The 72,089-nt window shown below is 38.7% G+C and overlaps 1 protein-coding gene across 6 annotated transcripts; it reads left to right on the top strand.

The window, feature by feature from the left end:
• Window positions 1-15,171: 15,171 nt before the first annotated feature.
• Window positions 15,172-68,335, top strand: CRACR2A (calcium release activated channel regulator 2A). Of its 6 annotated transcripts, none has more exons than XM_082756499.1 (18): window positions 15,172-15,309; window positions 21,956-22,193; window positions 23,743-23,854; window positions 25,989-26,154; window positions 27,572-27,718; window positions 31,372-31,462; window positions 35,101-35,196; window positions 37,993-38,180; window positions 40,137-40,208; window positions 43,074-43,119; window positions 45,514-45,605; window positions 47,033-47,357; window positions 52,088-52,220; window positions 54,608-54,689; window positions 55,786-55,900; window positions 57,565-57,666; window positions 62,594-62,670; window positions 66,738-68,335. In XM_082756499.1, exons 2-18 carry the CDS (start codon window positions 22,026-22,028, stop codon window positions 66,826-66,828), a joined length of 2,103 nt encoding a protein of 700 aa, XP_082612625.1. In that variant the 5' UTR covers window positions 15,172-15,309; window positions 21,956-22,025; the 3' UTR covers window positions 66,829-68,335. The 6 variants fall into 6 exon arrangements, with proteins under 6 accessions (XP_082612625.1, XP_082612628.1, XP_082612629.1 ...); XM_082756501.1 differs by lacking the exon at window positions 15,172-15,309 and adding an exon at window positions 15,800-15,835; XM_082756500.1 differs by lacking the exon at window positions 15,172-15,309 and adding an exon at window positions 17,031-17,165.
• The last annotated feature ends 3,754 nt before the right edge of the window (window positions 68,336-72,089 follow it).

The raw sequence follows: 72,089 nt of genomic DNA, 5'->3' as shown, positions 1-72,089 counted from the left end.
GTCTCACACTCTCATGTGCCAGTTAGTGCAACTGACCAGATTTGTTTTCATTGCTGCCTCCCTTTTGTCAGTCAGGTTTGTGTCCCTGTATATTTTTGTTTATGGCTTCCTCCCTTTCTTACTGTTCCTTGTTACATTGGAAAAGTCTTTGATCAGATATCCTTAAAGGTACAAACACTGCTTCCATGTATTCTTACAGATTATTTGTTTAAAGAACCCACTTGAATGTGCAGGTGTAGGAGAGCATTTGCTGTGCAGTGAAATAAGTAAGAATTTGCAGTGTAATGAAGAGAGTGTGTACAGTATAGGAAAAGGACTATCTGATGCAACATTAAAACAAAATATGTCTGCCAATGCAGACATTAATCAATTCCATAGAATACTATAAAATTAGTTTCTCTTCCTGGTGTGCTTTGAGTTGTTATGAGTTTGATATTGTTGTCATATTAAGGACAGTAAATCAGCTGGTCCTGGCATTTTGTAGATTTATCACATTTAGAGTTTTCTTTCACACCTACTACATTTAGAGTTTTTTTTGTAGAAGAGATTGTAACTGGTTTGACAAAGAACTCCACTCCTAGAAACAACTGCCTAAAGTTATGCCCTTTTCAGCTATTGACTTTGTTAACTGGAAATATCATTAAATTCTTGTGTTATACTTTAGTTGTATTGGGATGCTTTTGAGGTCTTTTTGTTTCAGCATTTTCTTTTTAGAAGAGTGTAATTTGTAGATAGAAAGGAATGAAAGAACAATCAGAGGAGGGCCGCAAAGTTGATCAGAGGGCTGGAGCACCTCTCCTATGAAGAAAGGCTGAGAGCTGGGGATGTTCAGCCTGGAGAAGAGAAGGCTCTGGGGAGACCTCACTGAGGCTTTTCAATACTTGAAGGGGTCTTTAAAAAAAAAAACGATAGAGAAAGACTCTTTACTTAGGTAGATAAATGTAGGACAAGGGGGAATGGTCTTAAACAAAAAGTGGATAGATTTAAATCTAGATAGATGTAGATCATTAGGAGGAAATTCTTCACTGTAAGGGTAGTAGCGTACTGGAACAGCTTGCCAAGAGAAGTTGTAGATGCCCCATCCCTGGAGGGGTTCAAGACCAGATTGGATGAGGCCTTGGTCAACCTGATCTAGTGGGCGACATTCCTGCCCATGGCAGGGGGGTTGGAGTTAGATGATCCTTAAGGTCCCTTCCAACCTGAGCCATTCTATGATCGATAAAAAAGCAGAAATCTGACAACATTTCAGCATTTAGGAAAACTGCTTAGACCATGAAAGGCTGAAAGGGTGCCAGTCAGAAGGCAGACAATGGAAATTACATTGTTTCTTATTAGAAACCAAGAACATTTGGACCAATTTCCTGTTTCAGTCTACTAGCCAATAAGTAACAAAATTTTACTTAAAGGGAATGAAATCATATTGACACTAAAAGGAACAACCCTAAATGTTTCTTTTATTTTCTCAGCTTGTCCTCAGATATGATTTTCTTAATTTTGACTAATAAAGAAATCTAATACGTAAACAAATTACAGGTGGTGATTACCTTACCCATGTCCTGGTTTCATGAACAGTATAAGGCAACAGAAGGCCTTAGCCTGCTCGCATCTCTCTGTTCCCCATGCTCTGTTTGCATTCATTTAGTCATAAAGTGAACTAGATGAAACACTTGGATATTTGTTTAAAACTAATTTGGTGTGGGAAAGATGGTTCAGCTTAGTTATAGTGCCATTCAGTTCTCTTTTCTGGTCTATCACAGTAATGCATAAATAATGTAATGCTCAAATATAGACATCTACTGTTGACAAAACACAGAGGAGAATGGGAGCAGAAGGTCAATAAAAAAAGTGGCAGGAATGAGAAATGTGTGGCTTTGGAAGTAGATCCAATATATGGTACATGAAACAATATCAGCTTTAATGAAAAACTGCTCCCTCAAACTTTGTCAGAAGGCCATCAGGCTAAAGCAGGAAGACTTGAAGGGCTACAGCTGTATTCATCTGATGACAATGACTGTTGTTGTAGTCACAGTAGTTTTTTCTTTTTTTTTTTTTTAAGGATTTAGTTCTTCGAAGAAGGATTACATAACAGTTTTAGGTAATTATATATGTTTTAATATATAGAATCCTTCCATCCAGAGGGACTGCAACAAGCTGGAGAACTGGGCTGACAGGAACCTGTTGAAGCTCAACAAGGAGAAGTGCAAATTCCTGTGCCTGGAGAAAAACAACTCCAGGCACCTGTACATGCTGGGGGCTGCCTGGCTGGAAAGCAGAATGGCTGAAAAGGACCTGTGCATCCTGCTGAATACGAAACCGAACATGAGCCAGCAGTGTACCCTTAGAGCAGCAAACAAAGCTAATGGTATCCTGGGCTGCACTAGGCAAAGTATCATCAGCAATTTGAGAGAGGTGATCCTTCCTCTCTGCTCAGTACTGGTGAGGCCATACCTGGTGCACTATGTCAAGTTCTAGGCTCCACAGTACAAGAGAGGCATGGACGTACTGGTGTGAGTCCAAAGAGGGGCCACAAAGATGATTATAGGACTGGAGCATCTCTCCTATGACTAAGACTAAGAGTTGGGAATGTTTAGTCTAGAGAAGAAAAGGTTCGGGGGGGATCTTATCAATGTCTGTAAATAGTTGGAAAGAGGCTGCAAAGAGAGCAGAGCCAGGCTCTGTTCAGTGGTGTCCAGTGCCAGGATAAGAGGCAATGAGCACAAACTGAAATATAGGAGGTTCTGTCTGGACATCAGGAAACACATTTTTAATTTGTGGAAGACTGAGCAATGGAAGAGGTTGCCCAGAGAGGTGGTGGAGTCACCCTCCTTGGAGATCTTCAGAAACCGTCTGGACTTGGTTCTGGGCAACCAACTCTCAATGGCCCTGCTTTAGAAGTGGGTTTGGACTAGATGACCTCTAGAGGTTCCTTCCAACCTCAAACATTCTGTGAAAAAGCCATCTTTGACCACATTAGTTGCAGTAGCCTTGTGTAGGGCTTAAGGTATAGGAGTTGGAGCAGTAGTTATAAAATGCATTTGTGCTTCAACCTAATTATTCATCTTTCTATGCCTCACTTCCCCATTTCATCCCTTCTTTTATGTTCATAGCACATACAGAGTGCAGCTTGCAGCTGAACTTGGCTAGCATCTCCAAATGCCCATTATAATAAACTAACGCAGTCTGTTGTATTAAGCAATGTATTAGGTTACACACGCAGTGGTGACCAAGCAGCTAGTACGTATAAGTGTTTTTTTCAGTCAATATCTAGCTTTTAGAAGGTGAGGGTTGTCCTAGAAAGTAATTCTGCCTGAGAAAGGTTGGTGAAAATTAGGCTTTTAAGGGACAATTGTGCTATAAACCAGTGGGATTACTTTTTAAAGATTTTTTTTTTTCATGAAGTGGCTGGCTGACGCAAATACTTGCATCATAGGTGTTGTGTTAACAAAATTGTTGAGAATACTGTATCTCTGTCAAAAAACATCAAGTAACTGTTGGATGTGTATGAGAGTGACTTAAATAGCAGCTCCAGACTGATTCTTTTTATGTTTGTGATTTTTTTTTAGTATAAGAAATATGACCCAAAGCTATGGGATAAGACAGAGACAAGAAAAGAAAAATATGCAAAAAAAATGTAAATGTAGGAAAAATGGTTATGTAAGTGAAATGGTGCGTTTGTCTGTATGTATACAGGAGCTGAGAGATGGAAGCAAGAATAGGAGAGAATGCAAAAATATTACTGCTTTACATCTGTCAGTTACAAATCTTAAACTCAGTTTTCATGCTGATCATCTTCTTGAATGTTCAGAAACCTTATGTATTCCCAGTGGGACAGAGCATGGGATGGAGAGTCCGTTAAATTTTCATCTCTCTTGTCACTTTGTGATAAGGATGGACTTGCAGAACTGGTATGTGAATGATACAGAGCCACCAGAAATGAAAGACATGCCATTTGCTATATTATCTCTTCTAAGGGCTGTTGTGAGAAGTGTAGGGATAGCAAAGTATTGCTGTCACTGGTCAACTATACCGGGCTGCTATAAGCATGATTAGCTTCTCACAGGGCCAGCATGCCTCCTTGAATATCCCCAAACCAGTGATATTGCATACATCTTGTCTTTGTATCTCTTGCTATGACAAGTGTGTGAAATCAATATTACTATACTTAATTGAACACTTCAGTGCAATGGAAGGAGAAAAAAAACGTTCTGTATTATATTAATATATGAGAAGAAAATATGCTTGTTATTCTAAATCTTTCTGTTCTATGAAGCATGGACAGCTGTTGTGTTCATATACTAGTTATTGCAATAGATCTCAATTTTTCCTGGTGTTTAGCTAGTATGGTGGAATGACTGATCTCACAATATGATCTTTCTCTGTCTCTTTGCATAAAACAGGTTTCTATCAAACATTCTACATAAGAAAGTTAGTTCCTACAAGCTTTCCTCTGATGCACAAAGTCCTTCACTGAAGAGTATTCAACACTGTTTATGAAATGTGCATTCTGGAAGACAATATTCATTTAAATTTAACCTTGTTAAAAGCCTTGGGTGGAAGAGATGTGACTAAAATAGAGCTTTTAGCTATTAGTACACTTAATCTATTCATGGGATGGAATCTATAGAACACTTCATCAAAGATTGCCAGCTTGTGGACAAAAATACACAGTTTACCTCCTCTGTATAACTGCAGGGGTATGTGGTTAGTATATAATTAATGGTGGATATCAGCCAGAATATTTTTTGTTTGGGAAAGTAGGTCAAGATCTTTAATGGCAGTATGTTTTTAAGTCTGTCTGTTTATGGTTCAGCAAACTGGAGTCTTGAGTAAAATTAAAACAGTATCATGGCACAGACTTGGAGAGAATTTCATCTTCTGTACAGGTGGCTCCAGCTATTGCCAGCTACTGAAGTAAGTAGGGGTCCTCCCATCAGTAGTTGGAGGGGCTGTAGCTGCCTGGATCTGAAAGGGATCCTACAAACTCTGAAACCAGGGCACCAGCTGCTGGGGAGACCACTGTGAACAAACTGCCAGCTACTGGAGTCAGACTTGGGATGTAGTCATCCCTGGCCTGTGGTGCCAGCTACTGGAGCAAGTGGGGTCTTCTACTCCCAGCTATGGGGTTGGACTGGTATATTTTCCCAAACCAACTACTGAGAGGGACCAGTGTGAGTGAGGCGGGTAAGGGCTCTGCACCATCAGCTGGAGCAGGGCCATGGCTTGCAGTCTGTGTGCCTGTTGCCAGCTGCTCAAGGGACTGAGTGTCTGTATCATCCCCAGACCTGTTGTGTATGTCTGCTCAATAGCAAACGTTAAGCTGGACTAGCTGGCAAGTAGCAGGAGCCTCAGATCCAGGCAGAGGTATCAGGCAGGCAGGGGCTCCATGCTGGTGCGCACAAGGGGCCTGTCAATGTGGTGTGCCTGAGGGATGAGTGTGTGAGTACATGTGAACTTCAAGCTGGACTAGCTAGTGGATAGGTGGGTAAGGGGCCCAGTATCCTGGCAGGGGTGTTAGGTGGACCTCTGTGGGCTGCACTGGTACTCAAGGATCTGAGTTGGGGGTGCTAGACAAACAGAGAGGCCATGCCTGGTACTCAGAGGACCTGTGATTATGCTGTGTGCATGTCTTCAACAGTGAACTTGTATCTCTAGCAGCTGGAGAGGAGAAAGGGAGAAAGGCTATGTCTATTTTATGTCAGTCCTGTGTAACTGCTGTTGAAGGCAGCCCTTCACTGGGGTAGCCTGTGTGACCAGTCATGTCAGTGTCCTCTGTCTGTCTGTCTGTCTCTCTGTGTGTTTTTGGGATACTTGCTCAGTTTTGCTACTGGCTAAACCTGCAAAAGGGAAAATGGCAGCTGCATCCCCCAGCCTGGGCTGGGGGATGACCCAGGCATTGGTCTGGGCCCCAGCAGCCCAACAGGAGCAGTCTTGGGCCAGAGCAGATGGTAGAGGCAGCCACATGCTCGTTGCTCTCTACCCCACTTAACAGAAAAAAATCCACATGAAGAGCTGATATGAAGGTCCCCCTGGGAATGTTGTGGTTTTTGATATTTCAGAAGTGGGCTTGCTCTTTCCTGAGGGAAAGGGACTGTTAGACAGACTTGAGAATGTACAAAGACTGTACTTCCAGTGTTAAAGCAGAAGAAATACATCACTGTAGATTAGATGGCTAATATGGTTTGCTTTGAAAGCCACATAAGGTAGAATATAATGAACTGCAATGGATGATGAATAATGAGAGGAGAATATTGGATACTGTCTCTTCAGGAACACGAAAATAACTAATATAGATCTTTTGTCTTTTTTTGGACTGCTGATTTTCATGCTTTTCAACCTGTTAATTCATGCCTTATTACTGAATTGATATTGCCTTACTGGAAGAAGTGCCAGTTTATGCAACAGCTTTGATTACAAACAATAAAATGTGCCAATGCTGAGCTACCTATGATTTAAGAAAAACATCTCTAAAGTTATATGGAAATAAATATTTATAAGTTCTTTTATTTTTATACATTATGCTCAAGAATGGTCCATCCCAGAGCCCAACAATTCAAGCAAAAGTGGCAACATGCCTGCAGGGATGAATGAAGACCTGACTAAACTCCAACATAAAAAGGAAACATACATGAGGTAGAAACGTGGTCAGGTGACCAGGGAGGAATAAAGAGACACTGCCTTGACTATGCACGTGTAGGTTTAGGAAAGCCAAAACCAACCAGGTATTGATTCTGGCAAGACGTGCAACAAAATGGGCATCTACAAGTAACAAAAACAATAACAAAGATTAGGGAAACTGTGAACCCTTTTCCCTAATCTTTTTTTTTTTTTTTTTCCTGATGGGGAATCCCATCAGGATTCCCAAGCCCCTGAGGCAAGTGGCAAAGTCTGGTGCAGTGAAGACTTGGTCTCAGTAGAGTAGGATAGGGTTAGGAAACATGTGAACAAACTGAATATACACAAGATTTTGGAACCTGATGGGATACATCTATGAGAGGGGAGGGAGCTAGCTAATGTCATAGCTAGGTGACTCACAATCAGGAGCAGTGTTGCCAGCAGGTTGAGGAAGGTCGTTCTTCCCCTCCACCTCAGTGCTGGTGAGATCACATTTGGAGTGCTGTGTTGAGTTCTAGGCTTCACAGTAAAAGAGAGACATATAGAGACAAATGATTAAGGCGCTGAAACATCTGACATATAGAAAGATTCTGAGAGAGCTAGGACTATTTAGCCTCAAGAACAGAAAGCTGGGGGGATTGTGGGGGTAGTGTTATCAATGTGCATAAATACATGGTTGCAAGGTAATAAATACAAAGCAAGACTCAGTGTTGCCCAGTGAAAGGACAAGAGGGAATAGATGCATATTGAAATACAGGAAATTCCATCTAAACATCAGGAAAAGGTTTTTTACCGTGAAAATGGTCAAACAATAAAACAGGTTGCTCAGAGAGGTTACAGAGTCTCCATCCTTGGAGATTTTCAAAACCCAATTGCATGAGGCCTTGAGCAATCTGCTCTAGCTCACCTTGCTTTGAGCAGTAGGTTGAAATGGATGACAGACAGATCCATTCTATGATTAAAGCTCAATTTTTGAAAAAGTTTTACTTTATTGATACTGGAGGTTTATTTATTTATTTATATAGCACAATTGAATTTATACTAGTGCAGATCACAATAGCATAAAGTCAAACGTATTTCCTTTATTTTGGCAAGTGAGATGACTCAAGAGCAGGTCAAGCTAGAAGACCTGTAGTTTCCTACTTGTCAGTTACTACGATTTGTTTTATAGTCGATCTGTAAATTTCTTGCACTGTGTTTATGATTCCAATTTTGGCAACCAATTTGAATATTACTATCAAGTTCCCCCAGGGTGGTGCAATTAAAGGCTGTATCAGCATGGAAAGATCAAATAGGCCTGTTAATGACAGCATAAATGTAGAAGAAAACTACTTCTTGCAGCTGAACAGTATGATGGCTCTCCAGACTGAAATAAAAACCCATCACCACAAATAAACTGTGAAGTGCAGTTTGTTTTATTTCAAGGGTGGGGGTTTTATTTTTATATTGCTCTTGACATTTCCTGACTTAAAGCTGCAAGCAGTCTTCTGCCTAGCACCTGCTGCTGTTTGTAGTTCTGGCGTTTGCATAACCCAGTGATTGAGACTGTCATCCAGTTTCTAACTCCGTTTACTTTAAGCATAGACTCAGAAGGATCCCGGATCTGGATAATGTGTTTTGCACCCTGGGACTTTTCAAAAGATCTTAGTATTGTTTTAGACCTTGATGAAAATCAAATGAGTGTGTACCTAGACTTCAGTAAGGACAATTTTGGATGTGTAAAAATGCTGGAATTCTTTAAAGCATTCTGCTTACTACTGTAATGTTAAGCCTATGCTAAGAAACCTATACCGGGATCCACCCAAGGGTGCTGAGGTTGTTGTCAGATGTGATTGCAGGACCACTATTTGCTGGGAAGACAACACATCCCAGAACAAACAGTCCAGGAGATTACTGCAGAACATTGCGGATAACTTTTTGATACAGGTGGTAGGTGAGCCAACAAGGAGAGGGGCGCTAGAGGGATGGTCTAGTTGGAAACATGAAGATTAATATAGTATTTTTTGTGATCTGTGATTTGTTATTAGCAATAGGAGTACTGTTGCTACTTGGCCACTGTGAAACAGTCATTCCTTCTGATAGTTTCCTTGTTGGGGTGCTGGAATAAAGTTTAATGGTTTTTAGTTAGACTTCCCAGTGCAAGGGGAATTTTGTCCAATATCCTGCCATACTTATTTTCTCAGAATACTATACCAAGAAATCAGAGACTTAGAGGTACTGAATTACTGAGAGAATATTATTGCTGCTTCTTCTACCCTGTCCTTCTTAATTCTCCACATGAGCAGAACTTCCAGGCACCCAGCATGATAACAAACACTTTTAAAATCAGTTAGGAATAAAGCATTCAAAACCATGATGTAAGAAGAAAAGGTGCATTTTCACTAAAAACCTAACTACTTACAGTAGGTTTATTTCTCAAGGAGCCTAACAGCACTGGGTAGTTTCATTTAACTTCACTCTGCTTTTTCAGTATGGATCCCTAAGAACTGTTAATATTTAGGGAACAAAAATCAGAGACGGTAGTGCTGCAAAGGAAATAGGAGGTTCTGTGATTATTATTGCATGCACATTAGTTGTTTTGCATTAGTATTTCTATACTGAAGGATCAGACTGGGAAGTAAATGAATCTATCTGCTTCCCTTGCTTACATCAGTTGGGCATCTCAATTTTAATCCACAAATGGTTTTGCTTACAGCTTCCACAGAGACCGGCAGGAAGCAAGGCAGGCAGCCTTCTTCTCCATCTACGTAGGAAGCTATCACTTGGGAGAGGAAAATTTTCTTACCAACCCTGTGAAAACTAATTGTTCTGTTGGAGATCTTAGAAATAAAAAAGGTTAATGCAGACACAATCAACAGTCAGAGATATGGGATTCTACATCACTGTGCACAGAAATGACATAGTATTTTTTGTTAACATTATAATTTGTATTTGTAGATTCATCTAAGAACAAATGCCAAGTGGTATCTCTCCAAAGTCCTCTCTGGCCTGTTCTGGAATTGTCAGTGCTGTCAGTTTCTGTTTTTCTCATGTTTCCCAGTTATATTGTGGACACTGTGCTTCTGATATATGACCCGTTAGTTTTTTTTTTTTTCCTTCTTCTTTAGTTTTATTTATGCTTTTACTCTAACCAGTCATTTTCTGAAAATGAGGAATTACGTGTATATGATTATAGCATCCATAGCCCACAACATCTTTTCCCAGATCTTTTCTCTCCTTGATTGCTGCTTGTCTCCCTTACCTTGAAGTAAATTGGAAGTAATTTTATGAAAATCTATAAACTTATTGTGATATAAATGAAGCCTTGGGTTTGTGTTATGCAGAATGGAAAAGTAAGTGATTGTACTGGTTCCCTTAGTCCTTAAAAGCTACAATTAGGACCGGATGGAGAGTTTTCATTAAGACTGTTTGGAAATAGATTTTGGTTCTCCCACACAAGTTTACTCACAAAAAATCAATTTCCACATAAAATAAAGTTTTTCATTTTTTACGTAAGTGAATACAAAAATCCTTTTCTGCCTGCCTTTGGTGCTCCCCTGAAATTATTTTCATGACATTTCTTTCTTACTGTCCTGTTGTGGTCTTCCATAGGAACTTCAACCTGCTTCATATATCTCCCTTCACAGTTAACTCCCCATACCCACCCCATGCTGCACTTTATCTTAAGATGAAGAAATATGAAAGATGAAAAATGATGAAAGATCATGAGAGAAATTATCCAGCTAGGGAATTCAGGCTCTGAGTAAGAGAAGAGGCTTTTATGACACATTTCAGTGTCTTTCTGAAGAAGCACACAGGTTGCATGCTTTTGCTTGAAAATTCAAAACTGAAGGAATAGAAGTCCAATTTTTCATCTAGTTTGATCCAGATGTTCATATATGTGGTTAGGTCAAGCTTAATAACACTTTCATAATATCATAAAGGATATTAGTGATAGCAAAGGGAAAAATGTTACCTTTTCAGATGCACAGCTTTGTATCTCTGTTAGTTGTTATATCTGTAAGCCCTGAATTTCCTTTAAATATGGCTACAAGTAACATTAAATTCCAATGGCCTGTTCTTTTTCAAGGAATGATCACCAATGCCATTATTTATTGATTTCTGTTTTTCGTGTCTAGTTTCAGTCTGCCATGTTGCAGCAGAAGATCGTTACTTCTTATGTTTTGCATTAGGTTGCACTGAGAGTATTTTTCTCCAGTCCTGTATCTAGCAAGCTTCTATATGCTTGAAGATGGTTATGCCTTCTTTGGCTTAAAGGTCCCACTCTTCTTTCATTCTCTGTAGGACCTGTTCTTTCACTTTTTGATTTTGCTTTGATGTATTTCCCCAATGGGCCACTTGGCCTTAGCAGAGCTAGATAAAATATGAGTTTGCAAAATAAACTCAAAAGATTCTACAACAGAGTTTGTTGCTTGGGCCGAGCCAGGAGCAACCCTCCACACGCCACCATCATACACAGGCATCCCCTGGGGAGCACAAACAACCAGGACCGTGGCAAACAAGGTAGGCAAACACGGTGTGGCACAGCAGTCAGGGTGTGGCATGGCAGTTTGTGCAACAATGCACACAGGCAGGGTGCAGCAGCAAGCTCATGGCAAACAAGTCATGGCAAACAGTTGGCGGAAGGCCACATCCACACTTAGCAAAAAGGAGGTGGGGACCCAAAGTGAGCTTCTGAGAAAGCATGTAGCCATCCAAAGGTAAGGCTGCAGGGAGTGCCAAAGCTTCACACCATCTTTGGGCAGCTGCAGATATAACGATTATGTGAGATGTGAGCAGGTGGAAGACCTGGTCAGCGTGGTAGCTGAGCTCAAAGAAGAGGTGGAAAAACTGAGGGGCATCTCGGATTCAGAGGGTGGTGCCAAGCTCTGACCTCTGTCAAGAGAAGAGGCACCAGGAATTCCCCAACAAGAAGGGAATGCAGTATGCATTCCCCAGCAGACACAAGGCAGAAGCTGCAAGGATATGAATAGATGGAAACAAATCCAGGCTTGAGGTGGCAGGAGAAATTTGCCTTCATGCTATCAGGTAGTCCTGAGCAATAGGTGTGAGGCCCTGGAGGCTGAAAAGCAATAGATGGATGGAGAAGGTGACAATTCCTCTCCATCAGAAATATAGCCAGGGTCAGAAAGGCCAACCCCCAGTATCGCAACCACCGGCAGGAGGAAAAAAAGTAATGTTTTAGTTGTGGGTAATTCCACAATAGGGGGAACAGAGGGCCACTTTGCCTTAGCAAAGCTAGATAAAATATGAGTTTGCAGATTAAACTGAAAAGACTCCCGTACGTAGAAGGGACCCTTCTCTAAGGGAAGTCTGCTGCCTTCCTTGGGCCTGGGTTAAAGACATCATCAGGAGACTTTCCACTTTGGTTCAACCCTCAGACTATTACCCTTTGCTGGTCCTACAACTGGGAGGAGAAGAAGTGGCAACACTTAGCCCGAAGATTGTTCGGGGGGAACCACCCCGATACTTGCTGGGAAGACCACAGAGCCCAGAACAAACAGTCCAGGAAGTTACTGCAAAACATTGCAGATAACTTTGTGACAGAGGAGGTAGGTGAACCAACAAGGAGAGGGACAATGCTGTACCTGGTACTAACAAGCAGGGATGGGCTAGTTGGAAATATGAAGGTTGAGGGCAGTCTCAGCTGCAGTGATCACGAGATGTTGGAGTTCAAGATCCTGCAAGAAGGAAACAGGGCAAAAAGTAGGACTGCAACCCTGTATTTCAAGAGAGCTAACCTTGACCTCTTCAGGAACATAATTGGAGGAATCCCCTGGGCCAGGGCCCTAGAGGGAAAGCGGGCTCTGGAGAGTTGGCTAATATTCAAGCACTACTTCCTCCAAGCTCAGGATCGGTGCATCCCTATGAGAAAGAAGTCAAGCAAGGGGGGCAGGAGACCTGTGTGGATGGGCAAGGAGCTCTTGGGAAAACTTAAAAAAAAAAAAAAAAAAGAAGAAGAAAACATACATATTGTGGAAGAAGGGACAGACCACTTGGGTGGAATATAGGAACATTTTCAGAGAATGCAAGGATGCAATGAGGAAGGCCAAGGTCCAGATAGAATTAAATTTAGCAAGAGAAATCAAGGATAACAAGAAAGGCTTCTTCAAATACATAGCAGCAAAAGGAAGACTAAGGAAAATGTGGGTGTGCTGCTAAATGAGGTGGCTGCCTTGGTGATGGCAGATACAGAGAAGGCGGAGTTACAGAACGCCTTCTTTGCTTCAGTCTTCACTGCTAAGGCTAGCCCCCATGCACTACTGAGCCAGGAAACAATACAGAAAACCTGGGCAGAGGAAGACTTTTTATTGGTTGAAGAGGATTATGTTAGAGGTTATTTAGGCAAGCTAGACACCCACAGATCCATAGGCCCCGATGGGATGCACCCGAGAGTGCTGAGGGAGTTAGCAGATGTGATTGCTGGCCTACTTTCCATCATCTATCAGTGGTCATGGTCATCTGGAGAGGTCCCATGTGACTGGAGCCTTGCTAGTGTGACACCCATCTACAAGAAGGGTTGTAAGGAGGACCCAGGAAACTACAGGCTTGTCAGCCTGCCCTTGGTGCCAGGAAAGGTGATGAAACAGGTTATGTTGAATGCAATCACACAGCATGTGCAAGACAACCAGGGGATCAGACCCAGCCAGCATGGGTTCATGAAAGGCAGCTCTTTCCTGACCAACTTCATCTCCTTCTATGACTGGGCGAGCTGCCTGATAGATGAGGGAAAGACTGCTAACATAGTCTACCTAGACTTCAGCAAGGCCTTTGACACAGTCTCCTACAGTATTCTCTTGGAGAAGCTGGAAGCCCATGGCTTGGACAGGTACACCCTTTGCTGGGTTGCAAACTGGCTGGACCACCGGGCCCAGTGGTGAATGGAGTGAAGTCCAGCTGGAGACTGGTCACCAGTGGTGTTCCCCAGGGTTTGGTGTTGGGGCCCATCCTCTTTCATATCTTTATTGATGATTTGGATGAGTGCACCCTTAGTAAATTTGCAAACAACACCAAGTTGGGGGGGAGCGTCAATTTGCCAGAGGGTAGGAAGGCCCTGCAAAAGGACCTGGACAGGATGGGTCGATGGGCAGTGGCCAATGGGATGAGGTTCAACATGCCTAAGTGCTGGGTCCTGACTAAACCTAGCATCGCTACAGGCTTGGGACAGAGTGGCTGGAAAGTTGTGCAGAGGAAAAGGATCTGGAGGTGTTGGTTGACACTTGCCTGAACATGAGCTGGCAATGTGCCTGGGTGGCCAAGAAAGCCGACAGCATCCTGGCTTGTATCAGAAATAGTGTAGCCAGCAGGACCAGGGAGGTGATTGTTCCCCTGTACTCTGCTCAGGTGAGGCTGCACCTTGAGTGCTGTGTTTAGTTTTGTGCCCCTCAATTCAAGAAAGACAATGAGACCCTGGAGCGTGTCCAGAGAAGGGCTACGAAGCTGGTGAAGCGTCTGGAACACAAGTCCTGTGAGGAGTGGCTGAGGGAGCTGGGGTTGTTTAGTCTGGTGAAGAGGAGGCTCAGGGGAGACTTTATTGCTCTCTACAACTACATGAAAGGAAGTTGCAGTGAGGAGGGTGTCGGTCTCTCTTCTCAGGTGACAAGTGATATCCCTCAGGTTGTACCAGTGGAGGTTTAGGTTGGCTATCAGAAAAGATTCTGACCTAATTGATTCTATGACCCTGTGGCCTTTATACCACCTCCTATTGTATTGCTATTTCAGCTGTCCCTTTGATATATATATATAAATAATTATTTCTCATCTCAAGAAGCTATCCATTCTGGGGTCAAATACAATGGGATGAATTGCACCATTATTATTTTTTGTTTGTTTGGGGGGGGGGGGGAGTGTTTTGTTTGTTTCTTTGTTTTTGCTTTAGCAAGTCTGCTGAATTGAAGTACATTATGAACACCATGCACAAAGTACTCTTCTACAGCTGTGACATGCTGCAGTGATGAGAACAAAGTATATTTCTTTTCTAGAGGGGTACTCAGAGAACCTGTTCCCAAAGGTAGACATTAACATACCCTAGCACGACATTTTTCAAAATGTACTTTGGGCTACTTGAAATTTCTGAATCGAATGTGAAATCAATTCTGTCTCCTGTTATCATCTTCTGTGCAAGTGAAACTGCACTTGGGACAATTTAAAATCACAAGCTTGGAAGATCCTAGTTGGTCCATTTACTTTAGTCATCACCTTAAGTTCTTGTTTTGGATGAGTTGTCCTGCACCCTTCCAAACCCTTCTGCCCTGTATCATTCAGGTTACAGAGATTTCAAGTCAATGGCCTTGCCCCAGGAAGCAAGCGATCACATCCTTAGTCCTGCCTGCAGTAGGGATCAAGAAGGGTACTGCAAATTTGAATTCCCTTGGCTCTCCAAGTTGACTTACTGCTGGTTCTGAGTTAGACCTGCCAGAGGCGAGGTGTGATCTGTACTCTGACTGCACAGCCCCCTTTGTGTGGGCAAGGACTGGCTGTGGGTGGAGGGAGGCCGGACTGGCTCTCTGTCCCGCCCCCGGGGCGCAGCCTACTCGTCACCGGGTTATGCTATCCATACCTGAACAAAGTTTAGAAAGTTGTTTCAATCTTCCTGCACTTTTACTTCCACCCTGAGGCGTGTGTGGAACATCCGTCAGTCAGCGCGCAGGGCTTGTGTTGCACCTTCGCCTGGGAGCCTGCAGGACGTTGCAGGAGGTGAGTTGGGGGAAGATATCTTGGGCCTGAAGTGTCAGGAGAGGAAAGACAAGAAGAGCATGCAGAGCCAGATCACCCCCCCTAGCAATGCTGCTGGAGGAAATGCACAAAGTGACAGCTGCTTCTCCTTTCTCTCCCTGATGTCTCAACAGTGCTCTGCTCTTCCTCTATGCTCCTCCTGTTGCAAGCTCTGCTTCCTGTGAGGGAGGTCTGCAAGAGAACGCTGCCTTTGCAATTTTGTCGGGCCTGGGCAGGGTTTTAGGAGGTTGCAAGCCTGCAAGTGATATCCGTTATTAGTACATTTCCTGTCCCCAAGTGCCAATCAACATTTCTGCCCATTCTCTCGGAGCTATGAGCTGCACACCTTGATGGCGTAGTCTCCTGCAACATGTGTGGGAGGCACCTACTGGAAAAAAACTTGGAAAAGCTCTTGTGGGAAGAGAAGCACCCCCGCCTGTTTGCTTGGTGTGTGGCTGACCTGCTGACAGTGGAACAGAGGTGGTACAGGGATGTTTCTGGAGCCACTGTGAGTGTTGTATACAGCACTCACAGCCCCTGACCCTTTTGTTAACACTCATGCTGTAAGGCAGCAGGATTAGAACCACAGTGGTTGTCAAAAATGCTTCATTTGCTACTGCACTGCCTACTGTTGTGAACTTCAGCAAGTTGCTTTAGCTCATTTTGCCTTGCTTTACATCTCTGTGTAATACTGGTACCAGTACTAGGGCAAAAAGGGGTGATACGCTTGCAATTGGAATGACAGCTGAGTGTACTGGAGTGCCAGGTATTGTAACTCCTACATAAAGAATATTTCATAAATGTAGTGCCCAAAAGTGCTGTAACTGATGCTTTTTGTAGTGTCTCTTCTACAGTCTTCATGTACTAGGGCAAGAAAAACAGTGTCACAGCAAAATCACTTTATGTCCTGCATACTTCTAGAGCTGCCTAATTGATTCTCATTGTATGCTTCCCTGCAAATACAAAAGATAATTGAAGTTGTGACTGGTGACTGCCTTCAGGGTCTTCATACTGAATGCCTATGATGACAGTAAATGATAGTTAAAAAGGATACTTACCGCTACCAAGATGCTTTTATATATACTGATACAACAGATTTTGACTAAATGTAATGTATACTAAGGTCTTTTCCAACCTTAATGATTCTAAGGCCAGGGCATGGTGATAGGAAAGAGAATGGCTTCTTTTAGTAGGCTTATGTCAGCTTAAAATAATCATGGTGTTACATTTTATCAGCTTTAGAGAAATTTCAACATAATGCTAAAAGATAACTCTGACACTAGGTCAGTTCTGAAGATCTCCCTGTTCATATGTCAGTCAGGTTACAGAAGCTGACAAAATAACAAAGGTTATTTTGAAAATGATAGTTTGGTTGTAGGGAAAGTTGTTCTTGTCTTCCAGTATCTGTAAAACATAAATGTTGCCTCTCATAAGAATATTTTTTGTATAAATCTATGGTAACTATGGTCTTAAGTAAACTTACTACATGTTTTTTTCTGACGATTTGTGTTTTGAAGTGTGCTGCTAAAGGCAAAAGAGAGAACTTTCGTTTCTCTTGTGTTTAGCACAGACCTGAATACAAGGGGTATAGGATAAAGAAAAAAATGAGAAGTTTCTCGAATGTTGCGGTTAATTTTTTTCTTGCCATACACTAGCAGCCGTTTGTGTCAATGTTTGCAGAACTGACAGGGTGCGGCTGTGACTTATAAAGCAGATCTTAACAGGGAAATTCCTTCAAAAATAAGAGTCTGAAAAATTAGGCACAGTGATTGTAAAAGGCACTGCTAACTTTTTTCAAAAGAGGCTAAAGCAGGGCTAGTCAATCTATATGCCAGCATGTGAGTAAATTACCTAATTTCAGAGAATCTGTAGAATTTAACTGTTTTCATTAGTTTCAAGATGTGCAGGGCTGGGTGTTACATCTATCAGCTGAAGGATGCTTTCCTCAGTCAAGCTCTGTGCAGCAAAATACATATATATATAAATGTCCTAAGTATATATGTGTGTGTGGGTGTGTGCAAGTGTGTGTGTATATATATATATATAAAAATATATATATATATACTGGAGTTATAATTGCAATAAACTATCAGCTTGTAAATTGTATCCCTGGATGATATTGGTGTTTTCATTTTCTTTTTTATATTGTGAGCCATACAATTTTTCATAATCATTTCATTATTTTCTTTGTATGAGTGTTGGAAAAAGTCTTCTAAACTTAAAAGATAAGGCAAAAAGTTTTTACCTGTAGATAAATGCTAAAAAATATTTTACTGAAACCTAGAAACTCAGAGACATAAATGCAGGTAAAACAGCTTGGTAAGTTTTTAACTGTCACAGTTACAGAGAATGGGATTGTCACACCTCATGACTTGTGAAATCTGTGCATCAGCACTGCTGTGCAATTCAAAAGTCTGGTGATTTACCGTAAACCAGATTGAAAAATCATGATCAAAGTACCAGCAATGACCTACCTTTTGAAGACCAGTCCCAAAATACCTCATGGTTAATAAACTGTAAAAATCTCGTAAAGCCCACATCTTTGGTTAGTATCATTTGGAGCTATGCTCATTTTCATCAGATTGTGATATGACGTGTTTTTACATGCTGATTATTTTTTTTTTAGCTAAAGGAATGGATATGGGGTTTCTTAACGGAATTTTGAATTTTTAAACCATTGAGTTTCTGAAGGGGGTGGATGAGTGAAAAGAACTGCCTATTTTATTTAAAACTGGCCTTGAACAATTGCATTGCTAACCCAGTAACATAGGGTAAATTGCAGTTTTAATTTTTCATGTTACTACCAGCACTTGTAAAGTATCAGGACACTGCAGGAATTAAGAAAAACTACTTGCTGTGTAAGCTGCCTTGATGGTTAAGAATTTTAATTCATTCTCTATTATTTTTTTTCTGTACTCAAGATGCTTGCTATGTGATTTTTTTATGATATGTATGAACGGTGGGGCAACTTGCAAGAAGGTGAGGTTCCCATAGTGCATGATTTCATTTTGTAGTATTTAGAAAGCATGATGATATTTTCTGAATCATATCTGAGCTGTTTACTAAGTGTAAATAACTTTATCAAGCACTGCATAGTGCCTTTTTATTCCTTTTTTTTTTTTTTTTAATCTGGTTTCAGATTTCTATTCTTTCATATGCAATTGGCTATCTATTATTTGGATAGATCTTCTTTTTCTTAAGGAAATCTAATAATGGACAGTACTAGCAGCATATACTGTCATGATTAGTTTGGTCTGTTCCTGCAATTGTGTCTTTTGTGAAATTGCTGAAATTTGAAAAAGAAAAATTTGATTTTATCTAGTACCCTTGAAATTTGAGACAGATCTTGTCAAGATCATTTTTGGCTTCACTTGTTCCAGTGAATTTTGATATAATTAAACTTGATTTTATATTACTGTCACTGAGAAATTGAAACTGATGGCTTGATTTTGGTTACCTCATACCCTAGTTTCAGCCAAGAATGAGCTTTATTGAATTAAATGAAGTTTAGGTGTGTAAAAGTAGTGTCAAAGGAGAATCTCATCTAGACTATATACCACCGTAGTCTAAGTCTGGCTTGCTGGGGCATTTCCATCTAATTTCCATCTAATTCATTTGTGAGAGTGGCTATGTAGACTCAGAGCAAAGATTCAGCTAGCTTATATTGTATTTTTGAGACTGGCTAATACTAGAAATTTCAAGAAAGGGATAAAGAGACAGAACAATTAGGGAGTGATCTTTCCCTTAGTGTATATTCACATAGTGGTTGGTCACACTTCCTAAGCTAGAAATTTTCCTAATAAGAGAAAGAGTATAGCTGACCAGGCAGGTGTAATAGTCAAATGCCCGTGACAACGTTTACTAACCTTGTTCATTTTCCAGGGCCTGCTGGAACGTCGCAGGCGCTATGACAAGCTTTGCTGACTTTTGGGGTGTAGAGTGCTGTGAGCCCACCAGAGGGCTCACACGCTACGGAAATGAGTAGGTCAGTCTGCTGTGCGCATGCTTTGTTCAAACATCTGATTTGTGTGCTTGATAAAGCACTTCTGTATGTCGTGTGTTATAACTGAAGTAAGGCCCATTACAAGAAGTTTCCTAAAGCAGGCTGGTAGTGTATATAGCCAACTGTTGCCTGCTCTCAGAAAGGTTTTTTTTTTTTTTTTTTTTTTTTTTTTTCCCTGCTGCTCCGTCATTTGAGAACTGTCTTGGGAAATGTCTAAGTTTATAACTGCTTAGGAAGGATTTTGACAGCTAAGTTTTTTGGTCATTAAAACGTTTTCAGCTTTGGAGAGTATTTGAACTGCAATACTGGGATGCTCAGAGTTGCAAGAGAGAATGAGGAAAAATGTTCTGAGAACTGCGTGCTCAGCTCCATTGGGAAGAGCCCTGAAGCTAAATCAGAATGCTAGATTTACCATGGTGATTCCGTAAAAGTTGGTCAAAGAAACTCTCTAATACTCAGTTGGAGTTTTAGAAAGCAGGTGTTCCTTAATTATGGTACCAGATGCCCAGGGAATCTCTCCACCTAGTGTGAGTGCCAAACCATCCAAACAACAGGGTTATACACAATCAAAACATACATATTCATTATATTTCATAGAAATAATCAACATATTCATAGTATTTCCTGTAATTTGTTAAAATATGTAAATGTTCTTGACACATGCACATTTGTTTGACCACATTTGATTGTGGTCTTCCAGGAAGCCTCTGGTGGTTGTCAGTAGTCTTCCTCACTATGTTCACTGCTTGAACCCAGTTCTTGCATATGCTCAGACCATCTTGTTCTTTCTTGTTTTGTTGTTCCAACTTAGATATGCATAGTAAACTAAGTGATTTACATGTCAAAAGACATGTGTACACCATGAATTCCTCACCTATTTTTTACAGGCACATCTTTCAAGCCTAGGTTGTCTTTCCCCCACTTGGGATACAATTCTGTGTGGTCTTACAGATAAGGCTGACTAATTAGTCAACTATGTGTTCTTTTGACTCGGTATCAAAGGTTTGTAGATTTTATCCAAATGGAATTAGAGCGTGAGAGTGATTTGCTCATCAAAATCCGAAAATGGATGGAAGTCCAAGGCTGGTTTACAGTGCTTTTTGTACTTACCTGCAGCATGCAAAGTCCAGTAGCCTGGTCCATAGCCAATATAGATAAATCACTTTGAAAAGGGACAGAACTTAATGGAAAGCCATTGCAAGCCACAGGTGTGAGGAACTGTACATCTAAGAATGTCTTGAAAGATGGTATGTTTTAAGATGTATAAAGCACTGCCTGTTAGAACTCAAGCACAGAATTGAGTAGACTCTGGCTGACCTATTCTATGTGATCAGAGCCTTTTCTACCTAATAAACAGAGTAGAAAAGCAAAAGTTCTATTTTTCTTAGATTCTACCTTCACATCCATGCAATGCCCAGACCTGTAGTCTGGAGACTACAGACGTACATTTCAGGTTCAAATAATTCTCATTGGCCTCTGTTGGAGTTATTCCAGATTGTGCCAGTCGGGCTTTTTTCCTTCATATGAAAAGCTTCTCAAAATTTATTTCTCTCTTAAAATCATCAGACAAATTTGTGGCTACTTTAGACAGACCTATTCAGAAAAATAGAAAGACAAATCCAAGATACAAAGTCAAGTTGCTGCATGTCATCTGAGCATGGGTAACTATATACATTCTTAGTCTGTCACAATTACACAGTACTCCAGTGAAGGAGACTTTTTATAAACTTGATTTACCCACTTGATAATGAGTGAGGGTCATACAGAGAGTCTCACCAAACATAAGGTGAGCCATGGAAAAAGATGGGTATTCAATAGTGCCTTTGAACGTATTTGAAGTTTGGAAAAGCCTGCTCCTTTTGTATTGATACTGCATGTTGTACAATTTAGAATAAGTTTGGAGAGGGAAAAATATTTCCATCAGAACTCAAAGAATTAATTTAAGATAAAATTATACCCAAACATGAATTGCACACAAGTATTTTCATGAAGGGGGAATGTGTTTAATTTATGAAGTCTTTCCACCAAGCTCACTAGCAATTAGCTGTTTCACAGGTGAAAGTCAAACACCTAAGTTATGTTTCAGAATTGCATAATACATTATCTCTCTTAATTTTAGTGATTTAAAATATAAATTCAAAGAAACAATCCATCAGATTCCATCAGTCATCAGTCAGTTTTCATTCATTAGCTATCATATGCACATACTGTACTCCAAAGCACTGGATACAAATTGTGATAATGTGGTGTTAAGATGATCAGTCACAAGCGTGCCAATTGAATAACTGTAGTAACTTCAAATATTTTTAATACGTTTTTCTCGTGTTTTCTTTTTGTTCCAGTTAATTGATTATCTGTATTTCTTATTAAACTGTCTGATTTTGCTTTGAGATTCCTTTTCAGAACTAGGATATTTTTTATCTTGTCCTTCACTCAGACTGTCCCCTCCTCATTCACTATCCCATTTGCAGTATCCTTAGTGCAACCTTAGTGCAGGCATGCATTTTCAAAAAGCTTTTTCTTCTTCTAAGATTTTGTGCCTAATTAAACAGATGGTTGCTAAGAGATTGTTGAAAGTATAATTAAGAGAGTCTAATTTACTCCTTTCTTATCTACCATGCACAGAGTTCAGACCAGAATTTGTAAGTAAATGGGATAGCAGCATCCCAAAATATTCAGTGACCAGATTCTGACAATGGACAGAATGCAAGGAGAGTGTGCCAGTCCTGTGCCTTCAGGAGATGCAGAGAGGAGCAGGACTGGAGAAGAGGACCCAGGACCAACTGTGTTGGGAAAAGCACATGAGTTCTTTCAGATTTGTGATGTGGAAGGCAAAGGCTTCATCACTTGCCAAGATATGCAGGTAAAACAAAATTGGCTATGTGGAATGTACAATAAGAGAAATTCCCAATGCCCTTAGTGAGTTGAGACCAATTAATGTAGAGTTAGAAAATGTAATACCCTCCTGATAAGTTAAAGAGATGCATAGGATTTAAAGTAATGTCTTTGAAGTCTTATGTGCTGTTCTGTAATTCTATGGTTCTATGATAATCCTTGCAATTTTTTCCACAGAAAAAGCAACAAATAAATGCAAAGCTGAAGTAAGTGCAGTTTAAAAAATCGTCCCAGGAATTCTATTTTTGGGGAAGGTGAAAGTCCAGCAAATTCATTGCTTTGCAGTTTGCCCCCATACCAACAATATATTCTGTCCACTTGTTTTACCTTTCTGTTTGTTGTTGTTGTTTGTTTTCAGCCAAACTCTGTAATCAGGGTCTTTCACTTTGGTTTCACATTTCAGACAAGTGAAATTCTCAGCTGAATCACATATACATGCAGGAAATGTAGAGAAATGGCATTTTAGCATTATTCAGTGTTCAAAATAAACTAATCAAGTTGTTCTTAAAATAATCATACAATTTGAGGGGCTAAATGCATATTTTCTAAAGTTGTTGAAAAGAAGCAACCACACAACAAAATCTTTCTAAAACACACTGCAAAAATGATAAGATGACTTGAAAAAAAAATTGAAAGCAGGGAAGGTAGAAACAATGAAAAAAAATGTTACAAAGCAGGAATGTACTCATGCATGATTTCAAAGCATAATGTCATTGTGCTAATCCATTTTTTTTAGTACTAATAGATGAAATAGAAATGGGAAGCAGTGGCAAAATAAATTCACTGCAAGCTACAACGAACTTAAGTATCTGAAATGAGGTAGAGAAGCTTTCCATATCCTCAGAAACAAAAACGTGTCTGAGTATATGCAAGTGAGAGACTTTTAACTGCTTATGTTGAAAAAGCAAAAACCTCACGGTATAATGCTCAATAGTACCTGTCAATAACTTTCTGTCTAGTTGTGTTGCTGAATTTTGTGATGACTTGTGCTAATTCTGTGAAGCCGAGCAAGATAAGAGTGCAGATGGTTGCTGTGCTATAGGATTTTCCAGTATGTATTATCTCACTGAAGTTACTGAATGCAAAGTAACAACTATGTTTTTAGTGGTAATTTTGGCAAATCTCAATCCACAGAGAATTTCCTTTATTTTATTCTCATTTTATTGTCTTTCCAAAACTGAATAGCATATATTTTCACCTAGTAAAAGACCCATATATATTCATAAAGTTTTAATGTCTGTTTTTGCAAGGACTGTGAAGACATTTCTTTCTTTGATTCTGGGTTTTATGCTTGGATTATAGATAAATTTGTCATGAAGTCATAAGAGCATACCTTCCTCAGTTAATGTTGTTTCAGCCTTTGAGATATATTTCAATTTTCCTTCTGGGTTAAAACAAACAAACAAACAAACAAACAAACAAACAAAAACTAAATTACAGGGATTTTTGTCTTGTTTATAGCTTCCATTCTTATCCTGTGGTAGCGAGTGAACTTACAGCATGTTTTGTGATTTCAGAGACTGTATCCTGAGTTACCTCTTAGCCTGGAAGAGCTTGAAAAAGTTTTTGTTATGTTGGATGCAGATGGCAATGGGTCACTTACCCCAAAGGAGTTCACCACAGGATTCAGTGAGTTTGGAAAGCATGTCTCCTATATAGACTCTTATTTGGGTTCTTTACTCTCCACTTGAATCTTTTATCCTAACAGTATACTTACGATGCACACAGGGAAACTGTTTCCCAGATACAGCAGTTATATGAAGAAGTGGTCAAACGATGTCTATAAGATGTCTACAGGAGTTCATTCTCACCAAAGGGCTCTAGGGTGTTTCTCTCCTGTGTAAGATGGGAAGTCATGGCACAGTGACACAGTGAAAACTCAATAACCTAAGTTATTAAGCAGGTATTCTTTGTTATGGCGCTGGATGTGTGGGGGATCTCTCCACCTAACTAACATGCACTAAGCGTTACTGGCAGTGCGCTTATATTAGTGGGATATATGCATATTCATTTCATTTCTTGCATATTCATCAGGCATGCGAATAATCATTAATATAGGTTCATCAGGTCTCCAAAGAATCATTAACATAGGTTCCCACACCTATTTGCATGCATACTGGAGTCCTTGGGTGGATGAGCATCATATGACAAATATAACACAAAATACTTGATGAACAGCTATTATTCTTCTTGTCTTCCTAGTTTCCTTTTTATGAATGTAGCAGAACATACAAAACAAAAAGCTACAAAAGAAAAAAAACCTTTTCCTTTTCTTTTTTTTTTTTTTTCTTTTTAGTAGTCTTTGCAGTTCTTAAAATTTTTCACTCTCTTGTCTTTATATCTACCCTCTTTATCTCCAGGATGTGGCTAGCATTTTTGTTTGATGTATTCATTGCGGGGTCTCAGTTTCCCTACTTTTTGAGATCGATACTCTGGATCCAGAGTACTTTTCTACATATCCCCTCCACGCCCTCACACTTTGAGAAAATAATTTAGAATGTTTCACAGTTTGTTAATTTACTTGAGCCTTTCAACCCAGCTAACTCCAGTAATATGTATTCTTGCTTAAACTCATGTTAATTTAAACTGAATCAACTCATTTGTCAAACCATGGTTAGTTCTTGCAATCAGTTCTTCTATAGTGTTCTTCTATAGTATTTGCCCTTACTAGAGCAAATCCAAGATAACATTGATGCAGTGAAAACTCAATCACCAAAGTCATTAAGCAGGTATTCTTTATTACGGTGCTGGGTGTGTGTGGGATTGCTCCGCTCAACCTCCCCACACACCAAGGGTTACTGGCAGTGTGTTTATATTAGTGGGATATATGCATATTGATTTCATTTATTGTAAGTCTCTTGCATACTCATCAGGTATGCAAATAATCATTAACATAGGTTCCCACACCTGTTCACATACGTACTGGAGTCCTTGGGTGGTGGTCTGGCATACTCCAGTGGTCTTTTAATGAAGGCCAGAAGTCTTCCTTGCTGCTAAACTTCTGACCTTTGCTTTCATTAAAAAACTTCAGCAGTCAAGCCAGTTCTTGCTGGTTCCATTATCTTATGCATACGGTCTTTTACTCCCTTATCGTTGGGGTTATTAGCATACAATTGTGTTAGCTAAAACCTATATATTCAACATACTTTATCTTGTTCCCTGTCTCAACATGATGTGTTGCTGGATGGTGAATAATTGATGAGAAAGTCTCATGACTTCCATGCAAGTCCCTCATAATTATGATGTGGTGCCAATAGACAGGAATGCCTGAATCTTGCTATTATTAATAGAAATATCCTGAATAGGTGGAAGAAAAGAATGTAGCGGTGAAGTCTAGAAGAATTAAAATACATGTGAGTCAAATGGAGGAAAAATGAACGTGAAAAAAAATCTAGCTTTGATATGCAGTTACAAGCAGGAATTTGAAGTATATTAAGAAATTTTAAGCATATCTAGGAGCACAACATCTATAAAGTGCTTGTTGCCACAGTTTATGTCCTTTGTTTATGGAAGTCTGAACTTTTTCAGTATGTTTGTGAATTTTGAGGACAAAACCAGGCACAGACCTCAGGTATCCTCTTGTCAGGTCTCATGATTTAGTTGCTTAATGATGTTCCCTTTGCCCATAAACAAATGGGTTTTCCTTCCTAAAAATTATATTTACTGTTTAATTTGATCTTTGGTGTGTTCTTCAATGACATTACTTCTTATAGTGATTTCTGAAAATGCTAAACTTATAACCTATGTAATTTTTAAATCTTAGGCCAGTTTCTTTTGGGGCAGATTGCTTTAAATAAAGAAATGCAACAATCGGAAGCTGAAACAGCCTGCCTACCTAAAAGTGAAGAGACTGTGAAAGATGATGATGATGAGGAATTCCAGTTCTCAAATCTGATGGATCGGCTTGGAGCAAAAAAGGTCTTGGAGGAGTGAGTTTTACCAGCAATAGTAATAGATTACACAATCTTTTATGATTCAACTCTGTGGTTTGATTTTAATGGAACTCAAGATGAATGATGAGAAATAAGGCCTTTCATTAATATGGTGACTCTTTAAAAATTAATTTTCTTAGCCGTTAGAAAGGATAAAATGACATTCAGCCCAAAATTTCCAAGAGCAAAGCTATTGCACTGCAGTCATGTGAAACATGTCTGTTCCATATGAAAACTATACCACTGACATACCATGGATTTTGAAAATAGATAATTTCTAGTATGTTGTTTGAGAATTCACGGATGCTACTGATTTCAAAAACACAAACAGTGCATGGTGACTGTTTTTTGTTGTTGTTGTTGTTTGATAAGGAATGTGTTTAAAGTGCACCTGTTAACCATAAGCAAGAATGTTTGCTCTGCTCTGCATTTATTTGCATATTGTGATTGCTATGATGACACTTACCTCTTCTAGGAACAGGATGATGTCCTCTGAAACAAAGAATCATTAAAAACATCCACTGCTGAGTTTCTTGTGCATTGGTTGCATTGGTCTGATGTTCATTGGTTAATCACAGTCAATGTACTGTATCAAAGAAAGCACAGGGACAAAAATTGGAGAGAATCTGGACAGATAATAAGAATGTCTAAGAAAAGTATCAGTGATCCTTATCATGAAATATAAATGCTTATCAGTGCTTTTCTAACCTGACCGCCTGTTATAGAAAAGAGCTAATTGGCAGTCATCCTGAAAGGCTTTCAATATGAAGAGATTGTTACGTACTTTTTATATCCTCATCCTCATTTTGTCCTTTAAATATAGAACTCATGGCTGTCTAGGTTCAGCCTAACAGTGCATGTGGAAGAGAACGAGTCAGGAAGGAAAAACAAAAGAAGTTATTCAGGGAAATTTCAGCAAAGTGTTTTAAAAAATGTATCATTCACAGTAGAGCCTGAGTTTCATTCATTTGTCATGAGAAAATGTTTTTGATTAGCTTTTCCACCGTCCCTTGCCTACTGGATTGGTGGAAAATTCTCTGCTTCTAATAAAAGTGACGGGATGGTACTAATCACAGGAGACAGATGAGATATCTATCCCCTTTCTTCTCCATTTCTGGTTTGATGAAGTGTCTAACAAGGCATCCAACAAACAAGAAATTTCTGTGATTCCCTGCAGTCATGCATGACCTGATGTTATGATCAATATTTTGGAATAAAAGTGATTGTTATAATTTCCCACCTACCTCATCCTTTTCCAATCTGAGTCTGCGTAAACAGCCCTTGTTTTTAATTAGACTTGTGTTCTGACTAGTAATGCCTTGAAGCCTCCATTCTGTTACTAGGATGCGGCAAACATTTACTGTAGACTGAGGAATATTCTCTTATAACAATCTTTTATAATCTTTTATTTCAGTGAAAGTGATGTGAAGCAGCTTTGGTTGCAGCTGAGAAAAGGTGAATCTCACTTACTTTCCAGTTTTGAAGAGTTACTGGCCAGAATTTTTTCCCAGCTCCAGGATGCAGATAATGAAAAGAATGAGTTGGAATGGGCTCTAAAAAAGTTAGTGCTTTTCTTTCTTGGTCAGTTTGTATAGTATTACATCTATCTTACCTACATTTAAGCCTTTGAAATAAGTGAAGCATTTCAGAGGAGAACTGAGGGCTATAATCACAAGAGTTCCTGTAACATGAAGTTTTATTAGTCGTGAATAGTAAAATTATACATACTGCAGAACTGTCTGAAATTAGGTTTTCTTTTCCTGTTAACAGATTGTATTGACTGAAATTCTTTTGCAGATGTCTTTTATTTCATTGCAATTCTAAGAAAATACTAAGCAATTCTCATCTAGTTAATAAGTTTGACTCCAAAGGGCAGTCAGGTTTATAGTTATGCAGATTATAGTTGAAGTTCACCTATAATTTTTATTTATATCAATTTTATAATTTTATATGCATATAATTTACATATATATTAATAACTCCTGATTTTCAGATCAGATCTGGAAGCTCTTACGCTTTCTGAATTGTTTTAGTATCTTTGTGGGATATGGTATGAACCAGAGCAGTACAGGCTGTGCTTCCAATAGCTTTTTTGTCTGCTCTGTTAAATTTCAGTGCAATAACATTTTAGATTCATAGAAACAGCATTCAGACCAGCAGATACGTACACAGTATCTTTCATTCACAGTATCATTGTTTGAAAAATATGTTGAGATAAAGTTGTCCAACACTTATATATTAGTGGTGTTAGAACATAATATATTTTTAAGCATTGAGCAGTAAAGGCAAATATACTTGTTGAAAATTTCATCACTCTTTTTGTTATATTGAGAATGTGACAAGGCTTCTGAAGGAAGAAAAAGGAAAAACACATGGCCATTGAAGACAAACTAGTTGATACTGATTGCAGAATTTTCAAGTGTGATTTTTAAGCCTTGAGGCACCTTTTTAAGCCTTGAGGCACCTTGTCTGTTGTCAGCACAGTGAAAGTTATGTTGTCTGTTTTAGCCTACAGATTATTAATGATCATGTATCAATAACCATCACAGAGGTGGAGTGCATGGAGCATTAGCATTACCTGACTTTTCTGACTTATATTAAATTGCTACCTTAAAAATGCATTGTATCTTTATGTCTTTGTAGTAAAAACAGTTTTGTGTTAATTTCTTCTTCCTATTGCTCCTGCTAACTCCTCTGATGTCAGCACATAAATCCTTGCTTTGTTTGTAATGAATAGCTGGACGGAGTCAGATCTGTCACAGTAGTAGTGCTGTCTTAGATAACAGTGGGTATGAAAAACCTTTCTTGGGGAAAAAAAAAAAAAGCACAAATAAGAGCAAAGCTGAAGATAAGACCATACAAAAGGGGATATTTATTTATTTATTTATTTATTTTTTATACCTACATACTTTTAAACACAAAGAATGATCAGGATTTACTGTGGGGACACAGAAGATAAGAGATGCTGGTTATTGAGGTCTCATCATCTCTCTTGTGTTGTGCTTGGTGACAATAAGCACTCTTTGGAAGTTGAGAATGAATATGGACTTTCATTTTTCCTGCCTCAGCTCTGTGAGTCATTAAGCAATACTGCAGTTTACTCTCATCCTTTTGTCATATTGCTTACTCTTGACTTAGCCATTTATCCACCCTTCTTTCCTTTTGCACATCCACCTTGGTCCCTTTCTCTATCCTTGCATTCTCATAAATAAAAACAACTTGTTCCTAAATACTTTTGTGACTTCAGTTTTCATGGTGCTGCCAAAAACTATGCTTCAAAACACGAGAGGACTAACTAAAATTATTCTCCCTGTCAGAAGCAAATAAAGTATTTAATGCTCTCATGGAAATACAGACTTCTAAGCGGTATGTTCTGCCTGTGCAAAGTTACAGGGTACATGTATTTCATTACACAGTCAATTTAGTTCTGATCAAAGTGATTGCATGAATACGATCTTTTAAAACATGATCTTAGCATGTCTACCATATCTTTCTAAATAATTTTTATGAATATGTGTAATTTTATGTCATTGAAAAATGCTATTATGATGCATTTTCTTATTTTAAAGAAAATAAAATTTGAGATCAGAACATGATCAGAACAGGGGAGTAAAATGAATTGCCTAGATTTTCCAGCACTCCCTGTTTGAAGCATTGCAGTCATATGAAGATGCCATCGTCTGGGCTGCTTTTCTAATCTAGTCTGAGTTTACACAAATGTAGATGACAGCAAATTTTCTCTTTTTCTTTTTTCAAATTGGTATGGGTTAATATATGTTTATTGCTGCTGTAAATCCTGAGTAAATACCTTCCACCCTCATTTTTATCTGTTACTAAAAATTGCAAGCTGGCAATGTCAAGTGTTGAGATATTTGAAAGGGGGAAAGAAAGACTTTTTTATAAAGTTACTCACTTATGTTAGTGTAGGTAAGCTTTTTCCAGTTTGCTTTCATTTTTTTCAGCTTTATGTGAGAAGTGAGTCAAGCTTTTTATAATTGAAAAATACAGACTTTGTAAAGCATTAGGTACAAAAATTATAGTAGGTTCCCCAAAGTACAAAATTAATGTTTTTTTTTGATTATTTTTTTTTTGCTACTGTATATTCATTGTGTTGCTCTTGTTAATGTTAATGCCCTAGAAGGTTCTTTTCTTTATTTGTAATGGATGCATTCTCCAGATTGCTCAAGGAACACCTCTAACAAAAGAGATAAGGGGGACTATGTAGTAATGTCATATAAAGATCCTATTAGTCTCTATTAAAAATCACTCTTGAGTGTGCCCTGAATTTGATGCAAAGTGATTTATGGTTTTCAATTTCTGGATTAATGAAAACAACATAGCATAGCATAGCAACAGAACAAAGGAACAGCCTTAGCAGTAGTTTATTTATTTATTTATGGTCCAAACTGAAGCATCTACTTGATGTAATTCTTTATGTATCAAACTGCAGTGAGATTGTAATATTATAATGGTGAAAAGTGAGCTCTGTCCTTTCTTCCTTTTTCCTACTGTCAGATACGTATTTGCATAGCACATTTATGTCTGATCTTTAGCTGAGCTTTAAAAATTGTTTCTGCAAAGCTCTTAGAAAGTAAGTAAGGTGTCTTTCAAGAAGGACTTTCAGGAAGTCCATTCTAGCCAAAACTGCTTAGTCATGATAAAAGTACCTCATTTAATACTTTTGAATGGTGAACAATGCAGTCCTACAGTGAAAAGTGATGTTGCATTGGAAACACTTTTAACTGGCAAACTTAGACTCTGGTATTGTTATTAGTGTCACTAGAGAGTTCTATTCCTTAAATTTCCTTAAATCTAAGATTTAGTAGTCATTAAAACTGCATAATGAACAGCTGCTTTATATGGAAACATCAGATGTATATCTTTACAATTTTTTTTGTGTAGCTTTTTTATTTTATGTAACATTTGAGCTGTTGAAGCTTTTTTTCCCCAAGATTTTGGTGTTTGCTGCTGTTGTTTCTTTGATTCGTTGATTTTTTTTCTTTTTTTTTTTTTTTTTTTTCTTTTTTAAAATCTGTGATCTTTCCTGCACACTTTCTTACCCTCAGTACAGTCTCTGGTGACTTATGTTATGGCACAAAATGTGTAGGGCTTAGTTGGTAGTTATGAGACGTAACCTGAAGTAATGCTACAAAAGTAAAAAAAAAAAGTAAAAGTAATGCTACATACATTCAGTATACTTTTATCTCTTTTTAGAAAAACTGCAGCTTTTGATGAAGAAATTCAAAATCTCTATGAAGAAATGGAACAGCAAATCAAAAAGGAGAAAGAGCAGTTTCTCTTGAAAGTGAGTGTCTGTTGTTATTGCTAGCATGGATTCTGCTCCTATTACCAGTGGTTTTATACTCATCCTGGGTGTGGAATAAGAGCCTACAAAATGTGTTTCACAACAGAGTTATAAAAAACAGCATTTCCCTTACTGATGCTTTTGATCTGATCCAGGCTCTGCAGCTTCCAACTGAATGACTTTGATGAAAAGAACATCACTGTACTGTGCTCAGTGGTTGGCATAGAGTAGCAGCTGATTTTCTTTTGAAAGTCAATGGAACTACTGCTTCATTGTATTATCGATGCTCCTACAGATCCAACTGCTGGATACAGTTAGCAAAAATGTTTTCTGAGGTTGTTCACAGCAGCACTAATCTTATTGAGTTCTGCAAGCTCTGCTTTTGTGGAGTGGATAAGTTCTCACTGAACTGCAACAACAGCTATTCAAGTAATGGTAATTTCTGAAACCAGCACACCTGTTTGCATGATAATGTTACGTCAGATTCTTTTGTCACTGCCATACTTCCTCAAGAACACTTAACATCAAATTCCCTTTTCTTCTGAAAAGTCTACTTTAAATCTCACCTATTGCTTTTAATAATATATTCTTTTGATTTTTCTCTCCCTTCCCCCTCCCCCCCCCCCAACAAGGAAACTAACAAGAAATCCTAACAGGCTGCAGGAAACAGTCACCTAAGAATCATTTGGGTGGGCACCTCTGCTGTTCTTAACTTTCACACTAGATCGGGTTGCTCAGGGCCTTGTCCAGTTGAGTTTTGAGTATGCCAATGATGAAGATTCCACAACAGTTCTGGGACAACCAATTGTAAGCCTTTTTGTTTTTTTGAAAGCTCTTGTATCAATGAAAACAATATATGTTTTCATACAACCCATGGTACTCAAAATGTTGCCCAAACTAGTGGATATTCATCAAAGATCACCTCAGTTCTCAATCAAATATGATATCTAAAGAAATCCTTTTGTGGTCCAAATGTATAAAGTTTGTTGTTGTTTTTTTTTTTTTTTTTTTCCCTGACATAAACTATGTTAGAGCTAAAAGTGTCTTAATCAGTTGTCTAAAGAATCTTCTAAGTCTTTATTTGTCTCAAAGACAACAACATGATTCATAAACTTCAGTTTTTACATTCCAAGTTGAGAACAGTTTTCAGTGGTGAATGAGGTGAAACCTTTATATAAATTCTGCATATCAATTGAAGAATAACAAGTATTTGCAAATTTGCCTGCTGGTGGAAGAATTGGTTTATACAATATTAACACCCCATAACTGAAGTTGTATTGAAAATTCTAAAACATAAAAACAAACAACCCCCCAACCCCACCAAAACAAAACAAAACAAAAAACAAACCAAAAAAAAGTGACTCTATAAGCAGTGATCGTTGGATCCCTAATTAGTTGTATTTTTGAGGCAAAGCCATTTATTTCAAGCTGTTGCATTAAAGCTTCCCACTGAAGCTATTTACAGTTTAGTCAACGTTCACGCTAGTGGCTTAGTCATCTTTCACACTAGTGGTTGTCCTGATACTGTAAAAGTCGGTCAGAGAAACTCTCTAAGACTCAATTTGGAGTTTTAGAAAGCAGGCATTCTTTGTGGCACTGGATGCACAGGAGATTGCTCATTTTGTGTGCATGCCGAATTGTCCAAGCTTCAGGGGTTATAAACAGTTAGAACATGCATATTAATTAGATGTCAGAGAAATAATCAACATATTCATACTATTTACCATAATTTGTTAAAATAAGTAAATGTTCCTGACACATGCACATTTGTTTGTACTGGTGATCTTTGGTGGTTGTTGGTAGTCTTCCTGACTATGTTTGCTGCTTGAACCTAGTTGTTGCATATGCTCAGACCATCTTGTTCTTTCTTATCTTGTTGTTCCAATTTAGACATGCATACTAAACTAAGTGATTTACACATCAAAAAACATGTGCACACCATGAGTTCCTCACCTATTTTTTACAGGCACATCTTTCAGGCCTAGGTTATCTTGCACCCCTTTCCCCTGTCTTGGGATACAGTTCCATATGGTCTTACAGATAAGGCTGATTCTTTAGAGAGTAAGGTAGCATTAGATATACAAAGTTTCTAGTTTTCCTTACATCTAACTAAACATAGTAAAATATTTCAAATTTGGTTCTATTATTCTATAAGGGAGAGAACTATATGTTCTTCTGACTTGGTATCAGTATGACACTCAAGAAGTATTGTTTTTTAACATGACTAACGTGGGGAGATCTGATTGTTAATTTTTTTCTCTAATGCAAAGTCTCACAAAGACTCTACTGCCAGGAGAGATGCATTGATGCCATATAAAAAGGGAATTATTATGGCTTGAATATAGAATAGCTCTTGAAGACTACGTTTAAAGAAATTGTTAGGATAACAAATGAGTACAAATTATGGCTATTTAAGATACTTAGTACCCTGCTGACTGAAATCTGTATAAAGACCTGTTAGTCTGCCTTTTTCACTTGGATATATATTCTTCCACATAAGAAGCCAGTTACATGCATTTGATTGCCCTTTTATATGTACTGCTAAAGGGCAATATAAAGCAGCATGTTGGAACCACTCTTGTGCTTACTGTCTTCTTGTGGGAATTTTTATTTGGAGGCATCTTCCTGAGGAATTTAGGGAGTAGAAGCATGCTGCAGAGGAATAGGATAGATTCTGAGCTAATATGAACTGCCTGGAACCCCATTTTACTCAGGGGTGGCCTGATGATTTGTCTCAGCTGAGGAGTGTCTGAAGGAGTAATGCTGATTGGCACTTGGAGTTGACAGTGATTGCAAGATGATTAGATAGCAAAACAGTTGACAGATTGACATAATTGCTAGATGTGTTGCAGAGTTTGAGTCCCAGATCACTTGCTCTATCAGTGGAATATTGGTAAAATAAATTGTTGTTAGGGATAGATTTTGAAGGTAGCAGTTAATGTTCCTTTTACTTCAACCTGTGTTGCAATAGTCTTTATCTCCTGTTTCAGTCCTGATACCTTGTATTTGACCTACAGTATGGCTCCATAACAATTTAAATAGGTCCATCTTGGTTCTGTATCTGTTGGTTCTATTCTCATCACTTCATCACTCTACTGTATCAGCAGTTGTCTGGTTCAGGACAAAAATACAGAAAGCTTCTCACTTTTCTTTTTTTTTTTTTTTTCTTTTTGTTTTTAAATCTCCTGTTTGGTTTAGCTCTCTGAAACAGCTCACTGTTGTAAGGAATGAGCATGAATGTTACTGTGGGAGAGGAAGAAGTGTTGCTGGAGATGGGAAGCTATATTGTAACTTTATTGGTTTAGGTTGGCTAAGCTCCTAAATCTCATGGATATATGCTCTGAGTGTCCAAGACAGAAGATTTCTGCTTCCACTTTATAGTGGCTTGAGAACAATTCATGTGCAGTCACCACTTGCTCTAGTAACTGCAATCATTAAAGTTATTGAACACCACCAGGTTGCAGAAGCTCAGAGTCTAGTTTTATGTATGATACCATCCTTAAATTGAGTTATATCACTAGCTAGTCATGTTCACTGCTAAAAGCTTTTCTATTATTTTCACAGCTGATTCCTTATGTTTCTTCCTGCTGATGAAATTGTGCTGTTCTATTGATTCGTTTCCCCTTTGAATTTTGCAGGACGCAGAGAGGTTTCAGTCCTATAGCCAAGAGCTGGAGTGCAAGCTCCTGTCGAAAGAACAAGAACTGGAACAATTGGTTCAAAACCAGAAAAGGGTATTAAGAGAGATCCTCAATTTTAATTTTTTTTTTTTTAGATTATTATTTTTTTTAGTTTATTAATGTGATTTTTCTTTAGGTGCCATTTTAGGTACCAAAAATATAAGTTGGTGTGATGTGGTTCTGTCAAACTGTGATCCTCTGTTACTTTTGTATCATGGGTGTAGCTACCTGAGCGCATTTAAAAAACAGAGTTATGGCTGCTAGATTTCTATGTGTATGCTTAGGAAAATGTTACCTTATATATGTAGAGCAGTTTTTATTTTATATAATAAAATGGGGGAAAAAATGATATTCTCCTCAGGTACTAGGTTAGTTTTATGAAAAGTAACATAATTCTTCTGCCTGCCATGTGCTAATGCCCAGACAACTCAGGAATAGGCTCTTGGAGCTTGTATCTTTACTCAAAGCTTGTACCAGCTGTTTCTTTGCTTGTTTGGGAGGATTCAGCACTACAAACTTGAAATGCTCTCTTCTAAACAAATGGGCCTGATACACCTTTCTCTAATAATTGTGCATCTTCTTGAATGCTACTGGCATGCCTGCTTGTTGATGTGTTTAAGAAAATAGAATCAAGCCCACTGCTCTTGTCATTAGTTCTCTTGTATGGCAACAGCTTGTCAAGTTCCCCTATTAAAGCCTACTGTGTTTTATTTCTTAAAGTGCATGGCCTACTTGGGAAAGCAGACTAATTCTTTATGTGTAAACTTGCTGTAAAGTCCCTTCAGCCCCTTCAAGGTCAGTAAATTAGAGAAGGGAAAAGGAGGTAACACTGGAATTTAAATGAGCAAACATTTAAACGTTTGCCACACTGCAGCACCAGAGCAGAATAACCTGGCCTTTGAAGATGTATGTGGAGACACAGATCAGGCATTTTCAGTCTGAAGCTAACTGAAAAACTATAAGAAAATATTTATTGTAATTTTGTAATGATTTTAATATTCTCTTTATTTATTTATTTATTTATTTTTAAAAGTTTAAAGCTCAATTATCAAGCAGCAGTTCTGTGAAAGCCTTTTCCTGTGGTTGTCTAATATATTTGTGTTCTTAATTGGTATAAAACCACAGAAACTCTTCAAATGTTTACACTCAGTTTTAAGCATGGTCTAATCACATAACACTGGAAGAAACATCAAAAAGTTTTGTCTTATATTTACCTTATATATCTTGGAAAACAAAACAATTCTGTGTTATTTTCTTTATTATTATTAATCTAATTTTATGGTTACTTTTTTCTATATATTGCATTATCAGTTTGTAAATTTTATTTGTAATTTCTAGTATAAGGGTGCAGAGGACATTATAAATGAATTTGCATAAGTCTCAGCAAAAGTGCTTTGGAAGGACAGGATTTTCCTATTACTATAAAAATTACACTTTTTTATGGAAAGGGAGCCTATGATGTACAAATGGAATTCTCTACTTCTTATTGTATGATCAGTATTTTATTATTTTCTGGTATAGTTGCCTACTCTGAAAGCTTAATTCAGTGTTATAGACAATGTTTTTTACATGTATTTTTTTTTAATTCCTAATAATCACCTCTGAAATGGACTCTCATCCTTCCTCAGATCTGCTTTTGTTATACTATAACCCCACCATTTTCTGATATTACTCTTCATTCATCTAGATATCAATGTGTGCTAGGTTATCTTTTACCTGTCTAATGTTTGCCTAATACAGAGAGCACTGTGTCACTTTCACCTTCTCCTCTTGCATGGAAATATACTTTGACAATTAAATCTATTCTTGGTAATGGTAGCATGGTTTAATTAAAATTGCCATGCTTGATTATATGAAAGAACCTCTTGGGAATATACTTTTTTTTTTTTTTTTATCTTTCTCCCTCTCTCTCTCTCTTTTTTTTTTTTTTCCTTCCCAATATAATTAAATTATTCCTGTGGTGGAAATGATTATCAAAAATGTGAAAGGAAACTTACAGATGAATTCAGTATTGTTTCTGCTGATTTAGCCAGAGGGAGGCTCCCTTTTGAGGGTCATCTGCCTGACATGACTGAAATACTGATCTGATTCCATACTGACTGGTCTTCTGGAGGCCAGGGTTCCTTTCCCTAGGCCTTTTTGCTGGCTACCATGATCTTGAATTGTTGGCTTGCTCCCATGCTGGGTAGCTTAGACAGAGGACAAGGTATTCTCGTTAGTGTTCCCAAAGAGATGAGTGACACAGAAGGAAGCACTGGAGACAAAGCACGTCCAGCATAGCATTGAGGGTAATGAGACTCGTACTAGGTAAAGAAGGCAGGTGGGAGCCAAGGAAAGTGCAGGAGAGTTACTTTGCTTCTCACTTAAAACGATGAATTCTGTGCTGATGGGAGTTTGATCTTGGAAATCTGAGTGAGAGGTCCATAAGAACACATCAGCATTCAGTAGCATTCAAAAATGCAAATCAAATGATGGGATTGTTAAGAAAGGCATAAAGAACAAAACAACCCCCAACCGTATAATACTGTATAAATGCTTCATTGTTCATTTGCACCTAAAATAAATGGGGGGTGGGGAGGGATTTGCAGCTCTGATAAGCAGCTAATTACACCTTTTTGCAGTTTGATCTGGTGCATTTTTGAAATGGATGGAATTCAAGGATAGAGTAGAATGGTTTTGTTTTAGTGTGGCATCACTATGTCTCTATGGAGGGCACCATATGTACTACATTCGTATGTTGGTTTTGACAGAAATAGCTTCCCTATTCAGCTGACTTCTACGACTTGAATTGAAAAGTCAAAGTGCCTCAGTTAGTTATAATACTTTCTCTTCTCTTTTCTTCCACCCCAGTTGGAGCAACAATGTACAGAACTTCTCAGTGGCAAACAAGAAACCAAAGTAGAGAATGCCAAGCTGAAGCTGACTAACCAGGAGCTGCTGGATGACCTAGTGAGAACTTCTCATGATCTGCATTTGGCTCAACAACAGTTACAGGTTCTTCAGGAGGAAGCATCAAGGCTAAATGAGGAAAAGGAAATGTAAGTCATCACCTGATGTGATTCTAATGCTTTTGCCTGGCATGCTGGTGAGTTTCCTTCTCAAGGTACTCAGTGTTGTGATTTGAACCTGTGTTATAAGCAGAAACCATCAACAAAGCCAGTTCTAGTCATATTTCCCCAAGTAACTCAACATGTTTTTGTTGTAGCATGCTGGCTTCTGCAGAATCCTTTGCTGCTTCTTCAAAATGTGAATGTTCTCCTCATTCCCCCATTTTTTGAGGTTGTTTAGAATAATAAAAAAAAATAGTCTAAACTAGTTTTAAAAGTATGTTTTAGTTTTGAAATACCAGTGAAATTAAAATTAGTTCTGGCACATTAATCCATACTCTTCAAAGCTCTATTCATGTGAAGTTCACTTCTCCAAATGTATTGTGACTATGAGACAACTAGGATGTACTTCTGTCCATCAAAAGCAAGTCTAATTCATCATTTTTGACCAAGGAGCTTGGCCAGCAAGATAAAAGGCAGCTTATGCTGCTAAATTAAAGCTCACACGAGGCTTTGTGGTGATCCAGACCATCATTCTGTTGAAATGTTTTGGATCTCAGATGCTGAATGTAAAAATATTTTTCAAGAAGAAATATTTACGATTCATATTTTGAAGGGTAAAAATGGCCTTTAAGTGACAGATCAATATGTCTTGTTCTCTTCCAGCCTTCTGCATAAGGGGAAATATACATTACATTGAAGTTATAATTTGCAGAAGAGTTCATTGGAGGCCTTCTAATAGAAAATGTTTTTTCAAAAATGGTCATGGATCTGTAAAACTCTCTTGTTGCCTATGGAGAGCAGATGGATGACGTACAGTGGTGTGCATATCTTGCTAGAAGAAATAAATTTCATCAGTCAACTATGTAACTCAAGAATTGTGGCTATTTGGCATATTTCAAATGTCATAGTCTTTTTCTATTAAGCATCGTGCCAAACTCTAGTTAGTTACTGCTAATTTATTTTTTCTTGAAGGTATAAACAATGAACGTTGTTGATAAATGATTGTTTAAAAACTGGCACTGTGTTTAGAAGCCTATTTTTAGGTTTGCATATTTGATGTGTGATTTGGAAGTAGGCAGTAGAAATATTCCTCCTCAAGGCAGTTTGTTTCCTCTTTAAGGCCTCTATTTTCAGATCCAGATCAAAGACTATGGAATGATCTGGTTTTAAAACTACAGAGGAAATCAGCCCAGTGGTCAGACTGCTACAACATTTGCAAAGCACTTTGGACTCAATAGTAGTTTATGGAACCAGATCTCAGCCCTACTCAACTGTACCTACAGTGTTGTTTTAAACATCTGTATCAGTCTGGTAAGACCTGAGTTGTTGAAGCAGGTGTAATATTCAGACTGCACACAGGAAGAACTTGAGACTTCACAGAACAGCATAACACATTTAAGGCCCGACATCATTGCATGAAGTTAAAGCAAATGGTGTAAATACAGTACAAATATCTGATACTCTGCATTCAGCGTTTAAGGTTGTACAACTATTTAAGTAATGAACTGAAAATAACTTTTAGGGATTGCAGACATGGGAGAATGACCTGTGGTCGCAGCAGGAAGATAAACTCAAATTTTGGTTAAAATGTAAAATGTTGCATGGTCTTCAGTGGCCATGAATGAGAAGGATTTCAGCTGTATGTCTTCTCTGAATGATGTGTCAGTATCAACATATACTAAGGTCCTTGGATGAAGAAATTATAAACCCTCTATCTTTTTTAAAAAGAACCCCTACTTCTACCTTTGCTAACTAAAGCTGCTGTGATTCTTGTGGGCCTTGGGCTAAATAAACTTCTTTTCTTAAACTAGTAACCAATCATACAGAAAAATGTCTACAGGTTTGGAGAAGCTGAAGTCTCAAATGTGGATACTCCTAGAGGGAAACATTTAAGCATTTTGCTACCATGGTTAGAAAAATTTTCTGTATTTCTTTACATTACAGAGAAGTATACCGTGTGACAGAAACCTTACAGAGGGAGAAGTCAGGACTTCTGAAACAGCTGGATTTCTTAAGGTAATGCAAACCTTACTTTCAAGAACTTCTTACATCATTCTAAAGATGTACATTAAGGGATGAAATGATAGTAGGTTATACATTCAGTTTATGTGTCTCAATGAGATCTACAGAGTGGCGTCTGTAAGAAGAGGCCAGGGGCTTCTCTTTGATGAACACAGCTGTTTTTAGCCAGTTCCAGTGGACCTACTGCAGGACACAGCTGAGCCCAGTAGCCAAGCTCATGGTAACCCTTGGAAAGCATATTTAATAAAGGGCACAAAACACTGTGCAGCAGTAGAGAGAGGAGTGAGAAAAAATATGTGTGAGAAATGATCCTGCAGACAAAATGTCAGTGAAGAAAGAGGGGCAGGAGGTGCTTCAGGCCTCAGAACAGAGATTCCCCTACAGTCCATGTAGAGCCTATACAGGAACAGGCTGCTTGCAGAATCAGTGACTAGTGGAGAGGAGCCCCATAGAGGAGCAGATTTTCCAGCAGGAACTGCAGCTGGTGGAGAACTCCTGCTGGAGCAATCTTTTCTTGAAGGACCATAGCCCATGGACAGGACCCACACTGGAGGAGTTTGTGAAGGATTAGCCTGTGAGAGGGACCCCACCTTTCAAGGGAAAAGTGTGAGGAGAAAGGAGCAGCAGAGAGGAACTGGTGTGGATTGACCACATTATCCTGTTATAATTCCCTGTGCACTGCTTGGGAAGAAGTAGAAGAGTCTTGAATGGAGGCATGAGTTTCAGTCTGAGAAGAAAGGGGAATGTGGGACTATGTTTTTAATTTTTCTTCATTTCTTACCATCCTACTCTATTTTTAAGTGACAATAAATTTTATTAGTTTTCCCAAAGTTAAGTCTCTTTTGCCTGTGACAGTAATTGGTAAGTGGTCTGCCTGCCTTTATCTCTACCCATGAGCTTTTCCATCATATTCTCTCCTCCTCCTGTCCTGTTGAGGAAGGAGCATGAGGGACTGCGTAGATGGGCAGCCAGCAACCAGCCAAGGTCATCTCACCATAAGATAAAGAAACAAAAGGTAGTAAGATGGGTACAAAAAGCAATCCAGCTTTTAAGCCCTATTCTTAGGGCAGTAGAAGACAGTAAATGTGAGAGATGTTCTTTGTTTTGGCAATTTGGTAACTGGGACAAGCTCCTTCCAAAATGTAAAACAAAACAAGACTATGAACTGTTCTAAGCTGCCTTTGTGGCAGGAGCCTGGCCACTGGAGACTTGAAGCTTGATAAAAGTCTCTGTTATTTCTAAAGTGATGGAAATACTGCCAAAATGAAGAAGACTCTTACCCAAATGTGTTTATTTGTAAAATTACATAAAAATATACCCAGCTAATTTTCTCTGTAACATTTGTGTATTGAAAGACTTCAAAGTTTGGAGTTGTGTTCAGACAATTGTAACCCTTTTTTAATAAGCAGCAATTTTAGTTTTGTTTGTTCACTGGCTACAGGTTGTACTTGCCTGTAGGCCTTCACTCACTACGTTTAGTTCAGGAACTCTGATTTAAAATTTACCTAAAACACTCCCATGCTAAAGTTTGAGGAATTTGCAGCCTTTTTCCTGTAGGCTGCTCCATGTGGGATGGTGTTGCCTGCTACTAGTAAGGGGGCAATAGATAGAAACATTCTATCAGTTCACCAAGGCTGCAGTGGCACCTCAGTCTCTTTTCTGGCCAGGCCAGCAATAAACGGAGACAATGAGTGATGTACTGAGCAGGTGTATTGTCAGATTTCATCAGAGCTGGCTGAATGCCTAGAGTCTACATTTCTTGATGTTTTCATCTTTTCTGCATAATGAATGAAGCTGGATGTTCTTCTAGAGCGACTTTTCCATGGCTGTGTGATGATTAAAAAGCTTATGGCCAGCTACGCTCCACCAAACTGCTTTCTCACTCCCCCTCATAGAAGAACATGGAGAGAAAATATGATGAACAAAAGAAAAGCCCATGGATTGAGATAAGGAGTAGTTTAATGACAGGAAAAGAGAAAGTGAAGGCCATGCAAAAGCAAAAGAAGAAAATTTTTCTCTACTTCCCATCAGCAAGTAATATTCACCCATGTTTTGAGAAGCAGGGCCTCAATATGCATAGCAGTTGCTTGGGAAGAAAAGAACCTTCATGACTAGAACCCCAGATTCTGCTTCTCCTTCTCCAGCTTTTATTACTAAACATGATGTCATACAAAATATACCTTTTGTCACTTTAGGCCAGCTGTCTTGGCTATGTCCCCTCTCCACCTCTTGCCCATCCTGACCCTACTGGCTTTTGTGAGTTGGGAGGAGTTGGAGAGACAGCCTTCATGCTGTGCCAGCATAGTTCAGCAACAGACAAAATACAGGTGCACTACCAGTGCTGTTCTGGCTACAATTGTAAAGCTCAGCACTATATGGCCTGCTGTGTAGAAAGATTCATCCCAGGCAGACACAACTATAGCTCTCAGGGGGATGTAACTGACCTTCACAGATCTCACCAGATGAACAGAGGTAGTGTTCATTATACCCTCTCCTTGTTAAGAAGTCATGTATACTGTGAAAAGCTTTAAATATTCTAATTCAGAGTAAGTAAAAGCATATTGACTAGAACTGATTTTGATGTATTAAAGCATTTGTTTTGATAAAGTACAGAATGAGGGCCAGATGCCAGCTGGCTTTGATTGGCATAGCCCCACCGAAGACTCAGTAGTCCAGACAGGGAGCTGACTGTGCTAAGAATATAAATAGAGCATGATTAAGGGTGGAGATGTGCCAAATTAAAGTGCATTTTTTCTTGCTTTTTACACAGTCAGCTGTTCAGTCTGTTGGTGTTGAGTAGAAAATCCAGAAGTTTTATATACTTGGCCTCAGTGTTTCTTTTGTGTTCCCTCTTTGCAGGGAGAGGAACAAACATCTCAAAGATGAACGTGACATATTTTTACAGGTAAAGACTATCATTTTCAATCCCAGTGTTGAACAAATACATATAAAAACAGCTTTGAAATATGGGTATCAGAAGGCTGTGAAGGAGATAGACTTTTATGCTACTTCTTTTTTGCTCCATTCTTAATTTATATCATGTTCTCTCTTATGTGAGCATATGATTTTTAAATGTACTGAATAATTTTTAAGAGCTACATTTTTGGTATTATAAAGTTGGAGCTATCTTAAGGAAGATGAACCTATTTTATAAGAAGCTAGGGTTGCAATCATGAGAGGATGAAATAAACTAAAAATGGAACAATTAAATTGAGATAATTATTCAGTCAAGAGTAGCTGATCTGAAGCATTCACAGAACAGTACAACATGTGAGTACTTGAATCAGTACCTGAATATCTGTCAGTATTGGAAAAGAGCAGATCATATTAACTTTTCATCCAGCAGCAGAGAATGATCCCCTAAAAAGTTCCAGAAGTACCCTGGCTTCAGGAGACTAAGACCACTTAGTTTACAGTTATTTGTGTTCTTATCCCTACAAGAAGGTGCTAGGGTAAATTGCCATAGATCTACTGATTTTTCATGTCATTTTGCGGCTTTTTTGTGGTTCACTTTGTTTGCAAAGATGATTTATTCTTGCAGGGTCTGGAATTTCCATGTTCTGATCGTCTATCGGTCAGAATTTTAAAGCATTTATGCCTCTATCCATGAAGAACTGGTTGGTGACCTGCTACGGCACTTAGATGTGCACAAGTCGATGGGGCCAGATGGGATCCACCCAAGGGTACTGAGGGAACTGGCAGAGGAGCTGGCCAAGCCACTGTCCATCATTTATCAACAGTCCTGGCTATCGGGGGAGGTCCCAATCGACTGGCGGCTAGCAAACGTGACGCCCATCTACAAGAAGGGCCGGAGGGCTGACCCAGGAAACTACAGGCCTGTCAGTTTGACCTCAGTGCCAGGAAAGCTCATGGAGCAGATCCTCCTGAGAGTCATCATGCAGCACTTGAAGGGGAAGCAGGCGATCAGGCCCAGTCAGCATGGCTTTATGAAAGGCAGGTCATGCCTGACGAACCTGATCTCCTTCTATGACAGAGTGACGCGCTGGGTGGATGAGGGAAAGGCTGTGGATGTGGTCTACCTTGACTTCAGCAAGGCTTTTGACACCGTCTCCCACAGCATTCTCCTCAAGAAACTGGCTGCTCTTGGCTTGGACTGGCGCACGCTTCGTTGGGTTAGAAACTGGCTGGATAGCCGGGCCCAAAGAGTCGTGGTGAATGGAGCCAAGTCCAGTTGGAGGCCAGTCACTAGTGGCGTCCCCCAGGGCTCGGTGCTGGGGCCGGTCCTCTTTAATATCTTCATCGATGATCTGGACGAGGGCATCGAGTGCACCCTCAGTAAGTTCGCAGATGACACCAAGTTAGGTGCGTGTGTCGATCTGCTTGAGGGTAGGAAAGCTCTGCAGGAGGATCTGGATAGGCTGGACCGATGGGCTGAGGTCAACTGCATGAAGTTTAACAAGGCCAAGTGCCGGGTCCTGCACCTGGGGCGCAATAACCCCAAGCAGAGCTACAGGCTGGGAGAGGAATGGTTGGAGAGCTGCCAGGCAGAGAAGGACCTGGGAGTGATGGTGGACAGTCGGCTGAATATGAGCCAGCAGTGTGCTCAGGTGGCCAAGAAGGCCAACGGCATCCTGGCTTGTATTAGGAACAGCGTGACCAGCAGGGCTAGGGAGGTGATCGTCCCCCTGTACTCAGCTCTGGTGAGGCCGCACCTCGAGTACTGTGTTCAGTTTTGGGCCCCTCGCTACAAGAAGGACATCGAGGTGCTTGAGCGGGTGCAGAGAAGGGCGACGAAGCTGGTGAGGGGCCTGGAGAACAAGTCCTACGAGGAGCGGCTGAGGGAGCTGGGCTTGTTCAGCCTGGAGAAGAGGAGGCTCAGGGGCGACCTTATCGCTCTTTTTAGGTACCTCAAGGGAGGCTGTAGCGAGGTGGGGGTTGGCCTGTTCTCCCACGTGCCTGGTGACAGGACGAGGGGGAATGGGTTTAAGTTGAGCCAGGGGAGTTTTAGGCTAGATGTTAGGAAGAACTTCTTCACTGAAAGGGTTGTGAGGCATTGGAACAGGCTGCCCAGGGAAGTGGTGGAGTCACCATCCTTGGAAGTCTTCAAAAGACGTTTAGATGTAGAGCTTAGGGATATGGTTTAGTGGAGGGCTGTTAGCGTTAGGTTGGAGGTTGGACTCGATGACCTTGAGGTCTCTTCCAACCTAGAAAATTCTGTGATTCTGTGATTCTGTGATTTTTTCTATCATATTCATTGAGTTATTTCAGCATAAGTAATGAAGACAGCTAACCATAATGAGCAGGAGTAAATTAGTAAAAGTATTCTATATTTGTGCAGCAATGCAAAACAAGTGCTCGAAAAGCCAGCTGGAAGCAAAGAACAGGGTCTGTCATTGGGAAATACATAGAAGGCAATGTGCTGCCTAGTAGGTAAGAACTTTTTTATTTATTCCCTAATTCTTATTTAAGTATATTAGGCTTATATAATGGTGTGGGAAATTTTTTCCCAGGATTATTTCCTTCCAATATTACTAAGCATTTGGACTTTCCAAAGCATGTATTTTTAAAGCGTCTTATTTTAAGATTGATGTGCTCTCTAAGAAATTTGGAAATAAAGAGACAATTTTTCATTTAAAACAAGTGTCCAGTCTCCAAAGGCAAGAGACTTCTGCAGTTGTGGGTGATGGGAAACACAGAAACATACCCATTGCCCAGTGCTGATGTGGTACAATGTCCTTAGTAAGTCCTTGGAAGTGTATGCTTCCTCCCTTCTCATTGTAAGGGACCAGTAAGTAGCCCAGTTGTAAAGTATGGGAAGTTGAACTAGGGAAAAATGGGGAATCAACTCTCATCTGCATGATTGTGAACTTGAAATCAAGAGGAACAAGATGGTGATCTCAGTGAAATACTATCATATTTCTTTTGAGGCAAAAGGAGCTAGAAAGAAGACTGCTGTGTCACTTGGAAATAGCAGCTAAGACAACGTCCCCACCAGCCCAAGATCATGAAATGTAGGAAGAAACAGGATGCAGAGATAAATTTTTGTAAGTTCAGTACCAAGAAGTGGAGTGTGTTTGGCAAAAGCAATCATGACCCAAAATTCATATAAAAATTTAGATGGGAAGGGACCTTTGGATGGTTGTAGTCCAGCCTCCCTCTCTAAGCAGGAATAACTCCAAAACTAGATGAGGTTGCCTAGGGCTGTATCCAGTTGAGTTTTGAACATCTGGATGGAGTTCCAGAAGTCTTTTGGGGAACTTGTTCCCTTGCTGCATCAGTCTCATGAGGAAATGTCATTCCCCTTATCTGATCAGCATTTTGCGTACTGCAGCTTGCATCTGTAGTCATTGCACTTACCTGAGAAGAGTCTTTTTCACTACCCTTTTGCTTTTGTAAAATCCCCACTTGGCTTTTTTTTTTTTTTTTTTCTCCTCCCTTTTAAACAAACCCAGCTCCCTCCTACCTGCAAAGAGAGAATTAAATCACACATAGAAAGTGTCTAGATGAAGTGGTTGTTTTGTTTTTCCAGAACAGGCAGATGTTTGTGTGTGTACATGAGGAAATCACAATAGAGAAATTTACTGTAGCTATTCCATGAGGTTAGAAATGAGGCTAAACTTATGTTTTTTCTCTTCTGGTTCAGGCTTCCCCTGGAAGTTATTAGCTTATTAAGCACACTATATACATACACCTTGTGTGATGAACTGACTTTTCAGTAGACAGTAGACCGAAATAAGTATGCCTGCTGCAAGTAGTAACAACATGAGAGATTAAATTCAGTTATACTAGGAAAAAAACAATAGGAAGCTAGGCCCAGTATATTTTTTGTAATCTATTTACTTTATCTCTCTGTCTAGCTGTTCATTTGAAGATGATGTTTTCAATAACTCATCAAAAAGAATGAATTCTGCTGGATTGAATGGATTTCCCTCTGTTGATCCTGATGCTGGAGCCACTGGAGGAATGTCTAAAGCATCCCATCTCCAAAGAATAATATCAATTGAGGAAGATCATTTACCCCAGCTTCTTGATAGGTCGGTTGATAAGCAGCTGAGCAAACAGACAGAAGATGAGAGTACTTCTTTTGAGATGGAATTAGATAAGAAAAACACAGAACCATCAGTGGAACACTCACCACCATCTTCTAGAGGGCAACCAGCAGGGAAGGAAGCGCTTTCAAATGTAAGGGGACAAAGGACCTTGGAAAACATAAAATGATATGGTGTTGAAGGGGTTACCATAACATATTACTCCTAGAATCTAAAATTGTTTAGTTTTCTCTTTGTAAGTAAAGTCCAAAAGATTAGGCCATTGCATGAACAGGGAGATGGAAATGTACTGAGGATTAATTTCGAATGTGCAAAGAAGGGAAACTTGGCCTAAAGAAATGGTAACTGCAGGCAATGTCTTTTTACGTCTGCAAAAGCAAAACCCAGCAAACTAGTAACATATTTCTGGACAGATTTGTTGAGTATTAGAAAACAAATTATGAAGGATTGTTTAGGAAAAGAGAAGTTAAGCCTTCTAATAAATGACAGAAGAAATCCACCAAAGAGTAGCAGTTGTCCAAAAACGAAGCAACTCTCTTTTAGACATTTAAATAGAGAAATTGCTCTTTTTTTTTTTTTTTTTTTGTCAAAAAGTGATATTTCTCATAATCTGATAATTTTCAGTCAGCTTTGGTAGCTGTTACATTACCAGAGAAATGATGAGTTAAATATCCTTAATTTATTTATTATTTGAAAAGACTTTTAATTGACAGATTAAAATCCAGATTTTTTTCAACTCTAGATTTTATGTGCATGTTAACAGTGAATTTGCCATGCAATAACAATCTGTAAAACAATATGCTTGAAGGTACTTTTCTTTGTCTTCTAAAATCCTGTTGCACTCCTATTGCTTCAGAGCTAGCTGTGCTTGTGATCTAAGTTTAGTATCATTGTTAAGTATTACTCATTGTTAGATTCTTGAAGCACATATTAAAAAGATTAAGGCACAGGAAAAATAGGTATGTTTGGTCATAATTATATAGTTCTTTTAGAAAAAGCAAGTGTATCTCAAACTATGATAGAATTATGCCATGGTTGCATAATAACTTCTAAGTGGTACATTTTAATAATAATAATAAAAAAATAGGGCACAGAACAGAGCTTCAACCTTTGAAATGATTAATGTAACGCATACTTTTTGCTTGATTTATGATTTATTTTGTATTGCATTTTCAAAGTACGGCATCATGGGACTTTGGTACAGCAAAAGCCAGGTAGATCATCAAGTCCAGCTAGAACAAACCTGTCTTTTTGCTCCATTTTAGCAGTCATGCCTTTTGAAAGCATATCCTCTCAACTGGGTATGAAATGGGCCTTCCCTCAGATATTGTTTCTTTATTTAAAAAATTAAAAAAAATCCCATAAATGGTTGAGAACAAGAGGGGAGAGAAAATAAGATACCAGAAAATGTCTCCTGCCTGTTTGTTGAAAACATTTAATATCAGTTTCTAAAGAAGCAATGTGAGGGTAAACAGGAAGGCTATTTCCAAAGGTCACTTAGAACTGGGCATTCCAGTTTTGTTTCTATGAAATGTCAACACCCTGCATCAATACTTCATTTGACTGTGGGGTTTTTTTGTCTTCTCTTCTCTTCTCTTCTCTTCTCTTCTCTTCTCTTCTCTTCTCTTCTCTTCTCTTCTCTTCTCTTCTCTTCTCTTCTCTTCTCTTCTCTTCTCTTCTCTTCTCTTCTCTTCTCTTCTCTTCTCTTCTCTTCTCTTCTCTTCTCTTCTCTTCTCTTCTCTTCTCTTCTCTTCAAAAAAAAAAGTAGTTAAAAGAAAAACACATCAGGGTATTCGTTTCTGATAAACTCGTTTTCTGTATGGAATTGAAATATGTACATGGTCCTCTTGTCCTGCTGACAAGGCTGAAAGAATCAATCCTGAAACATTGCTTGTCTCCAGATACAGTGGTAGAGGAAGGGCTGCCAGCAACCATTCAATTGACAGCATTCCATTGTTTGGAGCAGTCTGCAGGCTGTGTGTCTCCATGTCACAACTTTTAGTCTGATGATTTTTTTGTACAACTTTGCATTTCCAAAATGATGGCTCTTGGGACCCACTACTCTTTGACCATGGGATTTAGACATCAGAAGTGATCTTTCTTCATCCAGTGCTAGCACACCGATTTCCTCTCCTGATAGAGTGAGTGGGCTGGGAAGAGCAGTATTACTTTTTTCAGGGTAACTCTGCATCTAGTTTTCCCCTGGAGCTCAAGAAAACTTCAGAAAAGGTAAATCCCTACTTGCTGCATCATGACTTATGAGGTGTGAGTCTCGGGGACATATTTAAACTAGACTGGCTCCTTCCTTCTGCTTCCAGTCCTTCTCTCCCTTCATGTCTTGCTGTTCAGGAGGATCTGCAGTTTAAATTCCTGTAGGATCTAGAAATACTTGTGCAGTGGTGGTAAAATGATTCCATAAAATTGTTTTGTATGTAGTTCACTCAGATATGAAGTCCAGTTCTTCTCTGTTTTGCATTAGGAAGAGGAAGGACCTGAGACAACCTTTATTTTTCAATTCATCGCCATCTGTTCTTGTAGTCTACATGGCTTTGTATTATTGCATTCCATGATCTCATTCTGTACTATACTGAACTCAGGCTCCTAGCTGTTGGCATTAAACTTCCTATTCACCAAATATTCACAATCATTTAGCTTATAATCCTTTATGATCTACTGCATCTTAAGGGAGAATAGAACCAATGTAAACTTTTTCTCCTTTCAGACATGAACAAGTCCAATCCTATCCTATGGAAAGTGGTTTCTGAAAGTGTCTAAGAACTTGGAGCAACAGCTCTTTTATTTTGGGAGATAATAGTCAGGTAGAGCATTTTTCTAATGGGAGGCTCTGAAAAAGAGGCTGCAGTTAGCATAAGCAGAAATGTGATTGGAAGAGTCATGATGGAAATTAAAATAAGACCTGTCCAAAGCCTCTCTCTGAGATGTAATTCCTCTCCCTCTGCTCTTTCAATATGGAATATGAACCACCATGTTTATATGTACTGTCTTACACAATTGTGTTAAATTGCACAAATTTAACAAGCAACAGGTATGTTGTTTGACCTGGCTACCCTTTATATGAAGGCCACTCGAAAGACATAGATAGCGAAGCTGTTTTCAGACTGCATTGTAATCTAAAGAAAATTTACATTCTAATGCTCTTGCATTTTCCCATCAGCACTTTGTTGAAGTGGACTATAATGTATCTCATCTCTTTGTATGCAGTGTTCAGATGCAGTGTTGGAATAGTATTTGATTAAGGTGGGTTATTTACACGAGTGGGCTTGATCCATCTAAATGGAAAATTATTGCCTCTGGTGTCTTTGAATCTTAATGCTACTGAGGAGTGTATGACCACACAAGTGTCTATAAAACAGACAAGTTATTTCAGGTCATGTAGTACATTTATTTAGTTATTGTTCTCAGAAGTACTGTAAAAAGAGCGCTAAGCTGATGGTTGCATGTTAACTTGTTTTATCTCCCAGAGCAAAAGACTTACAAGCTATTAATGTTTTTCAGAAGAGATGAAAATGTGCTTTAAATAGCACATTTATATAGTGTATTACCAGCAGGCTACAGTTGCAGTGGAGTTTGGCATTTTAATATAAAAGAAGTGGAAGAAGTGGATAAGGAATCTCTGTATAGATTTCCCCAAATTTACAGCAGTGAATTAATTTTTTCATAGAAAGGAGGACAGCAGCCTTTTTTTTTTTCCATGCATTGCTTATGCTTTTTTTTTTTTTTTTTGTAAGGCTTCAGTATATTTGTAGAAAACATTTGCAATGCAAGGCTTTTAATTGTCTTGTTTGAAAGGACTGTCAGGCAAGGGATCCAGTTCTGATGTGTCCTTAAAATCAGCAGACCCAGAGATTCTACATGTTAAATACCTGGCAGACCTCTCCTTTCCCTTCTGCTTTCCCCTTTCCTCCCAACCAAGACAAAACCCAGAAACACCCAAGGCCTTTCTCCTCTTTAGCAGCATTAGGAACATACTCTCCCTCCCATCTTTGCGCACATTAGGACAAGAGGCCAGCTGGGGCACTCCCTGCACACCAGCTAGTGTTACAGTTCTTTTTTAAGCAACTCCTGATCTATGTACAAAGAGAAGGGACTTGAGAGTAATGACCTACTTGACAGAGAACAACTAGTCACTGGATGCACTTAGCTTAGCCTGCAGTAAACAGCACATGGATAGGTAGAACAAATTGTTTTTCCTCCTGCTTAAAAAACTAAATGACAGAAACATAGCTGAATGTTAACAACCTGTTTAACTGAGCCTAGTTATCTTCCTGTCTATCTCTTTCCCCCCGTGCCCCACCTGTAATTTTAAACAGATGTAGAAGTACAGTAATTCTGCAGAAGCTCTTGTCTCCATAATAGAGCAGGGAGAGAGTCTGGTGGTAGATGACACATGCAGAAATTATGACTTTGCTTCTTTTATGTAGGTGAAGATGTGCTGTTTCCTATGTGTCATTGGTATAGGATGAAACTACTGAGCAGAGTTCTGTGAAGTTTATGGGTTTTGATTTGCAGGGGCAAATATAAATTATTTTGTTTTGGCTGGTGTTGAGCCAATGCAATTTCATGCATTTTTCAATCTAGTTTCATGTCAAGGTATGTATTCACTGTACCCCCAGATCTCAGTCCAAATCACTGCGCTTCAAGTGATCTGGAATAATGCATAGCAAACAACCAAAACCCTGAATTATTTTAGGAAACAGAATATTGCTTTATAAGTAAAAGAGAACATGACAGGATAAAATCTCTTCTTTTCCCATCTCAGTTAGCCTTTAAAACAAGACAAACTGGAGACAATAGTATTTATAGTAAGAACAGTGGAAGACTAATTTTTGCTCTTACTTGAAGGAGGAGGTAATAAAATCTGTCCCTGACCGCTTATTCAAGATAATTTTTGTGGGCAATTCAAGTGTCGGAAAGACTTCATTCTTAAGACGATTTTGTGAAGATCGTTTTTTCCCAGGCACAGCTGCCACTGTAGGTAAGTCTAAGAAACATTAATACTATTATTGCAGTAAAATAATAAATAAATACTATAAATACTACAAATAATAAGAATAATAAATATGTAGAATCAATACTGTTATAAAAGTATTATATTACTGTTAAAAATAATCTAGTTCCAACCCCCTGGCTGTGGGCAAGGACTCCTACCTCTAAATCAGGTTGCTCAAAGCCCCATCTAACCTGGCCTTAAACACTTCCAGGGATGGGGCATACAGAGCTTCTCTGGGCAACCTGTTCCAGTGCCTTACCACCCTCACAGTAAAATAATTTCTTCCTTATATCTAAACTAAACCTACCCCTGTTTAGTTTAACATTATTACTCCTTCTCCTATCACTACACCTGCTGACAAAGAGTACCTTTTCTGCTTTCTTGTAGGCGTCCTTTTAGGTACTGCAAGGCCATTTTAAGGTCTCCCCGGGAACTTCTCTTCTCCAGGCCAAACAAACCCAAATTTCTCAGCCTGCCTTTGTAGGATAATCCTATTGCCTTCAGTGAAGCTAGAATTTCATTGTAGGTCTTGTTGTTTTGAAACTGATATCCTACCCTGTGGACTGTGGTGTACTGTACCATCCCACCTCCATATCTTATTGCCATCAGTCCAAATAATATGACTTTCTTTAAAGAGAAAGTAAAAAATCTGAATTATACTTAAAGATTTAACATTATACAAAGCCCCAAAGACATATAGTAGACCAATGTTTTCAAAGCTAAATGCTTACATTGTAATTGTATTGCCTGAAGTTTTAAAACAAACTTTCATAAGTCCAACACATAATCAAGGTACTAAAATTAGCAGGTTATTTCAATGCAGCTGACTTACTGTAAATGAGTGGTTCATTATATTTAGCCTGTATTTATGCCTTACTTATCCTGCAGGATATAGAAAATGAAACATTTTAGCAATAAAATATATTTAAATTAATGTATTTATCTTGCATTTGTGACAAGGAAAGAAAATTTAGGTGACCAGGTCCTGTAGTTACCTTGACTTACAGGGCAGATAAAGGCATCTGAGTTTAAATTTCTATTAGTATGTTAAACGTCTAAGTTCACATTAATGTCAGTGAAGATCTAAGATGTTAGTATGGAGATTTTAACTCATTTTGGCACTACAGAATATCACTCAAAAGGGTAATATTGATATGCTTCCCTAGACTCTGAGGTCTTATACAGTGTGTGCTTGCCTGGACCTTCCAGAGAAAAAGCATAGGGATGTATGTGATGTTTTCATCTTTTGGCTTGCCATACAGAGATCATGCAAATGCAATGGCAAGCAAGTATAGCTTTGATTTAGTTTTCACATCAAGCAGTTTCACAGCTGTGGATTGTTATATGCCTGTGAAGATACAGTTAAAAAACAAATCACCTGGATAAAAGTTTGTTGTTGTTGTTTGTTTGTTTTTGTTTTTATGACATTTTTACAGAACAGTTCAAATTTCTTCCCTTGGAATACATGCAATGAATATATCCTCCATCCAGATTTCTTAATTACACACTGAACAAATTCAGGCTTGGATGCTTCTTCATTTATGGCAGTGGTAAAGAATCCCATGATATGGAAAATGAACACAAAGAAATTGTTGGTGACCTCTTGTGATCCCTTTCAACCAGAATTATTCTATGATTCTGTGATACAGTACGGTGGGATACAATAGAGTGCACATTGTCATTAGGAGGAGGCAGTGACTGATTAAGATTATAGTTATTGTTATAAATATCCAGAAGATACTTAGATCATCAGATGATGGGGGAACTGGTAGAAGATTCATTAAAACTTCAGATATTTTTATCTCATTTCCATTTATCCACATTAAAATTAGGGGAAAAAACCTAACTTAATAAGTTCATCTCCTTCTGTATTCTGTGGAGAACCTCCTCTCTTCGTATTCAGTCCATATATCTTCAGCATTTAGCTTAGGTTCCACTGTCCCCTCAGTGTGGTACCTTGTGTTTTTCCACTAACTGTAGAAGATATCTGCATGGCTAGATGCAGACTAAATGATGAAATTTCAGACTACTGAAGTTATAAAGCATGAATTCCAGCTCAGACTGGAGTTGGAATAAAATAGCTCAGACTGCTTTGGACTATCAGGGGGAACATTTGACTCATGTACCCTGATTTGGAAAGTTACCTTATAGTTTTTATAAAATTAAAGTACTCTGCTAATATTCAGTATTTTATTATTGAAGAAATTCCATCAAATAAAAGCTCTTGCCTGATAGTTACAGTTCATGGACATAAGTTTTAATGTGATATCTATGTTGTTACCTTTCTGAAATTGTTGCTATTTGCTGGAACGTGTTCTCAAAGGTCAGACTGAATATTTAAAGAGACAACTTGCTGTGTATTTCTGTCACAGGTGTGGATTACAATGTGAAAACCATCACAGTAGATAATACCCAGGTAGCCCTACAACTCTGGGACACTGCTGGCCAGGAACGGTGAGAAACAGAATATTTTGCTTCCTTGAAACATCTGTTTAAAGATCAGTAAGCATGGACATAATTATGCTTTTCATGAAAGGATCAAATATAGGAATATTCCTAACAAAGCCAGTGAATTAACAGTTTAGATCCTTCCCTGGCAACAATAATGTGCTGATTTGGTGCTGAGTTATCCATTCAATCACTGTCAGTCTGTAAAGAAATTCTTATTATAACTCTTAAAAGTATAATATGGTATGACTTCTTCAGGAGGAAGGCTGATTTTAAAATGTACCTGGAATTATTTATATAGCAGAAATTGCCTTGTTAGTTTAAAAAAAAATAAATTATACATACACACACACATATATATATTTATTTATTTTTTCTCACTGAAGGAATCCCTTTCTAGTTCAAGATCTAAAAGGTTTTATAAATTTTCAATGGTAATTTTCTTCCCTATCTCCTCACCCATTCTGGGGTTTTCTATTACTAAAAGCAAGGATAATGATAATGTTTTGAATTTCCTAAAGAAAATGTGGGAAAAACAAACAAACAAACAGAAATCTGTCTACTTTAAGGCAGAACACTTAGCGATGGAGAAATTTCTTCTCCATGCTTAAAATGAAAGAGGGTAAGGAAAGTTAAGATGTGTAGATGATTATCCAGACTAACCCAGAATTGATTAAAGAAGGCAGAGGGTACTTTTCAAAGCTCCTCTCCAAAATATTTTTTGCAAAGAACTTATTTGCTGTTGCAGTCATTTCTGGTAGTAGTGGCCTCTGGAAATCTTCTGCTGAATGTGAAAATGGGGCTGATTTACTCAGGAAGATGGTATTGCTTACCACAGTTCATGATATGCCTCACCTTTCAAATAGTATCTGCAGTGAAGAATGGTATCACAGCTTCTTGCTTCTCAAGTTAAGGAATTTTAGAATTAATATGTAAACAAAATTGATGACATTTTAACCCATATTAAGACTAAATGATTAGAAGAAACTGTATGGCAACATCCTCCTTTTGTGGTGGGTGGGGGTGAATTATTGTACAATTTTACTAATGTTTTCACATTGCTACTTCTGCTGAAGAGATGTATAAACATTCATACTTGCAGGTACCGAAGTATTACCAAGCAGTTTTTCAGAAAAGCTGATGGTGTCATTGTAATGTATGATATAACAGCAAAAGACACATTCACAGCTGTCAAGCAGTGGCTGATAAGCATTGAGGTAATGTGACATAACATTAAGTCTAAACTTTGGTGTCACTATTCTCCTCCTTCTTTCAGGCAGGGAAGATTAGCAGGGCAAAGCACAGACAAGTCTGTTTCTTGCACTGTAACAATTACATTTTTGTTAGTGATTTTGTGCTGTACAGTTACCAATAAAGCTGTTTTAGACACTCCGCATATATAAAAATAATCACAATTCCAGGATTTTAAGGACTTAAAATGAGGGCTTGGGAAAGTCCAACATGGACTCCTTTACTTTTTCATAAAGGTTATCTAGGTGATGATGTGTATTGGATCATCGCTAACACTAGGAGGTGCTTTGATTCGATGATGATGGTATGGTGATCACTAAGTTTAACAAACAAACTATAAACTTATAGTTTAGAAACTTTATAGTTACTATATAAACCTGTAGTTTATATAGTATCTACATTCAGTACTATGAAACTGGTTCTTAGTAGACAGTTCAGTTTCCTGGGGATCATCCTTTCAACTGCATAGTAAAAATCATAGTGCATATGCCAGAGTGGCTTCTGTTAATTTTCTTTCTTTTCTCTTGGTATATCTCTGTGGCTCACAGACAACATATGGAGAATGTGAGCAGCTGAATTTGCTTATGGCCAAGGGAAAATAAAAATAAAACCTAGGCTGCTGCCATTAAGGACTGTGTTGCTAGAGAGAACAAAATGTGACTATCATTGTAAAGTATTGCTTCTGAAAAAAACAGGGAACAAATTGGCCTGCCAAGATCATTTAGACCTGTGTTCTAGTATAATGTACTGTTTTCTTTAAAGGCCAGTAGGTGGTTTTGCAAGTTAAGGACTTAATTTTTCAAATCTTTCCTAATGGGCATAGTTAATCCCCATTTGAGGAGCTCTACTGAGGAGCTCCAGTAGTAGCATGCATTTTGTAAGAACTAGCCTTTGTTAATATATGATCTTAACAAATCAATGGCAGTTATGGCGTTATGGTTCAGTATGATAAAAGCTAGAGGAGAACTCCCATTTTCGATTAAGAAAAATCAAAGGTTATGGTCAAAATCTTTTTTTTTTTTTTTTTTTTTTTTCCTAGTTGTACTTGTTCGCTCACCTTTACTGACTAATTTTGTTTTATACAAATTGGTGCTAAGTTGAAGACATACAACCAAGTCCATTTCCCGCTTTGGCATTTGGACCACTATATGAATGTATTTGTTGTGGTAATTCTAATAATTTTCAGTTTTAATTTGTGCCTCTTCCAGGTATTTTTGTGCCTATTCTGTGTGCCTCTCCACTATTTTCTATAATTTATTTGTGGTAGCTGTACCCAGAAGTTGTCATTAATTTCCCATCCATGTAATTAGAAAAGTAGTAGCTATTAACAATGTCAAAGCCTGTGTAACATGATAGTTTTCTCTATCTCATTTTACTATAGAGACTGATGGGCTTCTATGATGGCCTGTTATAAAAAAAGCAAAATTGGTGCAATCTCTAGCAGTCTGTCATATTTGTACCTTTTATCCAAATTTAATTCCTGATATGTTTGTATATAAAGCACCATGCTAATATGTGACGTCTTAATTTTTTTCTTGCACTGTGACATTTGTCTCTTCTTATGCTCTTGGTCTGCATTTTTTTTTTTTAAGGAAAATGCTTCATATGATATTTATCCTTCAATCTACAGGAGGAAACAGGGGAGAATGTACCTGTGCTTTTGCTGGGTAATAAAACCGATAATGAAAAGGAACGCGAGGTCCCTAATGGAATGGGAGAGCATCTTGCTAAGGTACTATACTTAGAAGTAAAGTCCTTACAAAACTTGAAGGTGAAGGCTTTTAAATGGAGTCTGAAGGTATCTAAATTCATAGAAGCACAGATTATTTTTAATCAGACAAGTATTTTTAAGGATGAGGAACCTGATAATACTTGTCAATGTAGGTGTCAGTAATGTTAGTGCTGATAATTATAGTAGTTATAAAATCATCTAGATGAAAAAACAAAAGGTGAGTGGTGCCAAAGATATTTAAGAATTCATTCTCTCTCCTCTCCCTCCTCTTTTTTCTTTGTGCTTTCTTTTTCTCTGTTTTTTCCCCTTCTATTTTTCTCTCCTTTTTTTCTCTCTTTCCTCTGTGGATTGATTCCTAACAGAGAGATAATCTGGGGACCTTTTCTCCCTCCTACCTCATGTAATACCACAGTAGACCATCTGTTATTCCCATGGATAGTAGGAGTAGAAAATGTGTTTACTTTTAGTATCTTTCCATCCAGTAGAGAAAGAAAATTAGTAGAGTTAACAGTCTGCATCTATGAGAGCACTGGTTATCCATAGGCCACATGGATAGCATTGAGGGACTGCAAAGATACCTGTTTATAATTCCTGTATACCATGCCCATCAGCTTTTCTTTTGTAATTTGGATGCCAATGCCTACAGAATAGTCATTTATTTAGAAATAAGTCAGACCAGTATTCATAAGAATTAAACTGAAGTGGTAGGAATATAGCTAAATTAAACAATCTGTTGGGTTTCATGTATGTACTTGTTTCTCCTTTGAAAACAGATTTACAGCTCTGCTTGCTGATGGTCAAGAGAGATATAAAAAAGATCTGAAATACAGTTGAATTGTTCTATAGGAAAGAATGCTGCCAGGCACCTCTGTGATCAATTGACAGATTGAGAGACAGATCTTGTTTTATCCCATGTTGATTATTCATACAGCCATTTACAAGCATACCTCCTAAGTTCACGCCCATTATTTTGTTTTTAAAGGAGAGCAATATCAGCCTTGACCTTGATTTATCAAAGTTTCTTCCATTAAGAAATCTGTTTTATTTTCTTGTCAGCATAGAAATGCAGATAATATTGAGACCTTGGAGGATAGGAGGGATTCCAGAATGTAACACGGAGTACTTCTGTGAAAAAACAAGTGACACATAGATGCTAAATGGACAGAGTAGGTGTCTTACATGTCATTTAACTCTCTTAAAATATTGCACTAGTGAAACTAAGATGAATCATTCCAACATACAGAATGCGCAGCCCACCAGGCCATTAATTGTAACATGTTATGCAAGAAAATAGAATATTTTACTTAAGTAAAATAAAATAGTTTTCAAATGGAATATGGTTATAATCAAATGAATGGATTTGAATGACTCATCTGAATGTTTGAATGTGCTGTTTGAGGGAACTAAGGCAAGGAATGATTAATGACAATTGATTAATTTAAAAGCAGCATAGACATAATTAAATTATAACAATGTGCTCACTGAGCTAATAATAACCACATATTTTAATGAAATATTAATTCTTGCTAAAAGGCAGTGTGATTCTTGTGAAACCACATAAAAATATCTCTATTAGTTAATGCAATTAAATTGTTTATTTTGTGAATAATCCCAAGAATTGCTCACATGTATTTACCCAAAATACAGGGGGCTAGATGCTGAGCTGATACAAATATGCACAGCCATATTATGTGAAAATGATCATGATATTATGTGAACCTGTTCATGCAGGAAAAGAATCAGATGAGCCTGTCCACCCAGAAATCCATTAGTTTTCATGGACTTTTTCCAAGGTTTCACAGGATGTGATCATTTTTAACTAACTTTTTCTAAAGTCAGAGTAATGTGTACTTTCAAAGGCCATTCCTGCCCAGCTGTTTTAGCTCAAGTTTTGCTTCAGACCCAGATCTTACAAGTCAGTGTACTATAAATTCAGGCAGGGCTCCCATTACAATTTATGTCACAAACCTTCTTTGCAAGGCAGGCATCACAGTTCATTACTAAAAGGAAGAATGGCATCCTGAAGGGGAGAACTGTCTATTCCTCATCACTTGAGAAGACTGGCAGGTGCAGCATGATACCCCAGGAAAAGGAGAATAGAATGAGGATGGGGATTCTGGACAGTATCATAGGGAACAACAAGGCTGTGATGAAGCTTATCTGTAGTTAGATGAATTAAAGATAGGTATCATGATCGTAAAGAGAATTAACTTTGCAGGGAAAAGACACAGACAAAACAAAATGTTTACATGTAGTTCAAGACTGATTGAAACTCTCTTGATAGAGCTAATGCAAGTATAAAGAAAAATAGACAGAAAAAGGGCAAGTCTATTTGATTTTTTTTTCCATAGAGAATCCAGAATGAAGTCTCCATTTAATAAATTTCTCCTTAGCTTGATTCACTGATCAAGAAAGAGTTCATATGAGGACAACAACAACAATACAGAATATGTCCAGATCACAATATGGACAATCCCAGAACAGCCAATGCTCTGTTTGAGTGGATTGGTGTAATCATTGCTAATTATTCAAATAAACTGGCTTATGATACAGGCATTCAGGCAGCATGATTTTATTTTGACCCTGCAGTTTTCCTGAATTATCTTAAATGGGCCAATAAATCATTCTGTACCTCTGTTCCTCAGGTGTAAAACAATATGATAATGCCTTTGCCAGTCTTGTCTGTGCAGACTGCATAAGCTTCATAGGATGAGGACTATTCTCAGAATCATGAAATGTTAGGGATTGGAAGGGACCTTGAAAGATCATCTAGTCCAATTCCCCTGCTGGAGCAGGAGCACCTAAATCATGTCACACAGGAATGTGTCCTGTTGGGTTTTGAAATTCTCCAGAGAAAGAGACTCTACAACCCCCCTGGGCAGCCTGTTCCAGTGTTCTGTCACCCTCACCATAAAAAGTTTGTACGTGTTCATACAATGTTTCCTTTATTAACCTGGCAGTACCATTATTGTGCAAATATTGCTAATGAAGGGCATATTCTTGGAAAGATATTAATTTACAGCATAGAAATTTCCCAGCTCCCACTGATAATCATTCATTTTCTTCATTGTTTTTTGGATATTTTCTGATTTATGTATAGCTCTTTAATTAATTGCCAGTGGTCTGCCAGGTTCACCAGCTAACTCCCTAGATGGAGATGGAAGACATTTCTGGAGTGGTTAATTATGTGTCCTGCTTTCTGCTACATTCTGAGTGATGACACTTAGCATTTCCAGGCTGACTTCTCCTCCAGAGAAGGATCTGTTTGACAGACTGACAAAAATAGCCAATTAATATCAATTAAGGTTAAATTGTTATCTCTCAAAAAAATTGCTCTGCCACAGAGCTGTTGTCAAAAAATCCATTCAGATTCACGCCAGCATAAGGTGTGTCATCACTGAGAGTTCTCCTCTTGTGAAATCTGTTGTTTGTGGGGAAGAAAGATGTAGGAATAGCATCACTTTCTACACGACTGACTTAAATTAGTTAGATACTGAACACAGTATTTTTTCTATTTGAGTTCTTATCAGCTGAGCAGAAAAAAAAAAAAAAAAAAAAGAAAAGAAAGAAAGTAAAAAGAAAGAGTGTAAATTTGATTTCAAGCTTCTGCTTGTGTTTCCAGTAAGAAATTTGAGCAGGTCAACATTCAGAACAAACATTGCTTCATTTCTTTTCTCTCCTGGTTTGTGCTTTTCTGACCCTCCAGAAATGACTACAAGTGGTTAAAAGCACTTGCAGTCATTAGTTTGGTTTATGTGTCATTGGTTTGGTTCATGAGATTAAACCATATATATATTTACAACATATTGAAAACTGACATTTGGTAACACTGAATCCTTTTTTACACCTGCTAAAATAAGATACCATATTTATTGTTATGGAAATTATGCAAGTCAATTGCCATAACAGCATTCAACTTGATATTCTACAGTGTTAGAAAGCAAAAGGAAAAAAAAAAAAGTGCATAAAATACATAACTTTTGTTTCTTGAGCTACTGACTTACTACTTTGAATTTTAAGTTACTGTCATAAATAGCAAGAAGACACACAGAAAAATGGAAAGTGAATAGAAGGTGGAAGTACAGATACATAATAAGGGCATGTAATAATACCATTGAAGGTAGGTGAGCTTCAGCATAATATCTTGTGCAAGAAGTCAGATATCTGTTTTGAAGTGGATAATCTGTCATTCCATCTCAAATCAGTTGTCATCATTGATTGCAGTTCAGGCTTTTGTGCAGATGACCTCCTGATTTTACTGTGATAAGTCTTCTGCCAAATCACTGATAATGTCGCTAGGGTTTGATCCTTTTATCCATTGATCTTAATTGCAACACTCCCAGAGGCTGCAAAACCAAAGGTGCAGGCTGTCTGGGAAAGAAGGTACAGAAAAATTTCACAAGTACAAAAAATGAAATATAGTTAATTAGTTGTTATTTTTTACTGAGGTTTTTAGCTTGTCATTTGACTGCTGGAAAATATTAGTCTCAAACTGTTGAGTACAGAAACGCTACTGATGAAGATTTCTGAGATTAAAAAAAATAATAAATTGCTGGAATTATTTTCACCTGCATTGTCAGGCACTCAGTGATGCTGTAATTGCCTCATCATCACAAGAAAAAGTTTCAAGACTTCATTACCTTGCAATGTGTGTTTGCATTTCAGCTTTTGAGAGATCAGGTTCTGTGAAGGACACAGTACAGAACAAATATCTGTTAAGAGATGCATATAGTTCGAGGGGGGTCACACTTAGACTTGTTTTCTTTTGTTATTTACTGTTAGCTGTATAATAAAAAAGACGTGATTTTTTTTCCTAAAATGTTGTATTTTGGTTTATTTGAATATTTCAGTGTATTTGTGTTGCTTTTTTAAACTGAGTGAGAAATTGTGCAAAATTAATTGAAAGAGTCTTTCTCTTTGATCCTAGGACTACAATTTAATTTTCTATGAATGCAGTGCATATTCTGGGCACAATACCAAAAAGTCTGTGCTTCACTTAGCTAGGTAAGACGAAAATACGGTCTACGAATTCTAAACATGCCTGACTGTTCCTTGTCACTGAGTGAATTTTCTTTGCTGAATTAGTTTGATAGGAACTTATGGTGATGAATTCTTTGTTCCTTTTGAATTGTTCTGTAGCCTGCCCCTGTCGTGTTCCAAATGAACAGTCACTCAGGTTCACACCGAGTATCATGTAAACTAATGAGGCTTTGCATGGACCCAGAAACACCTAAGGTGATGCTAGGAAAACTGAGGGTCTTGGGTATTGTGATAGCTCTTGCAGAAAGTTCTTGGAGGTTTGGAGAAATATATTTGGAAATGAACGCTACTGAGTCCCTGAAGCAGAGCGTTGGAAGTGCTTTTTTCTTCCCTCTGCTCACTGCAGTTATCTGCCTCAAGGCTGGGAGAGAGTGAGAGATGGATTTTTGAAGTTATATTGTCCCACTCTACTTTGCGTTGGTGCAGCCTCACCTTGAGCACTGAGCACCACAATATGAGAAGGGTGTAAAACTATTAGAGTTTTATATCTAGGGTAACAAATATGGTGAAAGGTCTAAAGGAGAAAGATGTAAAATAAACAGCTGTGGTAACTTGGTTTGTTCATCTTAGAGAAGAGAGTGTTGAGGGCTCACCTCACTGCAGTCCTTACAATGTCCTTACAAGGGGGAGTTGAGAGGGGAGACACTGATCTCTTCTCTCTGGTGACCAGTGATATGACTCAGGAAATAGCATAGCCAGAGGAAGTTCATATTGGATATTAGGAAAAGGCTCCTCATTGAGAGGGTGGTCAGGCACTGGACCAAGTTCCCTGGCAAAGTGATTATGGCACCATGCCTACTGGAGTTCGAGAAGTTGCCTTACAAGTCTGGTGGCCTTCTATGATGGGCTTAAAGCATAGGTGGATAAGGAAAGAGCAACTGACATCATCTGCCTGGACTTGTGCAAAGCATTTGATGCTGTCTCCCATGATATCCTTGTCTCTAAATTGGAGAGGCATGGATCTGACAGATGAACAACTTGGTGGATTAGGAATTGGCTGGATAGTCATGTTCAAAAAGAGTTGTGGTCAACGGCTCAATGTCCCCGTGGAGATCAGTAACGAGTGGAGTTTCTAAGGGGTTGGTCTTGGGACTGGCACTATTTAACTTCTATGTTGGTAACATGGACAGTGGGATTGTGTGCACCCTCAGCAAGTTTGCTGATGACACCAAGCTGCGTGGTGCAGTTGACATGCTGGAGAGAAGAGATGCCAACCAGAGGGACCTTGACAAGCTTGAGAGGTGGGCTTGTACAAACCTTGTGAAGTTCAGCAAGCAAAGTACAAGGTCCTGCATCTGGGCTGGAGCAATCATAGAATCATTAAGATTGGAAGAGACCTTCAAGATCATCTGATCCAACCATCACCCTACTACCAATGTCAGCCACTAAATCATGTCCCTAAGCACCAGGTCCAACCTCTCCTTAAACACTCCCAGGGACAGTGATGCCACCACTTCACTGGGCAACGCATCCCAGTGCCTGACTGCTCTTTCTGAGAAGAAATGTCTCCTCATTTCCAACCTAAGCCTCCTCTGGTTCAACTTAAAGCCATTCTCTCTGCAAGGAGAGGCCGAAACCCAGCTCCCGACAACTTCCTTTCAGTTAGTATATTCTTTCTAATACTACTTCCTATTTTTCCTTCCATATCTTTCCAAATAGCTCATTGGATTATTTTTTCATATACTGTATTATAATATGCAGCATCTTCTAGATCCCCTTTATTCCCTTTTAAAGATAGCCATTATTTTCACCTCTGCAACCTTACACTTTACAAGTTCTCTGAGATCATAGAATCATAGAATGTCCTGAGTTGGAAGGGACCCATAAGGATCATCGAGTCCAACTTTTGGCACCACACAGGTCTACCCAGAAATTCAGACCATATGACTAAGAGCACAGTTGAAATGCTTCTTAAACTCCAACAGGCTTGGTGCAGTGACTTACATCCCTGGGGAGCCTGTTCCAGTGTGCGACCTCCTCAGTGAAGAACCTCTTCCTGATATCCAGCCGGAATCTCCCCTGTCGTAGCTTGACACCATTCCCTTGGTCCTATCGCTGGTCACTAAAGAGAATAGATCGGTGCCTGCCCCTCCACTCCCCCTTGTGAGGAAGCTGTAGAGCACAATGAGGTCTTCCTTCAGCCTCCTCTTTTCCAGGCAGAACAGGCCAAGTGACTTCAGCCACTCCTCATACGTCCTCCCCTCTAGGCCCCTCACCACCACTGTAGCCAATTTCTGGACACTCTCCAACAGTTTCACATTCTTTTTGTACTGTGGTGCCCAGAACGGCACACAATATTCAAGGTGAGGCCGCACCAGTGTAGAGTAGAGCGGGACAGTCATCTCCCTTGATTGACTAGCAATTCCATGCTTGATACACTCCAGGATACGGTTGGCCCTCCTGGCTTCCAGGGCACACTTCTGGCTCGTATTCAACTTGCTGTCAACGACAACCCCCAGATCCCTCTCTATGGGGCTGCTCTCCAGCATCTCATCCCCAGCCTGTATATGTGGCCAGGGTTACCCCGTCCCATGTGCAGGATCCAGCACTTACTCTTATTAATCTTCATGCGGTTGGTGATTGCCTAGCTCTTCAGTCTATGCAGATCTCTCTGCAAGGCCTTTCCAGCCTCAACAGAGTAAACAACTCTTCCAAGTTTAGTGTCATCAGCAAATTTGCTCAAAACAACCCCAAGCACAAATACAGGGTGGGCAGAGAATGGATTGAAAGCAACCCTGATGAGGACCTGGGGGTGTTGCTTGCCAAGAAGCTCAACATGAGTTGGCAATGTGTGCTTGCAGCCCAGAAAGTCAACTGTATCCTAGGCTTCATCAAAAGAAGTGTGGCCAGCAAGTTGAGGAAGGGAGGTGATTCTCCCTCTCTACTCTGCTCTCATGGAAACCCCACCTGGAGTGCTGCGTTCAGCTCTGAGACCCCTGGCAGAAGAAGTACATGGATGTATAAGATTGAGTCCACAGGAGGGCCACAAAGATGACCAAAGGGCTGGAAAACTTCTCCTCTGACGAAAGGCTTAAAGAGATGGATTTGTTCAGCCTAGAGAAATGAAGGCTCCAGGGAGACTTTATTCTGGCCTTCCAATACCTAAGGGGGGGGGAAGTGGGGGAGGAGGAGAGCCTACAGGAAAGCAGGAGAGGGACTATTTATCAGAGAGTGCAGAGATAGGAGGAGTATATGCTTTAAACTAAAAGAAGGTAGGTTTAGATTAGATATAAGGAAAAAATTCTTTTACTGTGAGGGTGGTGAGGTACTTGGACAGGTTGCCCAGAGAAGTTGTGTCCCCATCCCTGGAAGTGTTTAAGACCAGGTTAGATGGGGCTTTAAGCAACCTGTTTTAGTGGGAGGTGTCCTTGCCTACGGCAGAAGGGGGTTCAAATTAAATGATCTTTAAGGTGTCTTCCAATGCAAACCATTCTATGATTCTGTGAAAGGTTTGGACAATGTTCTTAGACATATAGTTTAATTTTTAGGTAGTCTTGTGTGGAGGTAGGAGCTGGACTTGATGATCCTTGTGCGTTCCTTTTAACTCAGGATGTTCTGTGATTCTGTGATATAAAGGCTGGGGGTAAAAGTACTGTTAAATCTGTCCCTGTTAAACTATTTATACAGGTGAAAACACTATTAACGAAGGGGCATATATTTAACATTGTTGAAGTTAGTGAAATTTTGGCAGAGTCAGGTAATTGATGAACATCTAGATAGCCAGTTGTGTTTTTGTTTTGCTCCAGCCTCAAAAATAACAAATGAAAGTTACTGCTTTGAATCTATCTAACATAGCAAATGCTAACAATCAGCACCAAATTCATTTTTCTAGCTAAATGAAAAAGTAAGTTTTTCATGGAGCCACCATAATTATACTTCTTTTTTGTTTGTTTATTAGTTCACAAAAATCTGCCATTCTGTTAAAATTTGGACAATTTTATATATTTTTTGTACTTGGGGGAGATGTTTTTGTTTTGACCTCTTCTGTGTATTATTGAATTTTTCTCAAAAGTACTGTTTCTTTCTCCCAGGATTTTAAAGGAACATGAAGATAAAATGAAAGAGAAAACCATTGAACTTCAACCTGATGTGAATAAAAAGTCTTGCTGTATTAGGCCATAATATGCTGGGGGTATGTTTAGACAAAAGGCTCACATTTATAACACACTACATGGAACCATCAGATTTGCCTTATCTTCCAAAAATTTATTCTGCTGTGTTTGTAACGTAGATGTAAGTGATCCCCAAAATCCTTGTATGTTCTTATCTTCACATTTACACTGATTGTCTTTAGTTAGTTGCAACATGTTTGGGGCATAACAATCTGTTATTCTGTTTTATGCCTAACACCACTGAATCCTGCTTTGTGATCAGGTTTATAGAAGCTGCTGCATTATTAATAATAAAGAACTTTTATAGGAAGAAAACCACTTTGAAAGTGAAGTAGATTTTACTGGTGTGGATGACATCTGAATAGTTCTGTTTGCTTCACTGCAGGATCAGGTTCTTCATATCCTGATTTTGTGCTGACATTTGTCATTTGACTTTTTTTTTTTTTTTTTTTTTTTGTGGTGGTGGTGCTTTTTTTAAAATCAAAATAGTCAGCTGCTTAGTTGCTTAAAACCAGCACACCAGCAGTTGTGAATTTCAGATGATATTTCAAAACTTAGTGTGAAATATACATGAACAAAGAGCTGAAGAACTTTGAAGATTATCCTAAGTAGCATTAATTTATTCACACTACAAATTGTTTCATATATGTACTTGATGAGAAGCCCTTCCTCCCACCTAGATGTGCTGAATTAGGTATGTCCATACAGGCCACTGAGATACCGTGGAGCCTTGCCTGAGTTATTACCAAATAATCTGTGATGTTTGCAGGGTGAAGGGGTACCATGGAAAGATCTAGCTTAGTTTCCAGAAACAAAAAAGTCATGGTGATACGCTGGCTAATTAGCATTGCACTTGGACCAAAATCCCGGGCTCTTTACCATATTTGCCATGGTTGTATTGCATTGTGTTCCAGAGCTTGATGTGACCCTCTATTGGGCTAATAGTTGCATGGTGTCCTGTAGAAGTCCCAAAGCAATCAGGGGCTAGCTTGAACATTCAAATAAATTCACTGTCATAGGTGAAAACATAGATGTACATAGGAAGCCCATTTCACTGTTATAGATGGTTATAGCACAAAACGTATTATGGTCAATGGAGCAGCTTTTTGTCTCCAAAAGTCTACTACAGAAGGTTTTGTGCCAAATATTCCTGAGGCAGAATTTTTAGAAATGGATCTTTTGAGGAAGATTTTGAAAAACATTATAGCGTTTGAGGAGTACATAACAAAAATCTCACTAATCTCATCTGGTGGGGTTTAACAATGTTAAGAAAAAATCCCTCCTCATCTACCAAAATACATGACTGATTTTTTCTAAAGTATCTGCCATACAGCAGTTTGCTTTTGTTTAACCAGAGCCTGCTAACACTGAAATACATGTACAGTGCTTGAAATCAAACCCATAGGGATTTGTTTTAGAAAACCATGGTCCACCCTGGATCATAAAAAAAAAAAACGAATGTTATAATTACTTTTGGAACCATTTATAGAATATAAAATGAAAATGAGAAACTTGAGCGTAGGTCACCCAACCAGCACATGATCAGCAGTCATTCTTGCTGGCATTTGACTTCAGTGAATCCAGCTATTGTGATAAGCATTCAAGAACGATTGTTCATGATGGTGAGTTTGTTAGCAAAGCAGAATCCATGGCATAATTTATTTCTTCAAAATATGAAGCGAAGCTATAAATATTTTATGAGAATGTTACAGACATTACATTTTCAATTCATTTTCTAAATGTTTTTAAAAAGTTATTTTTCATTTGAGTAATGAATTTGAAACTAAATGGTAAAATTAAGCAACAGTTCAATAAGTAATAATAAGTAGAATTTTTCAAATAAAAACTTTGTCAGTACATAATTGTGCTCTTTGGATTTCAGTCTGATCAAAGGTATTTATCTAGTGGCAATAATTATACTGTAAAGTTTGGAAGCTTCCACTTATAACAATTCCTATTTCACACCACCACTTAACTGTTCTTTCTCATGAGTTGGGATCCAACTACGACCCCTTTCCCTGTCAAGTAGAATAACCAGGATTTTTCCTCATATTATCAATGTCAGATGTACCAAGTAGTCCTAGATGAGCTTAGTTGTTGCTTTTTCTGAGACGATTCCTGGGAATCTGCTCACCCAAATGAAATACCCCTCCCCTTGCTTTTATTGAGATGCATTCAAACTCTCAAAGAACAAAAAGAGCATTTGTTTCTGAATAGGAACAGGTTTTCTGTTGGCTTCCCAAGACCGATTACTGATGTCTGTTACTTATTGTGAAGGGATGTGTCACTTTATCAAGTGTTACACTTTATTCATCATGGGAATCTAGCCAGACTTGAATTGCTTGTGTCCAGTTTTGGCTGAAAGTGAACTAACGCAACCCCCTAATTTAAACCTCAATAAAAACAACTATTTATCCCAATTTCAATCAGGGAAGAAGCATCATTGATTTAATTATTGGCTTTTCTAATTGACTGCAAATATTCTCTTCTCACACAGCAGGGTGTTTTCTACTCCATCAATGTCAGAATTAGCAATGTTTCTTCCAACCTCTATTGACCTCAGGAAGACAGTTTCAAGGCTTAACACCAGCTTTTATACAATACCACTGTATTTCACATTCAGGTCCTTAATTGTTAATTCCCTGAAGACCATTCTGTTTTTGCAAGACAATGACATATGAGTTGGATCTTCCTCATGTGACTTTTACAGGAGTGCTTTTATTTGGATGTATTTTAGTGTGCACAGAAAGTTTGCAAGCAGGATAATACGGAACTTGAGGGAAGGCAATGGTAAGGAGTGACTGAATCCTGGGACCAAGTGGATATCTTTTTCTTTGTTCACCAGAGGCAAATTTGGTGCAGTCTAATATCCATGAGGTATCTTTCATCCCAGACTAATAAATATGTCTGCAGTTGTTCTTTTTCTCAAGTCCAACAAAACCCAACCTGACTACATATTGCAAAGATACAGATACACAACACTAACATCATCAGCTGCACAGATAACAGAGAACTGTGTCTTCACTGCTCATCACAAGCAGTGAAGCTTATAAGCTACAAAATTAGCAGAAGAGACAGGCAGGGAAGGAAGGGTGGGTGTGTTACCCTCTGTGTTAAGTATTGGATAGGTTGTGAAGAGTTCCTTTTAAAAAACAGCCAAGAGCAGGTTGAGAGCCTGTGGGTAAAAATTAAGAACCAGAACAACAAAGTGTGTTGTGGCTGGAGTCTTCTACAGGCCACCTGACCAAGAGGAGTCTTTTGAAGAGGCCTTGCTCCAACTGCAGGAAAGCATTGCACTCACAGGCTCTCATCCTCCTGGGGGATTTCAACCATCTGGATGTTTACTGGGAAAGCCACGTGGCAGAAAACAAGCAATCCAGGAGATTCCTGGAGTCCAATGAAGACAATTTCCTCATCCAGGTATTAGACAGAACAACCACAAGAGAGGCATTACTTGACCTGGTAATCACCAACACAGCAGAGTTCATTAAAGAAGATTGGAGGAAGCCTAGGTTGCAGTGACCACACCCTGGCTGAGTTTGTGATCTTGAGGGATATGGGCCTAGCTAAGAGCAAAGTCAGGACCCTGAACTTCAGAAGAACCAACTTCCAACTGTTCAAAGAATTAATGAATGAGATCCATCCCATGGGACATGGTCCTTAGGGACGGAGAATCTGATCAGAGCTGGCAAATCTTCAAGGATATTTCCTTGGAGCGCAAGAGCTCTCTATTCCCATATGTAATAAATCAAGCAGGGAAGGTAGGAAACTATCGTGGCTGAATAAGGACCTGCTGGTCAAACTTAGGCAAAAGAAGGAAATGCACAGACAGTGAAAACAGAGCCATGAGCACTAGGAAGAGTACAGAAATGCTAGATTTTTATTAATGATCGAACAGTATGGTTACTCTGGAGACTACACAGTGCACATGTAACACAAGCCAGTTAGCTTAATAAGCTGCTAGCAAGTAGAAACAATGATAACTAAAATCTGGCTGCTTCACCTTCAGTGGATCCTTAAATTGTCACTTCTTCTACCAAACGTCTGATTTTAAAGAAATGTGTAGGAATACATTCTAGTACAGAAATGCTGCCTGGATGTGCAGGGATGGAATCAGGAAAGCCAAGGCACTGACAGAACTAAACTTGGTGAGGGATGCAAAGAATAACAAGAATAACAAGTTCTACAGGTACATTGGCCACAAAAGAAAGACTAAAGAGAACATATCACCTCTGCAGATGAAGATGGAGAACTGGTAATGACAGATGTGGAGAAGGCAGAGGCACTTGACAACTTCTTTACCTCGGTCTTAACTAGTGGTCAGGCTTCCCACATCTCTCGAGTCTCTGAACCTTTAGGTGGGGGATGGGGGAGCACAGTCCCTCCCACTGTAAGTGAAGAGCAAAGTTTGGGACCTCCTGATGCAACTTAACAACTGCAAGTCTATGGGCCTTGGAGACGTGCATCCCAGGGTCCTGGAGGAATTGGCTGATGTAGTTGCCAAGCCACTCTCTATCATATTTGAAAACTTGTCTGTCAGGTGAAGTCCCTGGCGACTGGAAAAAGGGAAACTCACTCACATTTTTAAAAAGGGTAGAAAGGAAGAATCAGGGAACTACAGAGCAGTGATTCCTTCTGAGATCCTTCAGATCCTCCAACTGCAACAAACAGGAGATGGAAAAGTACAGAGATGCATGTTTATCGGCAAATGTTCTGGAACTCTGTGGAGCTGGCTGGAATCCATATTTTTAATAAAAATCATTTACCCAGACCTAATTTATTAGATCTGTTAATTGATGTGAGGTTCACCTCTTGCCCAGATGCTTTCCCTTTCCAGGAGTTATTCTAAAGATATGTTTTTAACCGGTAGGGTATGTGTGTGCTAGGCTTGTAAATCATATCATGGATGTTTTTTCAGTTCTGGAAGGGATACAGGAAGGTATGAGTGATCATCCACATGCACACAAACGTTGCTCAATAAACACAGATAGCAACATCCTTCTTTTCCTTTCCAGCTGATCAGGTTCATGCAGAAATTAGTTAGAAATAAGATTTAAATAGTCTGCAGATTATGTGCAGGGCTCAGTCAGATGCGCTCTCTGACCAACAGCTTGTTTGCATAAATCTAGCCCTTTTACTACACTTTATTTTTATTTTTACCATGCTTGTTCTTCCCCCATCCACCTTGGCCCTACCCTTTCTCTAGCCTTCATCTCTCAAAAAACAAACAAACAAACAAACAAAAAAAAACATTTATATTTCTGATACCAT

This window comes from Aythya marila (assembly GCF_965140915.1).
Source record: "Aythya marila genome assembly, chromosome: 1".
Taxonomy (NCBI): domain Eukaryota; kingdom Metazoa; phylum Chordata; class Aves; order Anseriformes; family Anatidae; genus Aythya; species Aythya marila.
Note: the sequence above shows the minus strand (reverse complement) of the source record. Positions and strands in the feature narration are given on the sequence as shown.

Coding starts and splice junctions, on each gene's coding strand:
- CRACR2A (XM_082756499.1), top strand. CDS start 22,026: ATGGACAGAATGCAAGGAGAGTGTGCCAGTCCTGTGCCTTCAGGAGAT. Junction 23,855..25,988: donor GGAGTTCACCACAGGATTCA/GTGAGTTTGGAA, acceptor TTTAAATCTTAG/GCCAGTTTCTTTTGGGGCAG. Junction 40,209..43,073: donor AAACAGCTGGATTTCTTAAG/GTAATGCAAACC, acceptor CCCTCTTTGCAG/GGAGAGGAACAAACATCTCA.